Source organism: Capricornis sumatraensis, chromosome X (genome assembly GCF_032405125.1).
Source record: "Capricornis sumatraensis isolate serow.1 chromosome X, serow.2, whole genome shotgun sequence".
Classification (NCBI taxonomy): domain Eukaryota; kingdom Metazoa; phylum Chordata; class Mammalia; order Artiodactyla; family Bovidae; genus Capricornis; species Capricornis sumatraensis.
In genome coordinates, this window is record NC_091092.1 from 103,324,598 (window position 1) to 103,396,686 (window position 72,089).

General features: G+C 42.5%; 1 protein-coding gene and 1 pseudogene across 1 annotated transcript; one reads left to right on the forward strand and one right to left on the reverse strand.

Moving 5' to 3' along the window:
* Positions 1–12,680: 12,680 nt before the first annotated feature.
* On the reverse strand, positions 12,681–33,412 carry ATP6AP2 (ATPase H+ transporting accessory protein 2). The gene is made up of 9 exons (XM_068962560.1): positions 33,238–33,412; positions 28,771–28,901; positions 27,075–27,206; positions 19,484–19,579; positions 19,192–19,329; positions 18,265–18,318; positions 17,017–17,166; positions 15,966–16,085; positions 12,681–13,684 (listed from the first exon to the last, which is right to left on the reverse strand). Exons 1-9 carry the CDS (start codon positions 33,275–33,277, stop codon positions 13,490–13,492), a joined length of 1,056 nt encoding a protein of 351 aa, XP_068818661.1. The 5' UTR covers positions 33,278–33,412; the 3' UTR covers positions 12,681–13,489.
* A 9,111-nt stretch (positions 33,413–42,523) lies between these two features.
* On the forward strand, positions 42,524–42,868 carry LOC138072003 (large ribosomal subunit protein P1-like; annotated as a pseudogene).
* The last annotated feature ends 29,221 nt before the right edge of the window (positions 42,869–72,089 follow it).

Genomic DNA, 72,089 nt, shown 5'->3' on the forward strand with positions numbered 1-72,089 from the left:
TTAGACATCCTTCTCTTGTTTCTAGTTAATCCATTTTAGTGACATATTATTGCTTGTGCATGCCTGCTCACTCACTCAGTCATGTCTGACTCTGTGATCTCCTGGAGTGTAGCCTGCCAGGCCCCTCTGTCCATGGGATTCTCCAGGTAAGAATACTGGAGTGGGTTGCAATTCCTTTCTCCAGGGGATCCTGCGAACCCAGAAATCGAATCTACGTCTTCTGCATTGGCAGGCGGATCCTTTACCCGCTGAGCCATCTGGGAAGCCTCATAGTTGCTTGTAAGTGAATCCACCTGTAATGTGGGAGACCTGGGTTTGATCCCTGGGTTGGGAAGATTCCCTGGAGAACAGAAAGGCTACCCACTCCAGTATTCTGGCCTGGAGAATTCCATGGACTGTATAGTCCATGGGGTTGCAAAGAGCTGGACAAGACTGAGTGACTTTTACTCACTCAGACTCTTAATGATCCTTTGTATTTCTGCAGTATCACTTGTAATTTCTCCTTCAACCTTTCTAATTTTAGTGATTTGAGTTCTCTCCTGTTTTTTCTTAGTGTGTCTGGCTAAACATTCATCAGTTTTGTCTTCTCAAAAAACTAGCTTTTAGTTTCGTTGATCTTTGCCAATATTATGTTTCAATTTCATCTATTTCTGCTTTGATTTTTATGAATTCTTTGCTTCTACTAACTTTGGGTTTTGTTTGTACTTCTTTCTCTAGTTGTCTTAAGTGTAAGTTGAGGTTGTTAATTTGAGATTTTGTTGTTTAGAATTTTATTGCTATAAACTTCCCTCTTAGATTTGCTTTTACTACATCTCATGGATTTTGTGTGTTTTCATTGTCATTTGTTTCTATGTGTTTTTTATTTCCGCTTTGATTTCTTCAGTGATCTCTTGGTTATTTAGTGGCATGTTACTTAGCCTCCATGTATTTGTGTTTTTTACAGTTTCTTTGCCCTGTGAAAGTGAAAGTGAAATTGCTCAGTCGTGTCCAACTCTTTGCGACTCCATAGACTGTAGCCTATCAGGCTCCTCCGTCCATGGGATTTTCCAGGCAAGAGTGCTAGAGTGGATTGCCATTTCCTTCTCCAAGGGATCTTCCCGACCCAGGAATCGAACCCAGGTCTCCTGCATTGCAGGCAAACGCTTTACCTTTTTCCCTGTAATTCATTTCTAATCTCATGGTGGTGTGGTCTGAAAAGATACTTGATACAATTTCAATTTTCTTAAATTTACCATGTCTTGATTTGTGACCCAAGATGTGATCAATCCTGGAGAATGTTACATTTGCACTTGAGAACAGTAAAGCATCTGTCTACAATGCGGGAGACCCGGGTTCGAGCCCTGGGTTGGGAAGATCCCCTGGAGAAGGAAATGGCAATCCACTGCAGCACTCTTGCCTGGAAAATCCCATGGACGGAGGAGCTTGGTACGCTACAGTCTATGGGGTCGCAAAGAGTCGGACACAACTAAGCAACTTCACTTTCACTTTCACTTTTGTTTCTATGTGTTTTTTACTTCCTCTTTGATTTCTTCAGTGATCTCTTGGTTATTTAGTGGCATATTACTTAGCCTCCATGTATTTGTGTTTTTTTACAGTTTTTTCCCTGTAATTCATTTCTAATCTCATGGTGGTGTGGTCTGAAAAGATACTTGATACGATTTCAATTTTCTTAAATTTACCATGTCTTGATTTGTGACCCAAGATGTGATCAATCCTGGAGAATGTTCCATGTGCACTTGAGAAGAAAGTGTATTCTGCTGCTTTCAGATGGAATGTCTTATATATGTCAATTAAGTCTATCTGGTGTAGTGTGTCATTTAAGACTTGTGTTTCCTTATTAATTTTCTTTCTTGATGCTCTGTCCATTGGTATAAGTGGAACTCTAAAGTCCTGCACTATTTTTGTGTTACTGTCGATTCCCCTTTATGGCTGTTAGCATTTACCTTATGTTGGGTGCATGTTTACAATTGTTATGTGGTGTCGTTCCTTGTCTCTTTTAACAATCTTTATTTTGAGGTCTGTTTTGCCTGATATAAGTATTGCTACTCCAGCTTTCTTTTTATTTTCATTTGCATGGAATATCTTTTTCCATGCCCTCACTTTCAGTCTGTATATGTTCCTAGGTCTAAAGTGGGTCCCTTGTCAACAGCATATATAGGGGTCTTATTTTTGTATCCATTCATCCAGCCTGTGTCATTTGGTTGGAGCATTTAATCCATTTACATTTAAAGTAATTATCAGTATGTATGTTCCTGTTACCATTTTCTTAATTCTTTTGGGTTTGTTTTTGTAAGTCTTTTTCTTATATTTCCTGCCTAGAGAAGTTCCTTTAGCATTTGTTGTAAAGCTGATTTTGTGATACTGAATTCTCTTAGTTTTGGCTTGTCTGTAAAACTTTTGATTTCTCTGTTGAATCTGAATGATATCCTCGATGGTTAGACTAATCTTGGTTGTAGTTTTTTTCCCTTTCATCACTTTAAATGTATGCTGCTACTCTCTTCTGGACGGCAGAGTTTCTGCTGAAAAATCAGCTGATAAGTTAATGAAGTTTCCCTTGTATGTTATTTGTTGCTTTTCACTTGCTGCTTTTAACATTTTCCCTTTGAATTTAGTTTTTGTTAGTTCAATATGTGTGTTGTGTGTTTCTTGTTGCGACTCTCTGTGCTTCCTGGACTTGGGTTTCTATTTCCTTTCCCATGTTAGGGAAGTTTTCGATTATAATCTGTTCAAATATTTCCTCACATGTATCTTTTTGAATTACAGTTTTGTCTGGGTATATGCCCAGGAGTGAGCATGCTGAGTCATATGATAATTCTGTTTTTAGTTTTCTAGGAACCTCGACACTGTTTTCCATAATGGTTGTACCAGTTTGCATTCCCACCAGCAGTGTGGGAAGGTTCCCTTTTCTCCACACCCTCTCTAGCATTTGTTATTACTGACAGGTGTGAGGTAGTCCTTCACTGTAGTTTTGATTTACGTTTCTCTAATAATTAGTGATATTGAGCACCTTTTCATGTGCCTGCTGGCCATCTGTATATCTTCTTTGGAGAAATACCAGTTAAGGTTTTCTGTCCATTTTTCGATTGGGTTGTTTTATGTGGTTGTATGTTTTCATTTCTCTTGGGTAGATCCCTAAGAGTCGAATGACTAGGTCATATGTAACTCTATCTTTAGTCTTTTGAAAACTGCCAGACTATTTTTCCAAAGTGGGCTTCAATGTCTTACATTCCTACTAGCAGCGTACAAGGGTTCCAATGGCCTCACTGACCCTTGTTATTCTCTGTCATTTTTGTTGCAGCCATCAAAGTTGATGTGCTCAGTGTAGTTTCTTTTCAATTTAAATACTTAATTTTGCATTGTAGTTTAGCTGGTTAACAGTGTTGCATAGTTTCATTGGGAGTGGCAGAGAGCATTCCAGGCAAGTGCGTGTATGCATGTTCAGTCATATCTGACTCTTTGCGACCCCATGGACTGTAGCCCACCAGGCTCCTCTGTCCCAGGCAAGAATACTGGAGTGGATTGCCATTTACCACTCCAGGGGATCTTCCCAACCAGGGATTGAACCCACACCTCTTTTGTCTCCTGCATTGGTAATTGGATTCTTTACCACTATGTCACTTATTGCACTCATCTCACACGCTAGTAAAGTAATGCTCAAAATTCTCCAGTCCAGGCTTCAGCAATACGTGAACCGTGAACTCCCCGATGTTCAAGCTGGTTTTAGAAAAGGCAGAAGAACCAGAGATCAAATTGCCAACATCAACTGGATCATCAAAAAAGCAAGAGAGTTCCAGAAAAACATCTGTTTCTGCTTTATTGCCTTTGTGTGGATCACCACAAACTGGAAAATTCTTCAAGAGATGGGAATACCAGACCACCTGACCTGCCCCTTGAGAAATCTATATGCAGGTCAGGAAGCAACAGTTAGAACTGGACATGGCACAACAGACTGGTTCCAAATAGGAAAAGGAGTACGTCAAAGCTGTATATTGTCACCCTGCTTATTGAACTTATATGCAGAGTACATCATGAGAAATACTGGGCTGGATGAAGCACAAGCTGGAATCAAGATTGCCGGGAGAAATATAAGTAACTTCAGATATGCAGATGACACCACCCTTATGGCAGAAAGTGAAGAACTAAAGAGCCTCTTGATGAAAGTGAAAGAGGAGAGTGAAAAAGTTGGCTTAAAGCTCAACATTCAGAAAACGAAGATCATGGCATCTGGCCCCATCACTTCATGGCAAATAGATGGGGAAACAGTGGCTGACTTTATTTTTCTGGGCTCCAAAATCACTGCAGATGGTGACTTTGCAGCCATGAAATTAAAAGACTCTTACTCCTTGGAAGAAAAGTTATGACCAACCTAGACAGCATATTAAAAAGCAGAGACATTACTTTGTCAACAAAGGTCCGTCTAGTCAAGGCTGTGGTTTTTCCAGTAGTCATGTATGAATTTGAGAGTTGGACTATAAAGAAAGCTGAGTGCTGAAGAATTGATGCTTTTGAACTGTGGTGTTGGAGAAAACTCTTGAGAGTTCCTTGGACTGCAAGGAGATCAACCAGTCCATCCTAAAGGAGATCAGTCCTGGGTGTTCATTGGAAGGACTGATGTTGAAGCTGAAACTCCAATACTTTGGCCACCTGATGAGAAGAGCTGACTCATTTGAAAAGACCCTGATGCTGGGAAAGATTGAAGGCAGGAGGAGAAGGGGACCACAGAGGATGTGGTTGGATGGCATCACCGACTCAGTAGACATGAGTCTGAGTGAACTCCAGGAGTTGGTGATGGACAGGGAGGCCTGGCGTGCTGCAGTTCATGGGGTCGCAAAGAGTTGGACACAACTGAGCGACTGAACTGAATGTCACCTAAGTTATCAGGTGCACAGTGAATTTACCCCCCCCCAATATGTATACATGTATCCATTCTCCCCCAAACTCTCCTCCCATCCAGGCTGCCACATGCCGATGAGCAGAGTCTCCTGTGTTATATATTTATATATGTGTTATATATAGTAGGTCCTTATTGATTATCCATGTTAAATATAGCAGTTTGTGTACATGTCGATCCCAAACTCCATAACTGTCTCTTTCCCCCAGCCCTTCCCTGGTAACTATAATTTCATTTTATAAGTCTTGAATTTTTGTGTTTTTTAAATAAGTTCATTTGTCTCACTTCTTTTTAGATTCTAGAGGTGTCATATGATATTTGTCTTTCTCTGACTTACTTCACTCAGTATGACACTCTCTAGGTCCATCCATGTTGCTGCAAATGGCATTATTTCATTCTTTTTAATAGTTGAGTAATATTCCATTGTATATGTATACCACATCTTCTTTATCCATTCCTTTGTGGATTGACATTTAGGTTGCTTTTATGTCTTGGGTATAGTAAATGGTTCTTCAGTGAACATTGAGGTGCACTGTATCCTTTTGAACCTGTTTTTCTCCAGATATATACTCAGCAGATGGAGAAGGCAATGGCACCCCACTCCAGTACTCTTGCCTGGAAAATCCCATGGACGGAGGAGCCTGGTAGGCTGCAGTCCATGGGGTCGCGAAGAGTAGGACACAACTGAGCGACTTCCCTTTCACTTTTCACTTTCATGCATTGAAGAAGGAAATGGCAACCCACTCCATTGTTCTTGCCTGGAGAATCCCAGGGATGGGGGAGCCTGGTGGGCTGCCATCTATGGGGTCACACAGAGTTAGACACGACTGAAGCGACTTAGCAGGAGCAGCAGCATACCCAGCAGAGGGATTGCAAAGTCATTGGTAGCTCTGTTTTTAGTTTTTATAGGAACCCCCATACTATTCTCCATAGTGGCTGTACCAGTTTACATTCCCACCAACAGTGTAGGAAGGTTCCCTTCTCTCCATAACCTCTTTCAGCATTTATTATCTGTGGTTTTTGATGATAGCCACTTTGCATGCTGTGGGGTGATACCTCATTTTGACTTGCATTTCTCTAATAGTTAGCAATATTGAACATCTTTTCATGTGCCTCTTGGCCATGTGTTTGTCTTGTTTGGAGAAATGTCTATTTAGATCTTCCGCCCATTTTTGATTAGGTTGTTTTGATTATATTAAGTCTCATGAGCTGTTTGTAAATTTTGGAGACTACCCCTTGTTGGTCATATCATTTCCAAATATTTTCTCCCAATCTGTGGGTTGTTTTTTGGTTTCATTTATGGTTTCCTTTGTTGTGTAAAAGGTTTTCAGTTTAATTAGGTCCCTTTTTGTTTACATTATCCTGGGAAACAAATCAAAGAGGATACTGCTGCACTTTATGTTAGAGTGTTCTGACTATGTATATCCTCTAGGAATTTTATAGTCTCCAGTCTCACATTTAGGTCTTTAATCCATTTTGAGCTTATTTTTGTGTATGGTGTTAAAGAATGGTCTGATTTCATTTTTCAACATGTAGCTGTTAAATTTTCCCAGTGCCACTTGTTGAAGAAACCGTCTTTCCACCATTGTGTGGTCTTGCTTCCTTTGTCATAGATTAATTGACCAAAGGTGCATGGGTTTATTTCTGGACTTTGTATCATGTTTCATTGATCTGTATTTCTGTGCCTGTACCATCATACTGTTTTGATGACTATAGGTCTGTAGTATAATCTGGAGTCAGGGAGCCTGATTTTTCTTAAGATTGATTTGGCTCTCAGTGTAGTTTTAATTTGTACTCTTATTACAATAAATTTGAGTATCTTTTCACATAAGGCCATTTTAGGATCTTTTCTGGTGTATTGTCAATTTATGTCTTTGCCTCATTTGTAAATGGGAATTTTGGACTCCCCCCCCCGCCCACATTTCGAGTTTATATGTTAGAAATAGTACTTTTATCTGTGAGGTATATTGCAAATATTTTCTTCGTCTGTGGTATTTTTAGCAGTATTACTCACAACAGCCCCCACTGTGAGTGGACAAATAAAACGTGATCTATCCATATAGAGATACTGCTCAACAACAGAAAAGAACTGTGTATACATGCTGTGGCATAAATGGACTTCAGAAACCTGATGCCCGGTGAAAGAAACCAGACACAGGAGCCTGCATACTGTATGATGTCGTTTATATAAAATATCTAGAAAAGGCAGGTAATATAGAGACAGAAAGTAGGTTAGTGCTTGCCTGGGTCAGGGGGTTAGAGTATGAAATGGGATCAACAGTAAATGTGCATGAGGGATCTTAGGGGGGTGATCTTAGTAAGTTTGCTAAAACATCACTGAATTGTACACTCGAAATAGGTATATTATATATAAAATATACCTCATAAAATTAGAAACAATATATATTTTTATATTTATCAACCTTTTATTACATTTTGAGTCCAGTTGGGAAGGCTGTTCCCTACACTTGGGACTGTGAAATAACTCACCCTGTTTCCTTCCAGTACTTGTATGGTTTATTTCTTTTTAAAATTCAGATCTCACATCCATTTGGCATTTGTTCTTGCATATGCTAGGCCATTAGGGATCTACCAAATGGGTATCCTGTTGCCTCAGTATAGTTTATTCAAAAGTTTACCTTTGTCCAGTGATTTGAGGTGCCATTTCTATCATATACCAAATTTCTTTATGTACTTCGTCTGTTTGTAGACTTTTTATTCTGTTCCATTGGTTTGTCTAATGATGCATCAGTACTATACTGCTTTAATCATGGAGGCTTTATGTTTTAATATCTGATAAAGCTAATTCACCCTTGTAACTTTTCCTTTTCACTGTTCTTTGTTTTTCATGTAAACGTCAGGATCAACCTGTCTAGCTCTGTTAAAACATTTTAATTTTCACTACTACTGCTGCTAAGTCACTTCAGTCATGTCTCACTCTGTGCGACCCCATAGACGGCAGCCCACCAGGCTCCCCCATCCCTGGGATTCTCCAGGCAAGAACACTCGAGTGGGTTGCCATTTCCTTTTCCAATGCATGCAAGTGAAAAGTGAAAGTGAAGTCGCTCGCTACTACTACTACTACTAAGTCGCTTCAGTCGTATCCGACCCTCAGCGACCCCATGGACTGCAGCCTTCCAGGCTTCTCCGTCCATGGGATTCTCCAGGCAAGAGTACTGGAGTGGGGTGCCATTGCCTTCTAGGATTGATTAAATTTGTTATTCAAGAAGAACTGACATTTCTATGATGCTGTGTGTTGATATTGGTCCACCAAAAAGATATGTTGAAGTTCTAACCCCTGGTACCATGCAATGTGACTTGTTTGGAAATAGGGTCATTGAAGATGTAATTGGTTAGGTCATTACTGGAGTAGGGTGGGCCCTTAGTCCAGTAAGAGTGTTCTTGTAAGAAGGAATTCTGCCTCTGTACAGGTTTTCACAGTACAGGCTTGAGATTCCAGCCTGCTGGCCTGTGCCCATATGATTATTTGTTGTTGTTCAGTAGCTCAGTCACGTTCAACTCTTTGTGACCCCGTGGACTGCAGCAGGCCAGGCCTCCCTGTCCTTCACCACCTCCTGGAGTTTGCTCAAACTCATGTCCATTGAGTTGATGATGCCATCCAACCATCTCATCCTCTGTCGCCCCCTTCACCTACCCTCAATCTTTTCCAACATCAGCCAATTTTCCAGTGAATCAGCTCTTCACATCAGGTGACCAAAGTATTGGAGCTTCACAGCAGTCCCTCCAATGAACATTCAGGGTTGATTTCCTTTAGGATTGACCGGTTTGATTTCCTTGCTGTCCAAGGGACTCTCAAGAGTCTTCTCCATCACCACAGTTCAAAAACATAAATTCTTTTTCACTCAGTCTTTTTTATGGTCCAACTCTCACATCTGTACATGACTACTGGAAAAACCATAGCCTTGAGTATACTGACCTTTGCTGGCAAAGTGGTGTCTCTGCTTTTTAATATGCTGTCTAGGTTTCTTCTAAGGAGCAAGCGTCTTTTAATTTCATGGCTGCACTCACTGTCTGCATGATTTTGGAGCCCAAGAAAATAAAGTCTGCCACACTGTTTCCCCATCTATTTCCCATGAAGTGATGGCACTGGATGCCATGATCTTAGTTTTTTGGATGTTGAGTTTTAAGCCAGTTTTTTCACCCTCCTCTTTCACCTTCATAAAGAGGCTTTTTAGTTCCCTTCACTTTCTGCCATTAGGGTGGTGTCATCTGCATATCTGAGGTTATTGATATTTCTCCCACCAATCTTGATTCCAGTTTGTGCTTCATCCAGCCCAGCATTTTGCATAATGTGCTCTGCATACAAGTTTAATAAGCAGGGTGACAGTATACAGCCTTGTTGTACTCCAATTTTTAATCAGTCGGTTGTTCCATGTCTAGTTCAACTGTTGCTTCTTGTCCCGCATACAGGTTTCTTAGGAGGCAGGTAAGGTAGTCTGGTATTCCCATCTCTTTTAAGAATTTTCCTCTGTTGTGATCCAGTCAAAGGCTTTAGCGTAGTCAGTGAAGCAGAAATAGATGTTTTTCTGAAATTCCCTTGCTTTTTTCTATGATCCAATGAATGCTGGCAATTTGATCTCTGGTTCCTCTGCCTTTTCTGAGTCCAGCTTGTACATCTGGATGTTCTCGGTTTAGGTACTATTGAAGCCTAGCTTGGAGAATTTTGAGCATTACCTGCTAGCATGTGAAATGAATGCAACTGTACGGTAGTTTGAACATTCTTTGGCATTGCGTTTCTTTGGGATTGGAATGAAAACTGACCTTTTCCAGTCCTGTGCACACTGCTGAGTTTTCCAAATTTGCTGGCATATTAAGTGCAGCACTTTAACAGCATCATCTTTTAGGAATGAAATCGCTCAGCTGGAATTTGATCACCTTCACTAGCTTTGTTCATCGTAATGCTTTGTAAGGCCCACTTGACTTCACATTCCAAGATGTCTGGCTCTAGGTGAGTGATTACACCATCGTGGTTATCTGGGTCATTAAGACCTTTTTTGTACAGTTCTTTGTGTTCTTGCTACTTCTTCTTAGTATCTTCTGCTTCTGTTAGGTCTGTACCGTCACATGAACCAATTCCTTCAAATAAATCTGTGTATATATATGTGTGTGTGTGTGTGTTTTCCCATATATTCTCAGGAGCACACTGACTGATATACATGTTGTTTTTCTCTTCAAGATGTCTTCATTTGTCAAGTCTATTTTTGTGTCTTTTAAGAGTAGTTCAAAATTGAAACTTGCTCTCTATATCCATGATTCTAGATATAACATTCTGGGCTTGCATTTCCTTGTGTTTCTTGAAAATGCTATTCCATCCTTGCAATACTTTGTATATTACACGAGAGGTCTGATACCAGGCAGATTTTCTTATTCATATCAGTAATTTGACCTTTTGCATGGAAGCCCTAAAGATCTTTTGTCTTAAAAGTCTAAAATGGTACTAAGATGTCTCAGAATGGGTAGATTAATGTCAGTTTTCCAAGGTACCATTTCAGTGGTAGAGACCATTTCAATATGTAGAGTTTTCTCTTATTTGTGGAAAATTTTCTTGGATTATTTTAAATAAGTTAATGTCACCAAAGATAAGATATACAGAGATCATGTGCCTCCTGACACCAAGAGCAAATATCAAAGCAACCCCAATTGAGGGACAGTCTATAAAATCACTATTACTCTTTCAAAAGTGAACTGGTTGTCCAGTGGTTAGGACTCAAGTGCTTTCACCGGAGGGCCCCAGGTTCAATCCCTGGTCAGGGAACTAAGATCCTGTAAGCCATGAGGCACGGCAATGAACCATCCCAGATGGAAGGAGCAAGGACAACCAAATAGGAACTGCGTTCCTGAACTGGATCTGTGTCCAGTAAAAGGTCACTAGTAGGACAAGTGACCTAACTTAGTAACCAGTTTGTTCCTATTATTTGCAACCAAGAAACTAGCCAATACCTATCAGTGGTACAATGATGGATCCAAGCAGAGTTCCTTGAATTTAGTACTATTACTATAGTTTATATTAAACACAGACAAACATTAGAGCGTGTTATCCCAGTGAATGTTGATTTTCACAGACCTGAAGTATTACCATGCCCATTACATAGATTAAAAACTCTGATTGAGAGGATTAAGGGATTTGCCCAAGATTGTTCAGCTAGTAAGTGGTGAATCAGTTAACTGAATTCATCCATATTTCAGTCACAGTGCTTCTTAATTAATGCCTTTTTCTGACAACTCTTATTTTTCCAGGAAACTACTGCATAGTCACTTGATCATGAAAGGCCAGAAAGAAACCTACCTGAAGCCTGATGCCACTGCATGTTTTGGAAATTGTTGGGTTGATCATCCGTTGAAAACTAAGTTTATCATGTTCCATATTATTTGGTACCAGTGAAAATGGATATTCAGTGTGTAATTCCTTCAAAAGAGACATAGCCAAAGAAAATCAATTCTCTTATTATTCCTGATAGAATTGTGCCACAAGCAGTATCTGCCACATGTAGACTCTCAGATGTTTTATACACTTGAAATATTCTACCAATTAGATATGAAGTGATTGGGTTTTCTCTTTCTCTGTCAGTGGAATAGCCTGCCACAAGCCTGACTCTCCTGCCTCTCACACAAATCTCCACATCGTGATTTATGTTCCTGAACAAATTAGACTTAATTTAAGAGCAAATCATCAGCAACAGGTATAATAATCTTGGCAGAACATTTATTTTAATTAATTGCGTTCAGCCTAACATAGACGGGTGCTGGTGCCATTTACCCTATATGGATTAGTGCTGTCATGTAGGTAATTTTTTTTCTTCTAGAACTTAAGTCTCATCAGTTTTAAATTACAAAGGCATTGGTTTACTTCACATTTAATCATAACAATCTAACTTCTATGGCAATATTTATATAAGAAACTTAAGGAATAAAAGTGGATTTTAACCACTCTGCAGCATTATAGATTCCTGTCCCCTAGACATAGGCCCTGTTGGGTTCCATGGGGGTCAGAGTGTTCCAGGTTAGATGGCTGGAAACACCCTCATCTTCATGAGCTTGGCAGGGGGTTGTGGTGGTGAATACTTGAGTGATTTTAGGACAACTAATTTTTCTTTCCTGTGCAGTTATCAGCTTCACTATTTATAGTTCAATGAGAGGTGCAAAGAAAAGAAACACTCTATGGAAGTTTACCACTGTAATTGCCCAAGGTATCTTGCAGTGGTGGTAGAAAACACAGCTAAATAGACTCCATCTTCTCAAACATGTTAATTAGAAATGATATGATTTTTGTGAAGAAGAGAGACACAGCTAATTCTAAACCCAAGAAGGGTTCCCAGGGGCAAGGCAGCATAACTCTAAAATAACTACATAAGCATGAAGCTTAAAATTTTAATTGGGTAAGTCATAAGCTGTAAGACTTTAACCCTTAAGCCTTCTACCTTATTAGATGGTCCTTCATATTCAAATCAGTATTTAATAGTTGCATAGTCACTTTTTTAAACACTATAGGGAAATTTAAGCCTTCCCCACCTGAAGTCTAGTGTTAATTTATCAAATTCTGTATAAATTCAATAATAAGCATAGAAAGTAAAGTGTCTTCCTCATATTGGTAATGAATCAATCTCAGGAGGTGCAGTGGGAATAAACAAATGTAAAAAAAAAGTCTGTATAACAAAACAGTCAATTATGATCAAAATACTGTTTAGGTTTTTACAATATAAAATAGATGTAGTATTGAAATGACACAAATTTTGAATCATTATTAACTTTATTTGTCACTCTTTATAGACATTGGTCCACTTTCACATAAAAAGTAGGGAGTATCTACTTCCACTTAACAACTTAACATTCTATATAGAACAATTTTGTACCGTAAACCAGATTAACTTACACAAGGGGGAAAATGACTGAAATCATGCCCCAAGATGTCCCCCAAATGTTTTTGTGTATATGATTATAAGTGTCTTAACTCCACAAAGCTAGTTCCTTCTTAGATTAATGTAGTATGTTTAATATCCACACTTGACCATTCAGATCACCAAACTTTCAGAAGAGATTAAAAAAACAGCTATCATCTGTCAATCAGATGCAATTGAAAATGTGAATGACTGTGTAAGTACATTCATACTTAACAGCTGCTGGAAGTTAAAAACCTTTTCTTGTTTCAGAGATATTTACATTAAGACATTTACAAATGGTTCATAGTATATAACAGCCCAAATGTCACTTTTAACCTGTCCTGTGTAAGGAAGTTAAACATTTCAAATTCAGTGCATTTTCCCAACATAAATAACACAAACTATTCTAAATGTTTACATTTATTACAGTGCATATTTCCAAATAGTAAATGGAATGAAATTATATTAAATGGTTATATCATCGTATTTAAGCATATTATGGAATCTATATCACACAAGTCAACTCACATCAATACTATATAATTCATTCTAAAAGAACATCACAGGTGCACACAAAAGAGAACAAAATTTGTTTTTTTATAAATTTAAAGTGTACTATCTAAACTACACTGAAAGATTTATCTTAATGAAACAGCCAATTTTCAAATCCTCTTTCTTTCCAAGTTTGGCATAAGGAAAGTCAATCCATTCGAATCTTCTGGTTTGTCATCCTATAAATGATGCTATCATATCCAGGATCCATGTTCCAAATATTGTAACAGGTGACAATCAGAGTCAAGGCCAAGCCGATCATTATCCAAAGTACCAGGTTGAAAACCACGGAATATTCAAAATTATATTTATATGCAAGGTTATAGGGAGTTGAGGGGTCCTTCTACAATAAAAGAAAATCAAGATGGAAGAATATTAAGTTAGGAAATTACCACAACTTAATAGCTGTGATTCATTTATGTAACAAACATACTAAGTGGCATAAGAGCTACATATACTAGGAACTAAGAAGGAGGCGCCTTCACGAAGAAGACAAACACTCTGTTGGTGGAAGCAGAAAGTGACTCAACTGCTTGAGAAAATTTGGCAATACCAATAAAGTTGACGGTGTGCATATACAGTAATCCAGCCAGTTCATACCCTAGGGAACACTTGTGTATGTGTAGAGAGACATGTACAAGGATGTCTATCAACAGAATGGATAACTGGCACATCCATGCAATGGAACACATAGCAGTAAAATGACCTCAACTACTCCATCAGCATGCGTGCCTCTTAAATACTGAGCCTTTGCTCAGAGAAAAAACACAGCATGATTCCAAACAACATTGTTTAAGCCTAAATGAAGTGAAAGTGTTAGTCACTCAGTCATATCTGACTCTGCGACCCCATGGACTGCAGCCCACCAGGCTCCTCTGTCCATGAGATTTCCCAGGCAAGAAGACTGGAGTGGGTTGCCATTTCCTTCTCCAGGGGATCTTCCTGACCCAGGTCTCCTGCATTGCAGGCAGATTCTTTACCATCTGAGCTATCAGGGAAGTCCTTAAGGATAATACATCTGTATTAAAACTGTAAAGAAAAGCCAAGGAATGGTTAACATAATATTCGAGAGAGCAGTTTCCTCTAGGTGGGGAAGGTAGAGAAGTAAGACAAGAGGGAGCTTCAAAGGAACAGGTATTACCTTCAGCTTTAGAGTGTTACATATTAAAAATTCTTTAACTAGTATTACATGTTACATACTTTTGTATTCTGTGTGTGGAGGGTGTATCCTGCCAGGGAGATTTTACATTTATTTCTGCTGGATGGGGGCCACCCCTCTTACCAGCTTAGGACCAGGGTTTGTGTTAATTTCTTGGCCTGAGGCTTCTCTAGGAGACATCCCACCACCCCCAACACATACCCTGCCTGCACAGCACCCGAGTGGCCTTTCTGTCTCCCTTTGCTGGCGTGTGCGTGCTAATGTCACTCCAGTCGTGTCCGACTCTGTGCAACCCTATGGACTGTAGCCTGCCAGGTTCCTCTGTCCATGGGATTCTCCAGTTAAGAATACCGGAGTGGGTTGCCATGCCCTCCTCCAGGGGATCTTCCTGACCCATGGTTTGAACCAGTGTCTTTTACGTCTCCTGCATTGGCAGGCAGGTTCTTTACCACTACCACCACCTGGAAGACCCCTTTGCTGGTAGGTAGGCTGTTTTCTAATCTACCTTCTCATTGTGGGCATGGCCCTTTCGGCATCCCAGCTACACAAGGAAGTCTCAGTTCCAACTCCCGACAAAGAGCCAATCCCTTGGTAACCCAACTGGCAATGTCCTCAGGATAGCCTGATTATTACACAGTTCTCCAGTTCCCCTTACTTTCTTGATAGTGAACTATGCACTCAAAAGGGTAATTTTTTTTTTCAATCGCCCATTATCTAGATGCTCTGTCGTGTGAAAATTTTTCGGTTTGTCTAGCCTGGTGTGCTGTTTTAAACAGAGGTTCTCCCACTCCTATTTAGGATGAAACAATCTCAAACCAGCCATGTCCAGACTGTCTTGAACACACATTACCTTTGAGCATCTCACTCTTCAGTCCCACGGGGCCCAAAGGAGAGTGTCCATAAAAGACTGAGGATCTGACTGCTCTGAGAGATAAAGCCAGCTATAAATAATGTTCTTGGCCACACGATGCTTCGGCTGTGTGCATATACACTTGTTTTACTAGGGCTGACACCCTTGCCTATGATCCTCTAAATGCTTAAAAATCAAAGTAAGATCTAGGCCAAAAATTTGTAGAATTATAGAGAGAGTACGTAGCCGGAAAATGAGAGCCTATACCACAAAGACAATGAGCCTCTGAGAAAAGCAGATTCCACAAGTTGAGAGCACCACACTCCTCCTGCGCGTTAATGTCTGACATTTCCTTGTAATACCTGTATTTGAATTATCTCACCAGATCCGACAGATTTGCTTTTATCCCTAACAAAGTACATTATCTGATTACAACCCCAAAGAACTGAGCATCACTTAGAAAACACAATACCTCCGTGAATAAAAAACCTATGTTTTAATCATTTTCAGATTTACTGATTGCTCATGCATACTGCCCACAGGTGATACAAGATTTGGTGAGTTTTTTAAGAGTTCATTTTACAATTTTAAAGCATGATCCAAAAATGTACTCACCACTTGTTTTGTCTCAAGAATATTCCTCGTCTTCCTTACAAGGGATGTGTCGAATGATCTGACAGTCACTAACTCTACCACTGCATTCCCACCATAGAGATTGTACATGTCATCTGCAAACTGAAGCGTTATCAGCATTAGTAAGAATCTCAATACACGTACTTATTAAAATTTTTGTAAAGCTTCGGTGCACCTACAAGAACACACACAATTACCTATTGCCTCATGAAATGCAGTCTTAAAATAGGCAAGTCTTAAAGGTTTTGATTATGTTAAAATATTCAGAAAACTGTTAAGATTCAGCTCAAATACTCAGAATAAGAAAGTAGTCACTGAATTTGTTGGCGTATAAACTGGGAGCAGGGAAATGGAAAAGGAAATCTTTCTAAGTGGTCTCTGGTTAATCACACCTACAAAGGTTTTAACTGAAGCCTCACTGAAGGGCTGCAGGTGAATAACTTCAAGAGCAGAGGAAAAGTAGCATTTACTAGTATCTACTACATGTCTGGTGCTGTGCCAAGTGGTGTTCTTTGATTATTTCATAGCATTTAATGGGGACAGCGTTTCAGGGAAGATGAAAGTCCTGGCAATGGACGGTGGTACAGTTGCACAACAATGTGAATGTTTTTAGTGCCACAGAACTGTACACTTACAAATAGTTAAATGGTAAATTTTATGGTAGCTATATTTTACCATGATGAAAAAAGTACTGTACTAGAGTTATCAATTATTTCTTATGCTGCCTCTGCCAGCTTTAGAAACAGATGATCTCTGGTGGTCCAGTGGTTAAGATTCAGCTCACTGCCAGGGCCCACGTTCAATCTCTGGTGGGGGAACTAAGATCCTGCAAGCTGTGCTGCACAGCTCAAAGAAGGAAAGACACACTGACACCCTACTATATACCTGTGACCTACCTACTCCATCCTCAGCCCTCAAAGAAGGTGAGTAAAAGACTTCAATCAGTAGTATTTCACTAAGCAGATTTTCCCATTAGGAAGTGAAAAGTTAAATGGTCATACTCTTAACTGCTCACACCCCATTGATGATTTACCTTTTGCAGAGCATCAATAAGGATTTTAGAGGCATCTCTAAATTGTTCAGAGTCTTCCCCATAGTGTTTCCCAATTTCATCCAGGCCTGCTAGCTCCAGTGAGTATAAATCAGGAGAATGATCCTTGGCTAGATGCTTATGTCGAGACAACTTAGGAGAACAAACAAAAGGAAGTGGATAAAGTAATGTCAAACACAGCCAGTTGGAGTTTTATACCTAAAAGGTATAACAGGGGCACCCCAGTGTACCACAGTATGGGCTTCCCAGGTTGCTCAGTGGTAAAGATCCACCTGCCAATGCAAGAGATGTGGGTTCGACTCCTGGGTGGGGAAGGTCCCCCGGAGGAGGAAATGGCAACCCACTCCAGTATTCTTGCCTGGAGAGTCCCATGGACAGAGGAGCTCGGTGGGCTACAGTCCATGGGGTCACAAAGAGTCAGACACGACTGAAGTGACTGAGCATGCATACACATACCACTATATACAAAGTCTGAGAGGGTGGCAAATGGAACCGGTTAAAATGGGAGTTTCTGAAATTCAACACAGATTTTAGTTTTTAGAAGCAATTATAATAAAAACTTGTTTTAAAATTTCTAAAAAACCTCAGATATGGGCCAGGGTATGAGAGAACAGGTGGTTGGACCAGTCTGATCCTAGAGAGAGATGAGCCCATCAGTGCTCACCTCCCACTCACTAGCACTACACTTCCACACTCCCCAAACCAACCCCACTGAAAGTTTGGGCAACAACTGTAGAAGACAGCACACAGATTAAGTTTTTCTATCTCATCATAGGATTAAAAAAAAAACTATTCACCTCCCCCCCCATCCCCCCCAAAAAGAACATACTACACGCATTTTTATTCCCTTCCTGACTTGGTTGACAGCACTGTTAGTCAAAACTGTATTTTCTATTGAGGTCTATTTTAGACCCAAAGATAAAGATATAGTAATTAAGTCTTAATATCTGAGAAGAAATCAACAGGTCAGGACTATAGCCACGGGAGGCCTTACTCCTAGGCCTGTGTACTTGGAATCTCTCTCCTAGAAGTAAAAATGCAGAGAAATGTGTTAACATTAGATGAGTTCAAAATCCCCACCACCACCACTAGTTTCTCAACTTCCATGGACTCATAAATCTAAGGCATATGTAAACTTTTTGATTGGTTTCATTACCATTCAAGGCATCTCTAGAAATGTCTTCTGAAGCCAGAATAAATGGAACTGACAAATGAGAGCAGCCTACTTACCAAACCTGAAATATCACGTAGCACTTGCAGTTCAGAAAGAAAAAGGAGATCAACCTGCAGAGAGCAGAAAGAAATGAGCATTATCTTAAATATGCACCCAAGATCTGTATTTGTCATCTAGCAAGTAAGGCACAGGAAGTTACAGACATTAAACACATGAGTGAATTTATGCAACTGTCCTCCATTTGCTAGGTTCATTTCAATTGAAAATGCTTATACAATAGTACTTCCTAACAAAATGGTGATAAGTTATTCTCCAGCACAGCGACTACCTCTCAATAACTTCATTTTTGATAAAGCCATGATAAAGCATCCAAACTCCAAAGTGGTTTTCCCTCAGGGCATCAGAATATTCTGGCGCACTGCAATGAGGTCTTGCCAATAGCCTCATTTGCTCACATCCCTTGAAGAATAAAAGGTGGTAGTCCTGGTCATCCAGAGTAGGTGAAGGGAGGCTACCACAAAGGTGGCATGCCACGTGGTTAAGAGGGTGCATGAACAGGTGAAGAGGTGGTAAAGCTGACATACAGGAGTCAAAGGAAGGGTAGCACCCTACACTGGACAGTTGAGAATGAATAGAAAAATGAGGCAACACATCAGAAGAGGCAGTGAATAACAGCTCCCACAGTACCAGATCTACGCAGTTCCACCCACTACCAAAGTAGTTACTGTGATTTCTGGCCTGTCAGGATTAACTGGTGGCAACCCTTGCACTAGTATGTCATACTATTTACTATAGCTCAGCTCACAAAAAGAGTCAGTTCATGAGAATCACTTTTTAAAAATTACACTAAAGGAAAAAAAGAATCCACTCCAGCAGGAAGCTTGTAAAACTTTTCATTTTCTAAAATTTCAAGTTTGCTCTAAAGTCAGAGGCATGAGAAATTAGTGATATTCACTTATTCATTCAATGACTACACTACTTACTTCATTGTTCCTACTCAGAGAATTGAGGGGAAGTGAAGTGAGAACAGAGTTTTCTTGAAATAGTCGATTGCGGAGCTGTCTGAGCGTTACTGAGAGATCTTCAAAAACTGAGTTTGCCTTCCCCACCATGTACACTCTCTGGAAGAAGAATCCAAAATTGTATTACATTCTGTAGATTAATTCCAATATACCAAGGTCTATCAGCATTTTTCATAGAATTTGTTTTAAATTTTCATTAAATAATGAGAGCTTATTTTTCAAAGCCTTTAAAATAAAAACTATCACAACTTACTTCCTCACTGGGAGCCAACTGCAAAACCACAGGAGTTTCTTCAGAAAATAAGGAGTGAATGGAATTTGCCACACTGTCAAGACTAAAAGGAACTGCCTGAAATTTAAGAGTGAGACCTTAATTATTATCTGAATCCAAGTAGAAAGAAAAATCATTTAAATAGCATTAAAAAGGGAGCCTTAAAAAAAAAGTACCAGCATTTTCTATGGAAATTTAAAAGACCCAAATCATATCCAAATACAAAGAACCTGTTTGAGGATACTGAAGATTAAACAGCCCCCTAGTGGGCCAATGAGTTTGTGTCTCCAAATTGCATAAATAAGAAAAAACTTGCCAAATTAAGGACAAAACACTATCGTGTACAAAGCATCACTTTCAGGTGGTCATGCGTGTGCTCAACCCCTCAGTCAAGTCCATCTCTTTGCAACCCCATGGACTGTAGTCCGCCAGGCTCCTCTGTCCATGGAATTCTCCAGGCAAGAATACTGGAGTGGGTTGCCATTTCCTCCTCCAGGGGATTCTCCTGATCCAGGGATCAAACCCATGTCTCTGGCATCTCCTGCACTGGCAGGCAGGTTCAGTTGGTCATTCAGGTATTTTTTAGCAGGAACACATTTGGTTTCAATATTGATAAAATGTGCCACAATGAATGTATGCTCTATAATAACGTATTAACTTGCATTTAAGAGGTGAAGGGAATTTGAAGACTTGAATTTGAAAGAAACAGACCTCATTTTTCATTTCAAAACTTTAAAAAACTTCATTTCAAAACTTTAAGGGATGGGAGGGAGGTTCAAGAGGGAGGGGACATACATCTATCTATGGTTAATTCATGTCGATGTAGAAACCAACACAACATTGTAAAGCAATTATTCTCCAATTAAAAATAAATAATTTAAAAATAATTTTTAAAAAAGGAAAAAGTGCTTAATAAAGTGTAGGGTTTAGTCTTCGGATAGACTGAAGATTCTTAGGCAAGGGACAAAGTATGTCACAAGAAATTTGAATGTGAAATTTATCTTGGGACCACATGGTATTAATAAACTGAAATTGGCAATTGTGATAAAATGTACTTTTCCCCCTGAATTTCTTGTTACAGTGTAACATACATATGGTGCTTCCCAGGTGGCTCAGTGCTAAAGAATCTGCCTACCAATGTAGGAGACACAGGGTCTGATCCCTGGGTTGGGAAGATTCCCCCAGAGAAATAAATGGTAGCCCACTCCAGTATTCTTGCCTAGAAAATTCCCATGGACAGAGCAGACTTGTGGGCTACAGTCCCATGGGGTCACAAAGAGTTGGACACAACTGATCACGCACACACACAACATACATATAATATGGTGCATACATCTTGGCTTAACAGTTCAGGGAATATTTATAAATGGATATTCATATAGCCCCACCAGATCAAAATAAAACATCAGCACCCTACAAGCCTCTCTACCCACTCCCTCCACCCCTAAGGGTAATCAAAATTCTGACTTCTACTCCTATAGACCTGTTTCTGCCCCCACATTATTTTTTAAAAGAGATAATGGTAATTCTTTCCCTCAAAAATATTTTATTCTTATCATTATTAAAACAAGCAATATAGTAGCAATGCTTTTGTTTTAATGGAGATTTCTCAGAGCGATTTTTTTCAGTAGTTTCTTTTACTATTAAAAGGTTCATGTTTATAAGTAGCACGTTAATGTGGGCCAGGCAGAAATAAATGGGTTTAGTAACTGTGAAAAGAAATTAATTTTTTTCTTACTCAGTGCATATCAACTCTTCCCCAGATTCTCTTAAAATAAGTTAATGATTAACTGAAGAAGGGGAAGAGAGTTCCAACTTGCAAAAGCATCCTTTTTATAAGCATCCCGAGTCAGCCACAAACGTGCTCCTTTTGCAATCCCACAGTCAACTTCCTTGGGCTTTGGAAGGAATATGAGAACACGTAACACAATTCCCCAGCCTCATTTCACCTCAGTGGCATTCATGGCAGGAAAGTTGAAGATTAAAGGTGACATGTCCCTAGCAATCAAACTGGAGAAGCTACTGAGTCAGGTGAACGCCAAACTGGGAAGGAAGAAGGGATACAGACACGCTAAACTGGAAAAGGAAAAAAAGCTCATGCTTAAAACTATATTATAAGGATACGCACATGTTTGTCCCAGAGAAAATAGAAATTCTGTATCTACAGGACTTGAAACTAATGATAACAGCTAGCTAATCAAATAGAAGCTTCATTAAGTGGAATTCTAAAGCTTTTGTTTGTTTGTTTTGGGGTGGATTTTTTTCCCTTCGAGGCAGTCAGTCAAGGTTAAGCAGTAACATGAGCTCTTTTCACAGTATCTACTCATGTAAAATGAGGCTACTCTTTTTAAAATGTTTAATTTCAGATTGTAAGCTAATGAAAATCTGAAGGGCATTTTGGATTTTTAATGTATTTTTTAAAAGAGATCTTCTACAGTGATTTTCACAGAAAATCACACACTGCAAGCTACTTAATAATCTTTGTGAGGACTAAGAAAAATGTTTTAATACACCTTTCATTTTTATCGTTCCCTCCCATTTACTCTGAAATTCTTCTGGTTTCTTTAGCTCACTAATTTGCAATCTTTGAAATTATGTAACATGTGCATTTAAGGTTATAAATTCCCTTCTTACCACTTTAGCTGCACCCCACAATTTTAAAAATATATGGTACATTTTCAGTTCCAGATAATTTCAAAATCACTGCCGTAGTTTTCTCAACCCATGAATTATTATTTTTTAAATAAAAGTGTATAATTAAAAAGTGGAGATCATGTACTTAGTTATTGCCAAAAGTACATGAGCCATCTACCTCTTCTGAAGGGAAGTATTGTAAAGTAATTACCCTTCAATTAAAATAAATAAATTTATATTTAAAAAAAACAGTGAAAGAAAATGCAGTATGCACTGAAAAACAACCCATGAATTATTTAGGACTGTGTCTGTTCCAGTATCTTTTCTTATTGACTTTAAAAAAATTTTATACACATGCCACTTAAGAGACCAGTAGTTCTATACGATTTTTTATGAAAATAAGTTTGCCTGTTTCCTATTCCTCTGAGGTACTCACTTTCTTTCCTCCATCTTTTTTCTTCCTCACTTCAAGTTAATTTTTTTTCAGTTTTATTGAGATAATTGACATACATCACTGTATAAGTTTAAGGTGGATGACATAATCATCATGAAATTATTACCACAGTAATAATTACCATCATCATACAGAAACAAAAAAGAGAGAAAACAAAAAAGAAAATTTTTTTCCTTGTAATGAGAACTTAGAATTTACTCTTTTGACAGCTTTCATATGTATCATACAGCAGTGTTAACTACACTCATCATGCTGACATTACATCCTTTGTACCGATTTGTAGCATTCACTTTCAAATCCTTTTGTTTCCTTTTCTTTTTACCACGATCTCTGAATAATGTGTTAATATTGCTACATCTTGATTTTTCAATTTAAGGCGTTACCTATTCACTGTCCATTATAGAAGATTAGGATTTAGCTCTCCCACATCACCAACCAGAGCCCTGTCTCCTTACATGCAGTTTCTCTCTCTGCACCTTTCCAATACTTATATCATAAATCATTTTATTATGTCTACTTAAACAGTATTCTCAGCCTGTCTTCATACTGTGCAATTACTGCTTTTCCCTTCTTGCACTTCTAATCCCCAATGGCAATGATGACAAATCTGCTACCATTTTAATCTCGTTCCTGTCACGACAGTATCTTTTCTCTCCGGTAAGACTGTCAGTGTCCTTGATGGGTCTTCAGTTTCACTCATATTTAGGTGTTGATTTGACTTTAGCCTACCTCAGTTCAGCTCAGTTCAGTTGCTCAGTCGTGTCCGACTCCTTGCAACCCCATGAATCGCAGCACGCCAGGCCTCCCTGTCCATCACCAACTCCTGGAGTTCACTCAGACTCACGTCCATCGAGTCAGTGATGCCATCCAGCCATCTCATCCTCTGTCGTCCCCTTCTCCTCCTGCCCCCAATCCCTCCCAGCATCACAGTCTTTTCCAATGAATCCACTCTTCTCATGAGGTGGCCAAAGTACTGGCGTTTCAGCTTTAGCATCATTCCTTCCAAAGAAATCCCAGGGCTGATTTCCTTCAGAATGGACTGGTTGGATCTCCTTGCAGTCCAAGGGACTCTCAAGAGTCTTCTCCAACACCACAGTTCAAAAACCCATTCTTCGGTGATCAGCCTTCTTCACAGTCCAACTCTCATATCCATACATGACCACAGGAAAAACCATAGCCTTGACTAGACGGACCTTAGTTGGCAAAGTAATGTCTCTGCTTTTGAATATGCTATCTAGGTTGGTCATAATTTTTCTTCCAAGGAGTAAGCGTCTTTTAATTTCATGGCTGCAATCACCATCTGCAGTGATTCTGGAGCCCCCCAAAAATAAAGTCTGACATTGTTTCCACTGTTTCCCCATCTATTTCCCATGAAGTGATGGGACTGGATGCCATGATCTTAGTTTTCTGAATGTTGAGCGTTAAGCCAACTTTTTCACTCTCCTCTTTCACTTTCCTCAAGAGGCTTTTTAGTTCCTCTTCACTTTCTGCCATATGGGTGGTGTCATCTGCATATCTGAGGTTACTGATATTTCTCCCAGCAATCTTGATTCCAGCTTGTGTTTCTTCCAGTCCAGCATTTCTCATGATGTACTCTGCATATAAGTTCAATAAGCAGGGTGACAATATACAGCCTTGACGTACTCCTTTTCCTATTTGGAACCAGTCTGTTGTTCCATGTCCAGTTCTAACTGTTGCTTCCTGACCTGCATACAGGTTTCTCAAGAGGCAGGTCAGGTGGTCTGGTATTCCCATCTCTTGAAGAATTTTCCACAGTTTCTTGTGATCCACACAGTCAAAGGCTTTGGCATAGTCAATAAAGCAGAAATAGATGTTTTTCTGGAACTCTTGCTTTTTCCATGATCCAGTGGATGTTGGCAATTTGATCTCTGGTTCCTCTGCCTTTTCTGAAACCAGCTTGAACATGTGGAAGCTCACAGTTCACATACTGCTGAAGCCTGGCTTGGAGAATTTTGAGCGTTACTTTACTAGCATGTGAGATGAGTGCAATTGTGTGGTAGTTTGAGCATTCTTTGGCATTGCCTTTCTTTGGGATTGGAATGAAAACTGACCTTTTCCAGTCCTATGGCCACTGCTGCGTTTTCCAAATTTGCTGGCATATTGAGTGCAGCACTTTCACAGCATCATCTTTCCGGATTTGAAATAGCTCAACTGGAATTCCATCACCTCCACTAGCTTTGTTCGTAGTGATGCTTTCTAAGGCCCACTTGACTTCACATTCCAGGATGTCTGGCTCTAGATGAGTGATCACACCATTGTGATTATCTGGGTCGTGAAGATCTTTTTTGTACAGTTCTCCTGTGTATTCTTGCCACCTCTTCTTAATATCTTCTGTTTCTGTTAGGGCCATACCATCTATCCTTTATCGAGCCCATCTTTGCATGAAATGTTCCCTTGGTATCTCTAATTTTCTTGAAGAGATCTCTAGTCTTTCCCATTCTGTTGTTTTCCTCTGTTTCTTTGCATTGATCGCTGAAGAAGGCTTTCTTTATCTCTTCTTGCTATTCTTTGGAACTCTGCATTCAGATGCTTATATCCTTCCTTTTCTCCTTTGTTTTTCACCTCTCTTCTTTTCACAGCTATTTGTAAGGCCTCCCCAGACAGCCATTTTGCTTTTTTGCATTTCTTTTCCATGGGGATGGTCTTGATCCCTGTCTCCTGTACAGTGTCATGAACCTCATTCCATAGTTCATCAGGCACTCTATCTATCAGATCTAGGCCCTTAAATCTATTTCTCACTTCCACTGTATAATCATAAGGGATTTGATTTAGGTCATACCTGAATGGTCTAGCGGTTTTCCCTACTTTCTTCAATTTCAGTCTGAATTTGGCAATAATGAGTTCATGATCTGAGCCACAGTCAGCTCCTGGTCTTGGTTTTGTTGCTCTAAACCCAAGGACTCATACCTTGTGTTTGTTTCTATCATTTGCAGTCATTTTTTAAAGGTATCATTTTGTTTTTTCCAGATTTAACTACATTGTGGTCAGAGAAGGTGGTTTATATGATACTGATAGTATCGACTGAGCTTTGCCTTGTGGCCTAGTACATGGTCATTTTTTTGGTAAACATGTCATGTGCTTGGAGATACTGTATACTAGACCACAGGAAAAGTCTGAAAAAACACCCCCTCCCAAATCAGCATCATATATACCAGTGTTATAATGCAATGAAATTAGAAACTGAATAATTAAAAATTATCCTGAAAGAACCCACATGTTACACTTCTAAATAACTCATGGGTAAAGATGGTATGGGGAGGGAGGGGGGTTCAGGATTGGGAACATGTGTACACCCGTGGCAAATTCAAGTTGATGTATGGCAAAACCAATACAATATTGTAAAGTAAAAAATAAATAAATAAAAATAAAACAAAACCAAAAAAAAAAGAAATCAACATAAATTACAAAATATTTTTAAGTGGAAATGAAAAGTACCACATCTCAAAAATAACTTTTAACTACCTCTAGTTTCTAGCCGTTTCTTTAACTTTCTCACAATTTTAATATATGCATGTATTTTCAAGTCTCTTTTTGAGACTGGTTTATTATCTGTAGTTCTAAGGGGATGAATTTTGTTTGTTGGACCTGCTGACTTTCTCATGGCGTTTTTTTCCCCTCAAGTGTTTGGTAAATTCACCTCTTCAATTCTTTTTTTTTTTTTACCAAAACATCCTGGATTATGGACATATCTGTGTGGGGTGGATTGTGTGAATTTGAAGCAGCTAACTGCACAGTATAAGCCCATACTTCAGATTTCTCATAGGGGGCTCTTTGGGTTCCACAGCTAAGGGTGGCAAGCCAGCTCCTCTGTGGTAGCCCTGGGGCAGCTAGGGGTTCCTTTCAAGAACAAGACAGCATTTTTATAGCCCCTGGCTTTCTGTAAGGAACACAATTTCACCTTCAGCTCCTGCTCATCACTGTGGCTTCTATATTTTCTATTCATATCTGGCACCTGTGTGTATCCCTTTCTTGCTTTCAATTTTAGTTATACATGTAAAGATGTTTGCTGACTTCCATATGCTTACAGTAGAAGGAGGGCCTTTCACAACAGTTCAGTCAGCCATATTGCCTGAAAAGCCAGCAAAGGAATAAGTGAGCCAGCAAAACTGCCCCCAATCTTTTCCTTACCAAAAGAAATGATAAAATTCTGAAGGGAAGGTGATGAAATAATGCCCGAGATGTCAACAGGCTATACCCTCAATTCGTTTCTCTTTTTCAATCCTCTGACTATTCTCAGAGCGGGGCAATTTCTTGACCTCTTACCTTAGAAAGTACTCTTATGCATAGCTAGCAGCCAAGTTTCAATCAATTTGCAACCATCATATAATTTTAAAAAAAACAAAACTGCATTTTACTTATCAGGGCATTAAAAGAAAGATGAGTGCTTAGAACACAATTCATAATGACAGCTGACAAGACAAAATTTTAAATACATCCCTTTAATTCTTTAGAGTAAATACTCACATTCTCCAAAGGGTATGAAATGACACTGCCTGGGGGTAGAGCAAGCTTGTCCACTCCTTTCACCATCACCATAACAGTAGCCCGAGGACGGTGGAATAGGTTACCTACTGCAAGGCCTGGCCAAGAAAGGTCCTGCACATTGAAAAGCATGAAACTGTGCTTAATTATCAGTTCAGGAAACCACTTCCCCAGTAACATCTGACAAGCAGAATTAAGGGGTTCTGGGATGATACCAGCAATGAAAACTCATAGGGACAGCAAACGTCTTATTTAAGGCAATAGCTGCAATCTCCTAATTGAGGATGCTGAGTTCTACCTTCTTCATTTTAACTGCTACAGACTTGAAACAGTAAAGTCTAATAATAAGTCATCTCAAACCTTCTATGGAAAAAAGCAGGCAAGTGAACAAAACGTAGGTACTTTCCAAATTCCAGATTATGAAATACTTTCTCCTCCGTGTAACCGTGGATATTTTCTTCCCTCACAACATCCTTTGCCCTTATCTACTGCAATATCACGTTTCTCTTTCACAGTGACACAGCAAGACTACAACATTCTCTTTAAGCACACAAATTCCTGCTGAAAGTGACTTGTAGTTTATTAATAACTACTTCTACAGGTTATTTTGACAGCCATTTGTAGTCAAAATTAAGCTTGTAAAGAACAAGGCACAAATTTCATACTTAAACAACCAGTCACGTTCATGCAAGGAGCTCCACCCAGAGGCCCAACCTAGAGGCAGTTCCTGTGCACAGCTTCTGGTTTCAAGGGCACTCAGGACCTAGGAAGAACATTCCTCTGAGTGACTGATGATGTCTACAGTTCACCTCAAAAGCATCAAACCTTAAAGTGGGAGGAGACAGGGAGATAGAACAAACTCCATCTCCTTTCTTCCAGCCCTGAGCCTGAAGCTCTCTCATGTTGACTGGACCTAGGCCCTCTCTGCAACAATCACACGTCAGCAGTTGGTTACTACAACAGGTTATGACTACTGACCACGTTATTTTCCTAAACTCAGGTAAGATGCATGTACATTGCATCATTCATAATGAATTGCAATGGGCTGAATGGTTGTGTCCCCTCAAAACTCATGTTGAAATCCTAACCCCCCAATGTGATGGTATTAGGAGGAGGGGCCTGAGGGAGGGAACTAGGTCATGAGGATGGAATCCTTATAAATGAGATTAGACCCCTTATAAAGGGGACTCCACAGGGCTCTCTCTATCACATACAATAAGAAGTTGGCACTCTGCAACCTGGAGAGGACCTTCACCATGCTGGCACCCTGATCTTGGACTTCCAGCCCCTAGAACTGGAAGAAATAAGTGTTGTTGTTTATAAAACACATAGTCTGTGGTACTTTGTAATGGCAGCCTAAACTAAGACACAAATCTATCACACGTACTGCAGAAAACCAATAAATTTATACGTCCTATTAACAGTAGGACAGATGCATTCTCTAATATAACAAAGGACTTCACTACTATGAATAAACGATTACATGGTTAATGTTTTATAATGATTTGCTTTCATAAGCAAGCTTGGAACACTTACCTAAAATCTCCCTGACTACAAATAAATTTTTTACTTTTATAATCTGTACCTATGTTTGGCTGCTGCTTTCTTGGGCTATTAACATAAATCAACAAAAATGCTTTCAGAAGCAGCTCCAGATATTTTTAAAAAATACACATACCTCTTTCACAGAGAAGCCCATGGACAATGCAGCCACGTCTGGGATTCGCTCTCCTGGAATAGGCCAATTTCCATTCCGGAAAACAACAGACCCTGGTGATCTTAATATACTGAATTCGTTCCCTAAGACACCTGAAAAGAAAACAGATTAATAATCAGCATCACAAAATTTGTGCAACCATACTGAAAAATTTTAAATACATACTTTCCCATTCTCCACTGACTTAGCATACTAAATGTTGAATGGACAAAATGCTGAATCCTAAACATCAGTAAATTCTTTTACAAAGTATACTGCAAGAATTTAAGTCCATACCTTCCGCTATAACAAAGCTACAGCAATGAAACAGGATTCTCATAATGATGTAGATGCCTTCCTGCAGATGGCCCCTAAACAGGGGCATGTGACAATTTGGCAAGAATTAGAAATCAGTAGCATTTCTCCAGATTTTCAAGAACAAAAACCAAAACCCTGACCCCAACTAGAAAAGAAGAAAATAAACTTGAAATCTCTAAGTTATTTCTACCACCAATTCTCTCTTCAAAATGCAAATTCAAAAAATTTCTAGTATATCACTCTAAAATTTCAGCCTGTTAGTCCATCTTAGGATAGATCCTAGCTTTCCTTATGTCCCACAGGCAAATGGGGGGTGGTGCACATTACCAGTTAGAAGGTGTAATACTTCAGACTGTAGAAACAAAGTCCAGGACATAGTATTTCCAACGGACATATTAAGAGGCCGAGAAAAGGTAGACTCCTATACCAAGAAACTGCTGCTTCATGCAGGCATCGCCACGACACCTGAAAGGTCACCCATCCTCTATCTGAACACGACCACTGAACGCAGACGCCACCTCAACTTGCAAACCCTACATTTGCCAGTAATCATCTCCATAGTCCCAACATTCGAATCCTTTACAAAGTGTAAGACGTTGGCTTCCCAACTTGGAACAGACCCTGTACCAGAAGTTAGGTGGCTGTGTGGTTGGGGGCATAAAAAGCCGGCCCTGTACAATACGAGTCCCATGAGGGCAGGGGTTTGGGTTTGTCTTCTTCACACAGTAGCCCCAGGGTTGAGAACAGCGCCTGGCACACTGGTGCTCCATAAATACTTGCTGAGGGAGTGAATGAATGAAGCTACATCTTGCACTAGCCCTTTTCCCTCTCAGCTGGCTCTTTTATTTGAGCACACAAAAATACTTGTAGGGTGCTCCCATTCTAAAATCCAAACCACAGAAACTCTCCTTTGGTCCTAACAGCTCCCTCCTGCCTCTGCTTCCCTTCAGATGAACCACCTTGGAAGAGTAGTCAGCCACCACCTGGCTCCTCTGCTTCTTTATCTCCTATATGCTACCTAACCCACAGCTTCTGACCCCACCACGCCACCGAAATGACTCACCAAATCCCAGAGACAGTTTGCAACCCTCAATTTATGTAACTTCCCAAAGCGGCTGATTCTGGCAACTCTGTCCTTGAAACTCCTGCCCTGGTCTCCCTAAGCCTGGCCCCTGGTTTTCCTCCCAGTCCCTCTGGCTGCCTTTCTCCTCAGTTTCTTCCCCTTCCCCTCCTTTAAAGCAGTGACATGCAAACTTTTTAGATTTCAACCCTTCCAGTACAAAGCTTGAAAGTATTCCCAATATACATATGTCTACTTAAAAACCAAACATTCGCAAATTATAATGTAACAATGGATTCATAACATATTACGAAGCACACAAAATCAAGCACACTCCACTTTGGAGATCTGCGGCTCCATCCTTGACCTGCACTGCTTCCTGTTCGACGCTGGCTTCCCCCTGCCTGAACCCATCTACTTCCTAAGGCTCCAAACACCACAAACACACTCATGGTTCCCAGATTCTTATTTTCAGCCTACATTTCCCCTTAAGCCTTCTGCCTAGATATCCAGCAGTCTGCTGAGCATTTCCTTCCAAGTTCCATGTTCAGAACTGGAACACACACGCCTCCTGTATTCTCTGTATGAAAGGATGATGCCACCTTCCACCCAGCTGCTTGAATTAATCATCTTTAAACCCTTCCTCAGCACCACAGCTCATCAACCTCTGAGTTCTGTCCATCTTTTCTTCTTATCTCCCGATCCCTTTCCCCTCCATGTCCAGGGCCCTCCTCAGGCCCTCCTGAGGCTAGACAGAACAGGCCTCCTTGTGACCGGTCATGCCACTCTCTGATCCAGTCTTCCCAGCACCTTTTCAAACTAGAGATCTGAACGTTCACCCTTCAGCTCAACCACCTTCTCAGTGCCCAGAGCCTCTGAAACAAAATCCAAAACATAACACCCAAGGCACTTCTCCACCCTTCCTATGGAATCTCTGCAACTTTAACTCCTATATGTTTCAGCTCCACCAAACTCTGCTCTTTTGCTCTCATATCTCTGTGCTTTGACACATACTGTTCTGTCAAAAAAAAAAGCCTTTTCTTCCCACCCCAACCATTCACACATTTACATGTGAGGCACCTGGCCTAAGGAAACTTCCTCCAGCCTCCCCAATCTGGGCTAGAGGTTAAGAATCCTTCCCTTTGGGAATGCCCACCATACTGTGCTGTCATCTCTAAATGAAGATGAAATCATCATATAAAAAACTAAACAGGTCCTACCTCTGAAGTATCACTGACCAAATCGAATCGTTCTTTAACATGACACCCCTTCACATTCCATGCGTTCACCCTTGGCCTTTCCCCTCCAAACTAACCATCTGAATTTTTTTTTCCCAAATACTCCTCATGACCTGGTATTCACTTCTAATTCACTTCTACTCTCTCCCCGGTTTGGTATCGCCATTTTAAATGACATATTTTTTCCTCAAATAGAGAAGTCAGATCTCTTAAAAGATGTTTTCCATTAAGCCACATTTAGTCACTTTGGAAAACAGTAATTTAACCTCATCTGACAAGACCTGTCAGTGAAGAAGCTGACAGGATCAGATTCTTGGTCTGTATGAACTAGACTTTTCTAGTTAGGAAAGCAGGTTCAAACCATGTACAGAAGCAATTATTTGCCTCAGACCAAAACTTAACACCCCCCCCCCCAAACCTCAATGATCACAAGAAGATCAAGTATAACATTAAAACATGAATTTCAGCAAGATGTTCAGTTAAATCACAGTATCAAAGGGAACATCTTTACATTTCCAAAACCAAGTTTAAAAAATTAAATTCTCCTGAAGTACCCAACTAGACAGATCAGAATGACCTTGCCAGAGCCAGAGAGGAAAGGAACAATACAACTCTAAAATTCTACAGTCATGAAAATAAGCCAACTATCATCAACACAATACTGGGCACCTCCAGGGATGGAGAAGCACTGTAGACTTCAAAAACATCAAAGGTCTATATCTCCATGTAAAATTAAACCACCATTCCCAAAGTGAAGTGTCTCAGCACTTCACAGAGCAGCGGCACAAGCCATCTACAGATTTTTAACTTCTAGGTTTTAAATTGGCACACTGGGGAACAGGGACCCATTCCTCCACAAACTGTTCTCCATGTGGCCTCATGTTCACCACTCTCTGTGCCCCTAGTTCCAGCACCCATCATTCCCACACCTGCGCCACAACAGGTACAATAGGAAAGGCCCATGCTTTGGAGCCCACTGATCTGGGTTCAATTCCAGGTTTGCTGGTTACCACTTGTGTGCTGTGGGGTAATTTATCTAGGCTTGACCACTCTCCTAAGGACTGATGCAAAATTAAGTACATGATACACGGTAAGAGGCCAAATAGGAGCTGACTGGCATTCCCCTTGCTGAATACTGGGGAACCCAGATTCACCGAGAAAGCTACCATTTGACATGTGACCCCAAGAACGTGACTCATGTCTTAGTTTCCAAATCCTTAAAATTGGGAACTACTGCAAACTTTATGGAGAGGTACTTGGAATTCTCCTTGAGAAAATAATCACACAAAAACAATTACTAATACTCCACTTTCAACTTTAGTATCCTGAACCGTGGGGAGGGGGAGGGGGAGGGGGGATTTCACCAATTACTGATGACAACTGCTAGAAATGAAGACACCAAAAAATGCCAAGAAAAGCAGCAGCTAAGGGCAGCTGGGACATCGGCCTCTTCGCAAAGGGCTGCAGTTCATCAGCTGATTGAGAAATGCATCCCGGTCCTCCGAAGCGCCTCCCAAGGCGGAAGAGGCCGGAGTGAGACAGTTGGACGCGCCTTTCTCGAAGAGGCGGAAGGTGGAGGCCGGTTCAGGTGCCCCCACGCAACCCAGCCCCGCCCCGCCCGGCCCAGTCCTCGCAAGCCCGCCAGGCCCCGCCGCCACAGGCTGGCCCAGAGAGAAGACCGAGAGAGAGGTGGCTGGGGCGAGGCCACGGCCGGCTGCCCGCACTGCGGCACCCGCCCCACTGCCGCCCACCCTTGGCTGCCCGCGACCCCCGAGCCCAGGGGCCCTCGGAGCTCCCTCGCGGAGCGCGCCCCGCCCGCTCCCGGGTCCTCACCCGCCACCGAGAAGGACAGGAACACGACGAGCACAGCCATGGTCCCGCGGCAGCTTCAGCAGCGCAGGGCGACACGGAACTGGCCAGCAGGACGCTACGACCAGCGCAGCACGAGGGGGTGACGAGCTCGGGCTCGCCCCGACTCCCAGAGCCCGCCCTGCCGTCGCCTCCCGCTGGGACGGTCGCCGCCTTGTCCACCAATCCCTAGCTACGCTGCGGTTTGCGGGAGAGACGTAGCTTGGGAAACGTCAGCGTGAGGGAAGGAGCCTAACATGATGGATGGAAGGCCCAGCCAATGTCAGGCAACGATCGCCGAGTCGGGCAGTCCCTCCCCCGGCCCGTGACGAAGGGTCATGAGATGGAGGGTAGGGCTGGCGATCGGCTGGCGGGGGGGGGGGGCGGCGGGGGAGGACGGGACCTGTCAAGGGGTGCCGAGAGCCCCAGAGACCACATGGTGGGGCTGCCTCCCGGGTGTGGACCCTTTCGCCAGTCTCAAGTGACGGTCTCCTACCAGAGTGTGTGTCTGTCGCGGTCGCGTGGTCCCGCCCTACTAGGGGAGCAGCTGTGAAAGCTGCAAGGCTGGTTTGGGTTTCGCTCTAACAATTACACAGATGCTGAGCACCTGCTTGGAGGAAGCCAGGCGCCACGGGAAATCCCAGCACTCCAAGTAGGGGTGCCAGATGAACTACAGGACGCCCAGTTACGTTTGAATTTCAGATAAACAACGAATAATTTTTAGGGTAAATGTCGTGAATATTTCATGGGACATACTTAAAACTAAAAAAAAGTTATTTGTTGTTTATCTGAAATTCAAATATAACTGGGCGTCCTACATTCTGATTTGCTAAATCTGGCAACCCTAAGACTTATTGATCTACCCGAGTTAATTACATTAGTTAATTATTTCCTTCATTCATCCTTTAGTATGTGAAGGCTAGACATAACTAATTTGGCCAGTATCCTCCCTTCTCATCTCATGGGTGGTTTTTTAACTTCAATATGAAGCAAGAAGTGACAGTGTATCAACTGTGTTCAGAAAACAGCTGATGGCCTTGAAACACGGATGTGGTTTCAATATGCATGCATAGGAGTTATTTCAGATAGCAAAAACTAAACTATGACAGGAAGAAAGCCCATCAGGTTACCATTAACTGTTTAGTTTAAGTTCAGAACATCAACTCTAAAATCACTGACTTGAAAAAATAAATATCAATAAGAATTGAATCATTTTTAAAAATTCATTTTTAAGCATGATGGAATCATTTCTCTTCATATCAACTAAAATTTCATTCTTTGTGCATCTTACTACATATTGTAGAACAGGTTGTAGACAACAGTCCTAAAAAAATTTGTCTAAACTTTATTTAGGGGCATAATCAGCTAAAAGTAGAGCACAACTCTTGCAATTTCATCCAGCCTGAAAAATGGGGAGAGGAGTGAATTTTTCTGTTCTTGAAAGAGTTCTAGGACATTCTTATTTCTTTTAATTTGAAGTAGACCAAAAGTATTATAAATAGACTGGAACATAATATAAATCCTGCCTATTCCTCCCCACCCAGGAAACCTCAAAATCTCACAATCTTTCATACTCTGTCTTGAGAAATAATGTCCTTTTTTTGAGCCAAGGGTGAATAGCTTATCCTTTAAATCTAAGACCCCTTTTCATCTGAGGTCTCAAAGGGACATTGCTGCTGCTTATAGCCTTGAAATTCAGCAGGATAAATGCTGTAGGAAGGCTCCTCCTTGTATCATAGATTGAGAGATGGAAACCTGGGGGAGGGCATATGTACTCAAGGTCACATTCTGAGTCCTCAGCAGTTCTGCTTTGTGAACACAGCCCTTCTGATTCAATCTTTAGCATTCAGTAAACAACCGGTGATGTGCAGTTAACTTTTTCCACTGAAGCATTTCAAGATGGATATGTGTGCCCAGGATAACATTTGAAGTAATGACCCATGTGTTAGCTTAAAAGAAACCTCCTCCCCCATTCTCGGCACACCTCTCCTCCCAGGCCAAATCGCCCAGACTCCAGCCATCTACTGCCCTGAGGGGAAGACTCTTGGAAAAGAACCAGAAAACAAAAATGTCAAATTCCTGCTTCTTGAGTTCCAAAAGGAGAGGGCCAGATAGAAGACTTGAAGAAACACATAATACAGTTTGCTTCTCTAACTCTGTTCTGAGTGATCCCAGAGAGACCATGGTGAGATGGTCTGGTCCCTGTAAATCAGCCATCAGGGAGCCCTGTGGAGCCCTGCTCAATGAAAATTAAGGATTTTTTTTTCCAAAAGACACAATATGCAGAATGGAAAAGTGGGTGTGAGCTGAACCCTGTGTAAATAACCTGAGATTTTACATACCATTTGAAGAGGGAATGGGGAAAAAAGCTTCTTTTCATACGGTTCAGCTCCAAGCTAGCAGGACCCAGTTGACAGAGCACCTTGGAAAAGGAAATCTGAATAAAGTATGGATTCTAGTCAATAATAACGTATTAATATCACTATTGGTTCATTAACAACGACAAATTGCCCTACTAATGTAAGCTGTTGATAATAAGGAAAACTGAGTGTGAGGTATATGTAATATCTTCTCAGTTCTTCTCAATCTAAAGTGTTCTGAAAAATAAAGCAAATTTTTAAAACCCATAAAGTGAAAATACAAGTCCCCAAATGGGAAAAGATCAATTATATCCAGAAAGTGGAAATTGCTCCTACAAATCAGTAAGATAGAGACAACCTGATGGAAAAATGGGCAACTGACTTGAATAGATACTTTACAGAAGAAAAAAAACAAAAGACCAGCCACTATATAAAAACATGCTCAACTGCGTTAATAGCTCAGTTCAGTTCAGTTCAGTTGCTCAGTCGTGTCCGACTCCTTGTGACCCCATGAATCGCAGCACGCCAGGCCTCCCTGTCCATCACCAACTCCCGGAGTTCACTCAGACCCACGTCCATCGAGTCAGTGATGCCATCCAGCCATCTCATCCTCTGTCGTCCCCTTCTCCTCCTGCCCCCAATCCCTCCCAGCATCAGTCTTTTCCAATGAGTCAACTCTTCGCATGAGGTGGCCAAAGTACTGGAGTTTCACCTTTAGCATCATTCCTTCCAAAGAAATCCCAGGGCTGATCTCCTTCAGAATGGACTGGTTGGATCTCCTTGCAGTCCAAGGGACTCTCAAGAGTCTTCTCCAACACCACAGTTCCAAAGCATCAATTCTTCGGCTCTCAACATTCTTCACAGTCCAACTCTCACATCCATACATGACCACAGGAAAAACCATAGCCTTGACTAGACGGACCTTAGTTGGCAAAGTAATGTCTCTGCTTTTGAATATGCTATCTAGGTTGGTCATAACTTTTCTTCCAAGGAGTAAGCGTCTTTTAATTTCATGGCTGCAATCACCATCTGCAGTGCATTAATAGGGAAATGCAAATTTGAAACCATGAGATACCAACACACCACTTGACTGGCAAAAGTTTAGAAGTCTGACCATGCCAAGTGTAGGCAAGGATGTGAATCAACTGAAACTCTCATAACATGGGGGTGGAAGTATAAACTGGAACAACAGTTTTTGAAAACATTGCCTTGTTTATTAAAGCTGAAGAAATACCAGACTTATGACCCAGCAGTTCCATTCCTTAGAATAAATACTACAGGACATATTAATAATAAATTATGGTATATTGATTAAATAAATTGTGGTATATATTTCATACAATGGGATACTATATCATAATGAAACTGAATAAATATAACTAACATTATGTATTATATATCACATTTATACTATATAAAAATAAGAAATGAACAGTTTGACTCCATTTATACAAAGTTCAAAATCAGGCAAAAAGAAAGTATACTATATGGATGCAGCATAGATGGTCAAAGTATAAAGAAAAGCAAGGAAATGATTGCCATAAAAATGCCATACAAGTTACCTACAGGGTGGTAGAGAGGGGGATATGTCTAGAAAGGACATGCAGGACTTTCCTGGCAATCCAGCAGTTAAGACTCTGCACTTCCCATGCAGGGGGTGTGGGTTTGATCCCTCATTGGGAAGCTAAGGTCCCATATGCTGTGCAGTGTGGCCAAGAAATTTAAAAAAATATATTTTAAAGGGACATGCAGAAGGATTGGGGCAGGTTGGTCATTTCATGATGACCTAGGTGGATATTGTTACACTAGTGTTAGCTTCATTATTATCGATATTTTGAACACTGATGTTGTATGTTTGTGTCATATTTGACAATAAAAAACGTTTTAAAAATCTAGTTTGCTTCTTGGAATCTTGAGGAGCTGTATCTCCCTTTGACTTGGTAGGAATTATTTGTATTCGATTTCAGCTTATGTTTGGAGATTCTTGTGTTTACAAAACACGTCTTCAGTGAGGGTGGAAGTTTCCAAAGAAAGGCCAGAGTTGTGGTTGGCATGTTTACGGCTGTCTTAACAAGAGATCTTAAGAGATGGTATCTACTATGGGAATTCACTACAGGGCAAAATCCAGGCTTCAGCTTCCCAGTCTGAGAACCCCAGTTTTGTCAGTGTCCCATGACATTGACCCCAAACAATAAAGTTGTAGGTTCTTAATGGTGCAAATACCATTTTGACGTATATAAGTACATGGTAGTCTGCATATTCATGACAACCTGGTCAGCGTATTCTCTCCAAAAATGCAAGTGACATAGGAATCCTAGTTACCCAAAATCAACTTGGTGAGTATTCAACCACAGCAAATATTTAACGCATGAGGTTCTATGTACCCACCTCCATAGACAGAACACACCTGCTGGGAAAACTGGAAGTTTGTACTCAGATTGACGGGTACTATAATAAGCCCCCTTTGGGGGATGACTGTACAGACCACCCCTCTCCATTCGTGAGAACTTCCCACTCCCTTCCATGGTTTCCGCCGTATTTGTTTTCCTGATTAAACTCTGAGACAGAGTGCAATCTTATTTCCAAGTTTCATCTCATTGAGCCACTGGTTACTGACTTCCGTGGCTTTGCATTAGTTCTCTCCACCCGCCCCCCACCCCCCCACACACCGCCATGAAAAACCTAATCAAAAGCACCATGTTGGGACTTCCCTGGTAGCGCAGTGGATAAGAATCTGTCTGCCAATGCAGGGGACACAGGTTCAATCCTTGGTCTGGGAAGATTTCACATGCCACAGAGAAACCAAGCCTGTGCGCCACAACTCTAGAGCCCGGGAGCTGCAACTACTGAGGCTGTGCCCCACAACAAAGAGTAACCCCCACTCTCCATAACTAGAGAAAGTCTGCACAAAGCAACAAAGACCCAGTGGAGCAAAAAAATGCACCATGTCCTCTGAATCTATGATGACAGAAACCATAATGTTCCTTATCTGAGGGTGAGGGAGGTAGACTGAGAAGGGGCACAAGGGAACTTTCTGGGGTGATGGAAATGTTCTGTATGTTGATCTGGACAGTGGTTACATGGGAGATATGCATAGATGAGAATACCACAAGCTGTTCACTTCAGACTCGTGCATTTTATGGTATGTAAATTACACCTACAGTATTTTAAGAGTATTCTCAGATTGCACCTAGTGGATGAGCATATTTAAAATAAATAGAAATTGCTTAATTTGTTCATTCACTCGTTCATTCATATATCCAGCGTTGGATGTTTGCAGTGTGCTCCATGAACTTGGAGCTGAACCCTGTGTAAATAACCTGAGACTTCACATCCCATTTGAAGGGGGAAAGGGGAAAAAGCTTCTTTTCATATGGCTCAGCTCCAACATAGCAGGATCTAGTTGACGGAGCACTTTGGAAACACTCGACATTGGATATATGAGAACTTGCTGGTGGTACAGTGGGTAGGAATCCAATACAGGGGAGATGGGTTCGATCCCTGGTCTGGGAAGATTCCACGTGCTACAGAGCAACTAAGCCCAACTAAGCTCCGGAGTGCCACAAGCACGGAGTCTGTGTGCTGCAATGTTGAAGCCTGGGTGCCTAGAGCCCCTGCTCTGCAACAAGAGAAGCCACTGCAATGAGAAGCCTGCGCACAGCAAGGAAGAGCAGCCCTGTCTCACCTCAACTATAGAAGGCCCTCATGTAGCAACGAAGACCCAGTACAACCAATAAATAAATAGTTAAAAATTGGATATATGAATGAATGAATGGGTGAACAGCTTAACAAATGATGCCTTCTATTCACACACAAAGTATTGGAGAGAATCTTCTGCTAGTGAAGTGATCACAGCAAGTTCAATTTCCAGATAATCACATAGGTGAGGCCATACTTTGGCCACAACTGTTTTCAAGAGAGTTTCTGAAGCTGACAGGAGCTGGCTGGAATGCTGGGTCACCTGATAAGGCCCCTGGTCCTCTATATCCCCCACTGATTCCCTTTCTATCTTTTCTGCCATCCTCATTCTGCTTTGGACCCATAGATTACCCCTCACTCTTTCTCTTCACCATACCCTGGTTCCCTTGCCTCTCAGGCCTTCTCTTGGAACTACTGGGCAAAACCCAGATCCCAGAATCATGTGACTGCCTGCCTTCTCTTCCTATAATGGGTTGCTGATTGCAGCTGTGGAACTTTCCCTACCCTGGGGACTGGCACTCAGCTGGGCCCCCAAACCTACCTGATCATCCTTCCTCCAGACCTAGTCACTGCCTCGTCTCTCCCTCCCCGGCCCCTACAACTATTGAAAGTGAAAGTGAAGTCGCTCAGTCGTGTCCGACTCTTTGCGACCCGTGGACTGTAGCCCACCAGGCTCCTCCGTCCATGGGAAGCTTCCAGCAAGTCTTCAAGCCCCCACCCTTTGGGAGACCACACTCCTAGCTCCAGGGCTTCCCTGGTGGCTCAGATGGTGAAGAATCTGCCTGCCATATGGGAAGACCTGGGTTTGATCCCTGGGTAGGGAAGATCCCCTCGGTGGGGAAGAGCCTCTGGAGAAGGGCATGGCAACCCACTCCAGTATTCTTGCCTGGAGAATTCCATGGACAGAGAAGACTGGTGGACTACAGTCCATGGGGTCACAAAGAGTTGGATGCGACTGGGCAACTAACACTTTCACTCCTACCTAGCTCCAGCCTGCTGTTGGGCATCCATCCTGCTGCCCATAAGGGGAAAGAGTCTAGACTCAGGAGTGTGCATTGGTCATTACTGATCAATTACCAGCATCAGGAAAAGCAACTGTGCTCTCTCTTCTTCCATCACCTCTGGCAGCTACTTCCCCTTCCTTATGAATGTGGTGAGTTATGAATGAAAAATCTCTAGTCTCCAGATACTTCCTTCAACCTCAGAGGGTGACACCAGGAACCCTGCACAAGCAGCCTGCAGGGGTGCCTTGCACTGACCTGCTCTGGGTCGTTAGTGATAGCCCAGAGGGGAACATGGGAGCCTGGCTTTGCACTGTCATTGCCCTCAGGCATGCACCACCCCACTCCCACCCACATCTTGAGTGTCCCGAGTTCCAGTGCACGCTGGGCGGGGTTCCCAGGGCTGAGGAGAGGAGGGCAGATTGGACTCACCCTCATGTTTCTAACTCACCTGGTGTTCAGACTCCTGGGCTGGCCTTCGCTCCCTCTTTTGTTCACTGTTGGACTGTCTCTTGGGGCCCCATTCCGCCTTCCAGTTACAGAAGGTTGGTTTGCTTGTTTGAGGACATTTTAAATTTGAGAACAGGATTTCCCTGGTGGTCCAGTGGTTAAGAATTCACCTGCCAATGGAGGGGACACGAGTCCAATCCCTGATCCAGCAAGATTCCACATGCTGCGGGGCAACTAAACCTGTGAGCTACAACTACTAAAGCCTGTGCTCTGTAGAGACCATGCTTCGCAACAAGAGAAGCCACCAGAATGAGAAGCCTGTGCACTGCAACTACAGAAGTAGCCCCCACTTGCCACAACTAGAGAAAGCCTGAGCGCAGCCACAAAGACCCAGCACAGCCAAAGATAATTTATTTTAAAACTTGACAATAGTTTGAGGTGTCCTGAAAAGTAGCAAAGACAGTACATACAGAGATTTCCCACATACCGCATACCCAGTTTCCCCTGTTGTTAACCTCTTATGTTACTTTGGTGTATATTTGTCACAACTAATGAGCCAACATTAACACATTATGATGAACCAAAGTCCAATCCAACTGGAGTTTTGAGTTATTTCCTTCCAACCTCTCCTCCTGAATTTACCTGAGGACCTGCCCCCACACCACTCCTGTGCAGCCGCAGTGCTCTCTCCCTCAACCAGCCACTGAGCCTGGAACCGGAAGCCCCAGTGACCTGTAGTTCTGACCTGTACTTGTATCTGGAGCTATCACAGTGTCTCTCCTGCAACCTTCCCTCCGGACTCATGTTAAATTTATTTGTACCAAGTTTTATCAAACTGGAATGCTTCCATACATATCGGGCTTGATCAGAAGCAATTTAGTTGCAAGTGATTGTAACAAAAACAGAGGGTCTCTATTGGCAGGATCTAAGGATGAGTGACTGAGTTTAATATGTAATCCCTGGTGGCTTCCCTGATAGCTCAGTTGATAAAGAATGCAGGAGACCCCAGTTCAATTCCTGGGTCGGGAAAATCCCCTGGAGAAGGGATAGGCTACCCACTCCAGTATTATTGGGCTTCCCTTGTGGCTCAGTTGGTAAAGAATCTGCCTGCAATGCAGGAGACCCCGGTTTGATTCCTGGGTTGAGAAGATCCCCTGGAGATGGGAAAGGCAACCCACTCCAGTATCCTGGCCTAGAGAATTCCATGGACTATACAGTCTGTGGAGTCACAAAGAGTTGGATAAGACTAAGCGACTTTCACTTTCACTGGTGCATTAGTGGTAAAGAATCCACCTGCCAATACAGGGCGGGTTTAATCCCTTGGTTGGGAGGAGGGCAGGGCAACCCACTCCAGTTTTCTTGCCTGGAGAATCCCCATTTACAGAGGAGCCTGGCGGGCTGCAGTCCATTGGGTCGCAAAAGAGTCGGACATGAGTGAGTGACTAAACAAACCCAAAAGATAGGGTCTATAACAACAGTGTTGGATAGAGAGAGCGCTCCTGTTATCCGACTGCCTGTGTGACGTTAGATGAGTGACTTTTCTGTTTAGGGCCCAGTTTCCCCATCTGTAAATATGGATAATCGTGATGTTCACCTCATAGATCATGCGAGGATTAAAGTTAATACGCAGAGCCCTTTCCTCAGCAGCCGCTAAAGTACGCAGTCATAAGGAAGCTAAGGCCCGGTTGGGGTGAGACCTTCACTTTATCTGGGCGACTAGCACCGCGCCCAATAGCCCCCACCTAGCACTCGCCCCGCATCATGGCCTCCTTCTCAGAGCTTGCTTGCATCTACTCAGCCCTCATCCTGCACAATGATGAGGTGACAGTCACAGAGTGTAAGAACAATGCCCTCATTAAAGCAGCTGGTGTAAACGTCAAACCTTCCTGGCCAGGCTTGTTTGCAGAGGTTTTGGCCAATGTCAACGATGGGAGCCTCGTCTGCAACATGGGGGCTGGTGGACTTGTCCCAGCAGCTGGTGCTGAACCCGCAGGAGGTCCTGTCCCCTCCACCACTGCTGCCCCAGCTAAAGAGAAGAAAGTAGAAGCAAAAAAAGAAGAATCTGAAGAGTCTGATGATGACATGGGCTTTGGTCTTTTTGACTAAACTGCTTTAGTAACAGGTTTAAAATAAAAAGCTGAGCTCTTTAAAGATAAATAAAAAATGAAGTGATCACACATAGAGCACCTAGAACACTGCTTGACATGTGAGTGGTCAGTCACCCTTAGTCATAATAATAAAGGTGATGGTAATGATGGTTATAAGTGTGTCTCAAGGAAGAACGAAGGAAGAGCATCAGGAACAAGACAAATATAGGAAAGGAGGGTCCTGATTTGAGGCTATGGGGTCTCTCTCTTTCCTGCTTTTCCCTGAGTGTTTGATTCTTTTTTCTGTCTTCCACAGGTTGGAGCACAATGTACAGACTGAAGCCGAAGTTCCTAGTGTTCTCAAGCTAGGAGGCTCCATGGGGGTATTCGTGTTATAAATTTCCGGAAGAGAAACAGAAGCCTCGCCAGGGTCAGAAAGCCTCCAGGGGTCCTGTCCCTGGTGGTATGTGTGGGTGCGTGTGGAACCAATGGATTCCTAGGGCTTCCCCTCCCAGACTGAGGAAGTGGCTGCTGCTACTGCTGCTAACTCACTTCAGTCGTGTCCGACTCTGTGCGACCCCAGAGACGGCAGCCCACCAGGCTCCCCCGTCCCTGGGATTCTCCAGGCAAGAACACTGGAGTGGGTTGCCATTTCCTTCTCCAATGCATGAAAGTGAGAAGTGAAAGGGAAGTCGCTCAGTCGTGTCCTACTCTTCGCGACCCCATGGACTGCAGCCTACCAGGCTCCTCTGCCCATGGGATTTTCCAGGCAAGAGTCCTGGAGTGGGGTGCCATTGCCTTCTCCGGAGGAAGTGGCAGGCTCTCTCAAAAGGGCTGTAGCTGTTATTGATTCTACACTACAATTGCCATCAAACTTAGTGGTTTCAAATCATTAGCTTTGATTATCTCTTAGGCTTTCCTTGCATCAGAAATTTGGAAGCAGCTCGGCTGAGTAGTGTCCTGACTTGGGGAATCTCTCACACCATTGCTGTCAGATGGTGGCTGGAGGTGGTGTCATCTTGAAGGCTTCTGACACTTGGAGTAGGAAGACTTAAACAGCTGGGAGTTGGCACAGCTGGGCATACTGGGTATCTTCCTTGCTCTCCATTTCTGTATGCGCTTTCCACATGGAAAGATGTCTACATGATCATTCCAGCATGGTGGCTTCAGGGTAACCAGATGTCTTACATGATGGCTCAGGACCCCAAAGGCTCAAGTGTGTGTGCCAAGAGAGAGAGAAAGCCAAGTGGCAGCCATCTTGAAGTGAAACCTCATTGTGGTTTTGAGCATCAATCACTTCCTTGCTCACTTGCTCATCACATCACTTGTCTGGTCAACACAGAAAGTTCTGCCCAGATGGCCAAAAAGCACATGAAAAGATGCTCAACATTGCTAACTATTAGAGAAGTGCAAATCAAAACCGCAATGAGGTATTACTTCACACGGGTCAGAATGGCCATCTTCGAAGAAAAGGGAACCCTCCTATGCTGTTGGTGGGAATGTAAATTGGTATAGCTACTATGGAGAACGATATGGGGGCTCCTTTAAAAACTAAAAATAGAACTACCATATGATCCTGCAATCCCACTCCTGGACATATATCCAGAGATAACCATAATTTGGAAAGATACATGTACCCCCATGTTCATACCAGCACTATTCACAATAGCTAAGACATGGAAGCAACTCAATGTCTATGGACAGATGAATGGATAAAGAAGATGTGGTTCATATATACAATGGAATATTGTGCTCAGTCGTGTCTGACTCTTGGCGACCCTATGGACTGTAGCCCACCAGGTTCATCATCCATGGGATTTTTCAGGCAAGAATGCTGGAGGGGGTTGCCATTTCCACCTCCAGGGGATCTTCCCAACCCTGGGATCAAAACTGCATCTCCTATGTCTACTTCACTGACAGGCGGATTCTTTAACACTGAGCCACTTGGGAAGCCCACAGTGGAATATTACTCAGCCATAAAAAAAATGAACTAATGCCATTTGCAGCAACTTGGACTGAACTAGTTTATCATACTAAGCGAAGTCAGAGAAAGAAAATATCATATGATATCCCTTTTATGTAGCATCTGAAAAAATGATACAAAAGAACTTATTTACAAAATAGTAACAGATTTAGACTCTGAAAATAAATTTGTGATTACCAAAGGTGAAAGGTGGGGGAACAATACATTAGGAATTTGGAATTAACATATACACACTCCTATACATAAAATATAAAATGGGGCTTCCTTGGTGGCTCAAACAGTACAGAATCTGCCTGAAATGTGGGAAGACCCGGGTTCAATCCCTGGGTTGGGAAGATCCCCTGGAGAGGGGAATGGCTACCCACTCCAGTATTCTTGCCTGGAGAATTCCATGGACAGAGGAACTTGGCAGGCTACAGCCCATGAGACTGCAAAGAGTCAGACACAACTGAGTGAGAGAAAGAGTATTATGAGTATATATAAAACAGATAATCAACAGGGACCTACTGTGCAAAAAAGAGAACTGTTCATTATTCTGTAATAACCTATTGGGAATAGAATCTAGAAAAGAATGGATATATGTATAATTGAATCATTTTGCTGTGCATTTGAAACTAATATAACACTGTAAATCAGCTATACTCTAATAGAAAATAAAAATTAAATGAAAAAGAAAGGTCTGCACAGATTAAGGGGAGGGAACACAGACCCTCACCCCCACCGCCACCTGTCAATGGAGGCCTGTCAAAGTCACATCAGAAGAGCTTGGACACTGAGATATTTATTGGCATGACCATCTTTGGAAAATATTGATACAATCTCCAATTGGGGGAGTTGCACACAGATGAGGAGACAATGGTTGTCATATCTAATGTATTCTATCTACTAGATTTTACCCAAGGATACACGATAAACATTTCTCCACATAATTATTCTTCCACAACATCCTTTTATAAAAAGCATTAATTTTAAAAATTCATGTTATCAAAGTAATACATACTCATAAAAAATTCAAAGTGCAGAAATGCAAAAAGAAACAATGGAAGGTTTCTTCCTTCTCTCCCCGCTAATTATTCTCTAAGAGTAACAGTGAGTTCTACATACCTGTCTAGATTGTCCTTTACACCTATCTAGTCATACACAAGATTTTCTTTTTTTATAAAAATAAAAATCACGTTATATATTCTCGCTTATTTCACTTGAAAATGCTGTGGCAGGAAGTGATATATCCTACTCTTTTTAACTGGTGCATAGTATTCTGTTGTCTGTGTTGCTGCTGCTGCTGCTGCTAAGTCGCTTCAGTCGTGTCCGACTCTGTGCGACCCCATAGATGGCAGCCCACCAGGCTCCCCCGTCCCTGGGATTCTCCAGGCAACTTGTCTATGTTAGGATGTCTCTAATTTGCTTTAAAGATGGGCAGTGTGTTATAAAGTACCTGTTATTTAGTTTCAGCTAGGCTTTTAGGGCTAGTGAGCTGCTTTTCACAGGAACACCCACTCCAGGAGCAGCCAACCAACTTTTAATCAGAAAAGTCACCCTCCAAGTGCCTCCTCTATTTTTATCTCCCATCAACACTGCTGCTGCTGCTGCTAAGTCACTTCAGTCGTGTCCGATTCTATGTGACCCCACAAACGGCAGCCCACCAGGCTCTGCTGCCTCTGGGATTCTCCAGGCAAGAACACTGGAGTGGGCTGCCATTTCCTTCTCCAATGCATGAAAGTGAAAAGTGAAAGTGAAGTCGCTCAGTCGTGTCCGACTCTTAGTGACCCCATGGACGGCAGCCTACCAGGCTCCTCCGTCCATGGGATTTTCCAGGCAAGAGTACTGGAGTGGGGTGCCATTGCCTTCTCCGCCCATCAACACTAGATTTTGCTAATTAGCAGAATGACATAGCAAGTGAATCTGCACAACGGGTATTCCCAATGGGCTCTTACTGTTGCATTGAGAAGTATTCAAGGTACACAGATTGGCTGAATTATTTTAGAGACGCTCTCCAAACTTGCACAAACAGGGCAGCTGGATCTAGGCAGTTGTGTAGCCTGTGCTCAGGGACACCTCTGGGTGGATCCCTAAGGGCCCTTTGTTCTACCATGAATTTGGATATTCTGATTGCCTGATGCTGCCTTCAAGGCTAACGGAATCTTGCTTCTAGAGTAATGTAGCCTCCACCTTAAATGCTTTTTCATGTTAGGACCAAGCTGGGACCGCTTTAGATATACTGAAGAGGCTGTACCACTGTTGCTTAGGCCTGCTTGTTAACTTCAACCTGGCTGATTTGGGCCTGAGACTCACTCTTGTTACAACCTGGTGGCTAGATGGGGAAGCTACAAGAGAGCCTTGAAGACTGCCTGACCAAATTGGCCTTGGTCAGCTCACAACATTATGGATGGATCATAATTTATTTTTCCAAACCCATTTTAACAGGCATTTAGAATGCTTCCAACGTTTTGCCTTTACATTAAATGCTGTGGTACCATCCATTTCACAAAATGTTTGTATAAAATGTTTTTTGCATAAAATTTTTAGCTTAATAATTACATGCTATTTCACTGAAGCAATGCACCATAATTTATTAATCTCATCCCCTGTTTTTGTATCTTAGGTTTTGGTGGAATCTATATCTGAACCCAGGTCTGATGGATGTGAGCCCAAGTCTTTTCTAATACTTCTAGACATAATTGTCTGGAAGATGGAACCTGGGAGTAAAGTGCCAAGGAGCTAATAGTGGATATTGCTCTTTTCCCAGTTCCTATTTGGGGATTCCACCCTAGACCTTAGTTGACTTTTCACCTCCTTGGGTCTGCTTAAAGTGATTCCCCACCCTGGTTACACGTACGAGTCTCTGAACAAACCTAAGAAATCCTGGTGTTACAGAATCTAATTTCCAAACCCAGGAAGGTGCAAAGCTCAGATCGTCAGTGTATGGCGTTAAATATAATCTCATGCACTAAGCAATACATTTAACATCCTAATTAATAATTCAGAGCATCAAGTGCAATGTGGAAAGATCTTATGTCTGTGCTGCCTGTTTGTGGGAAAATCCGCTACCTAACTGCATTCCTCTCACCTTTCACCACCCACCAAAAAAGCAAACCAGAGATGTTTGCCCCAAAGTGGCAAGCATATATTAATGACAAAGGGCAGGAAGAAAATTATTAACATTTACTGGTGGTGACACTACAGAATAGGGAAGGACTTCTTTAAATTGTATTTTCTGAGACAATGGAGATTCGATGTGGATTTTTGCCTTCATTATAGTGTTTTATAGTCTGTGTTCCTAAGAACTGGGTCAGATTTTGCATTATGTCTGTGATTTATCTTGGAATGTCCAATATTTACAGTCCTATAATGCTACGTTAATACTAGAGTTTTTAAGTTAGAGGAGGCTTTTTTTTTAATTGAAATAATAACAACTCTCCCCCTATACCATACATTCTATACACACTTTAATGCGACTCTTTTTTTCGAAATGAATTCATCTGTAATTTCCCCTGCTGCACTTTCATCCTCCCACACACAGCTTTTAACCTGGCCCAAGGCAGCAAAAGATGCATTCTATATTTTCTGATTCTCTAGAGCTGAATTTCCAGATGTACAAGCTGGATTTAGAAAAGGTAGAGGAACAAAAGACCAAGTTGCCAACATCCAATGGATCACAGAAAAAGCAAGGGAATTCCAGAAAAACATCTACTTCTGCTTCACTGGCCATGCTAAAGCCTTTAACTGTGTAGATCACAGCAAACTATGAGAAATTCTGAGAGAGATGGGAATACCAGACCATCTTACCTGTCTGCTGAGGAACCAGTATGCAGGTCAAGAAGCAACAGTTAGAACCAGACATGGAACACAGACTGGTTCAAATTTGGGAAAGGAGTACGTCAAGGCTGTATTTTGTCACCCTGTTTATTTAACTTCTATGCAGAGTACATCATGCAAAATGCATGACTGGAAGAAGCTCAAGCTGGAATCAAGATTGCCGGGAGAAATATCAACAACCTCAGATAGGCAGATGACACCACCCTAATGGCAGAAAGCAAAGAACTAAAGAGCCTCTTGATGAAACTGAAAGAGGAGAGTCAAAGAGCTGGCTTAAAACTCAACATTCAAAATACTGAGATCATGGCATCCGGTCCCATCACTTCATGGCAAATAGATGGGGAAAAAAATGGAAACAGTGACAGACTTTATTTTCTTGAGCTCCAAAATCACTGCAGACGGTGACTGCAGCCATGACATTAAAAGACGCTTGCTCCTTGGAAGAAAAGCTATGACAAACCTACACAGCATGTTAAAAAGCAGAGACATCACTAGGGTGACAAAGGTCTGTCTAGTCAAAGCTGTGGTTTTTCCAGTGGTCATGTATGGATGTGAGAGATAGACCATAAAGAAGGCTGAGTGCTGAAGAATTGATGTTCTCATCAATTGCTGGAGAAGACTCTTGAGAGTCTTGGACAGCAAGGAGAGCAAAGCAGTCCATCCTAAAGGAAATCAACCCTGAATATACATTGGAAGGACTGACGCTGAAGCTGAAGCTCCAGTGTTTGGCCACCTGATGCGAAGAACTGACTCACTGGAAAAGACCCTGATGCTGGGAAAGACTGAAGGCAGAAGGAGAAGGGGACAACAGAGGATGAGATGGTTGGATGGCATCACCGACTTGATGGACATAAGTTTGAGCAAACTCCAGGAGATAGTAAAGGACAGGGAAGACTGGCATGCTGCAGTCCATGGGGTCACAAAGAGTCAGATATGACTGAGCAACTGAACAATATCCAACCAACCAGAGTAGTTTATCATTCGTTATCTTATATAACAAGGTGCTGCCTTAATTGGAATTTTAATTTGTTTCTAGGTAAGCGAAGTTGCTTATTAAAAAGCTGTTTGGGTCTTATTTTTAAGTTCATGCAGTACAGCTTTATTTGTTTGAAAAAATTGCAAATAGCCTGAAAGTCTACCAATTAGAAGACTTGCAGTTAACTAAGTGACAGTGTCTTCATTCTTTGAAATACTCATCAGCTGAAATAAGACAGGAAAGCCCTATGAATTGATTGTAAAGATATCCTGTTAGGCGGGGAGGCGGGGGGCGGGGGGGGGCGGGGGGGGGGGGGGGGGGGGCGGGGAGATTTCCTGTTAAGTGAAAACAAAAAAATCAAAGACCAAAACACTGTGTATTGTGTGCTACCATTTATGTAGAAAGGAAGGAAATATGCCTATCTATACACATATCTTTGGCACCATCCCTTCATTCTTTCTGGAGTTATTTCTCCACTGATCTCCAGTAGCATATTGGGCACCTATCCGCCTGGGGAGTTCCCCTTTCAGTATCCTGTCATTTTGCCTTTTCATACTGTTCATGGGGTTCTCAAGGCAAGAATACTGAAGTGGTTTGCCATTCCCTTCTCCAGTGGACCACATTCTGTCAGACCTCTCCACCATGACCCGTCTATCTGATCACAGGAAAACAGCCTTGTCTAACTCAGGCAGGATACATTATTGTTATATAGACCTACTCCCATAATTAACATTTTAAGATAACAGGATTAGCCAGAAGGTTTAATCCAGAGACTGTCCTCAGGCAGGATACAGTATTATTATATAATCCTAAGCAAGGGTGACATTCTAGAAATCAGCCAACTAAAATGGACTGGAATGGGTGAATTTAACTCAGATGACCAGTATATCTACTACTGTGGGCAGGAATCCCTCAGAAGAAATAGAGTAGCCATCATGGTCAACAAAAGAGTCCGAAATGCAGTACTTGGATGCAATCTCAAAAACAACAGAATGATCTCTGTTTGTTTCCAAGGCAAACCATTCAACATCACAGTTATCCAAGTCTATGCCCCAACCAGTAACACTGAAGAAGCTGAAGTTGAACGGTTCTGTGAAGACCTACAAGACCTTTTAGAACTAACATCCAAAAAAGATGTCCTTTTCATTATAGGGGACTGGAATGCTAAAATGGGAAATCAAGAAACACCTGGAGTAACAGGCAAATTTGGCCTTGGAATGCGGAATGAAGCAGGGCAAACACTAATAGAGTTTTGCCAAGAAAATGCACTGGTCATAGCAAACACCCTCTTCCAACAACACAAGAGAAGACTCTACACATGGACATCACCAGATGGTCAACACCAAAATCAGATTGATCATATTCTTTGCAGCCAAAGATGGAGAAGCTCTATACAGTCAACAAAAACAAGACCAGGAGCTGACTGTGGCTCAGATCATGAACTCCTTATTATCAAATTCAGACTTAAATTGAAGAAAGTAGGGAAAACTGCTAGACCACTCAGGTATGACCTAAATCAAATCCCTTATGATTATACAGTAGAAGTCAGAAATAGATTTAAGGGCCTAGATCTGATAGAGTACCTGATGAACTATGGATGGAGGTTTGTGACATTGTACAGGAGACAGGGATCAAGACCATCCTCATGGAAAAGAAATGCAAAAAAGCAAAATGGCTGTCTGAGGAGACCTTACAAATAGCTGTGAAAAGAAGAGAGGCGAAAAGCAAAGGAGAAAAGGAAAGATATAAGCATCTGAATGCAGAGTTCCAAAGAATAGCAAGAAGAGATAAGAAAGCCTTCTTCAGCAATCAATGCAAAGAAATAGAGGAAAACAACAGATTGGGAAAGACTAGAGATCTCTTCAAGAAAATTAGAGATACCAAGGGAACATTTCATGCAAAGATGGGCTCAATAAAGGACAGAAATGGTATGGACCTAACAGAAGCAGAAGATATTAAGAAGAGGTGGCAAGAATACATGGAAGAACTGTACAGAAAAGATCTTCACGACCCAGATAATCATGATGATGTGATCACTAATCTAGAGCCAGATATCTTGGAATGTGAAGTCAAGTGGGCCTTAGAAAGCATCACTACGAACAAAACTAGTGGAGGTGATGGAATTCCAGTTGAGCTGTTTCAAATCCTGAAAGATGATGCTGTGAAAGTGCTGCACTCAATATGCCAGCAACTTTGGAAAACTCAGCAGCGGCCACAGGACTGGAAAAGGTCAGTTTTCATTCCAATCCCCAAGAAAGGCAATGCCAAAGAATGCTCAAACTACCGCACAATTGCACTCATCTCACATGCTAGTAAAGTAATGCACAAAATTCTCCAAGCCAGGCTTCAGCAATACGTGAACCGTGAACTCCCTGATGTTCAAGCTGGTTTTAGAAAAGGTAGAGGAACTAGAGATCAAATTGCCAACATCCGCTGGATCATGGAAAAAGCAAGAGAGTTCCAGAAAAACATCTACTTCTGCTTTATTGACTATGCCAAAGCCTTTGACTGTGTGGATCACAATGAACTGTGGAAAATTCTGAAAGAGATGGGAATACCAGACCACCTGACCTGCCTCTTGAGAAACCTGTATGCAGGTCAGGAAGCCACAGTTAGAACTGGACATGGAACAACAGACTGGTTCCAAATAGGAAAAGGAGTACGTCAAGGCTGTATATTGTCACCCTGCTTATTGAACTTATATGCAGAGTACATTATGAGAAACACTGGACTGGAAGAAACACAAGCTGGAATCAAGATTGCCGGAAGAAATATCAGTAACCTCAGATATGCAGATGACACCACCCTTATGGCAGAAAGTGAAGAGGAACTAAAAAGCCTCTTGAGGAAAGTGAAAGAGGAGAGTGAGAAAGTTGGCTTAAAGCTCAACATTCAGAAAATGAAGATCATGGCATCTGGTCCCATCACTTCATGGGAAATAGATGGGGAAACAGAGTTTTTTTGGGGGGGCTCCCAAATCACTGCAGATGGTGATTGCAGCCATGAAATTAAAAGACACTTACTCCTTGGAAGGAAAGTTATGACCAACCTAGACAGCATATTCAAGAGCAGAGACATTACTTTACCGACAAAGGTCCGTCTAGTCAAGGCTATGGTTTTTCCAGTGGTCATCTATGGATGTGAGTTGGACTGTGAAGAAAGCTGAGCCCCAAAGAATTGATGATTTTGAACTATGGTGTTGGAGAAGACTCTTGAGAGTCCCTTGGGCTGCAGGGAGATCCAACCAGTCCATCCTAAAGGAGATCAGTTCTGGGTGTTCACTGGAAGGACTAGTGCTGAAGCTGAAACTCCAGTACTTTGGCCACCTCATGCGAAGAGTTAACTCATTGGAAAAGATTCTGATGCTGGGAGGGAGTGGGGGCAGGAGGAGAAGGGGACGACAGAGAATGAGATGGCTGGATGGCATCATTGACTCAATGGGCATGAATCTGATTGAACTCTGGGAGTTGGTGATGGACAGGGAGGCCTGGTGTGCTGTGATTCATGGGGTCACAAAGAGTCAGACACGACTGAGCAAGTGAACTGAACTGATACACATATCTGTACATATATATAGAGAGATTGGCGGCTCAGCAGTAAAGAATCTGCCTGAAATGCAGAAGACATGGGTTCAATCTCTGAGTCAGGAAGATCCCCTGGAGAGGAAATGGCACCCCAGTAGAATACTAGTATTCTTGCCAGGAGAATTCTATGACAGAGGAGCCTGGTGGGCTATAGTCCATGGGGCCACAATAGAGTTGTACAGCACTTAGGGACTAAATAACAACAAATTGACTTGTATGGACATGCAGATATTTCTGAAAGAAACACAAGAAACTGATAAAATTCGTTGCTCTAGGGGAGAGGATCTGGGTGGCTGAAAACAAGAGTGGAAGCAGACTTTCTCTTATATACCCTTTGATATCTTTTGAATATTGAAGCATGTAAATGTATGAGTTGTTCAAAAAAGAAGTGATGAAAATTTAAGAACAAAAAGGAAGGCAAAACAATAAAGTATTGACCTTGATTCACCAGGGTCCCTGAACCACCTCTCCTAGCTGTGACAGATAGCCCAGCAGAGGGGTATAGCAAGACCTTCTTTTGTGGCTAGATGTGGCTTAAATCCCATCTCCAGCTAAAGACAAACGAAGATGTTGAGGGGGGAGACAGTCAGTTATGGGAGATTATCAGGAAGAGCACAGTTAACAAGGTGGTCTCTTGGGCCATTTCAGGGAGTTACTCAGTATTCCTGGGGCTCTTTTATGAATACAGGAGATATTCATGTTACTACTATTTGTTTTTCTCCTGTTCATCTGCCTTTTATTACAGCAGGTTCTCAGCCAAGACCCCTGGAGAAGGAAATGGCAACCCACCCTAGTAATCTTGTCTGGGAAATCCCATGGACAGAGGAGCCTGGTGGGCTAGAGTTCATGGGGTCGCAGAGAGTTGGACACAGCTGAGCACTTGTCAGCAACAGCTCAGCCAAGAACCCAGAGGGTAGAGGGAAAATGATTTTCACTCCCCTACAGACTGAATGATATGAAGGTATCCTGTTAGTTACTTTGGGAGTGATATTCGTATTACAGTTATGTTTACAAGGATTCTTTCTCTTTAAAAGATAGATATTTGTGGATTTGAAGTATTTGTGGATAAAAGAATATGATGGCTGGGATTTGCTTTACAAAATTCAGTAGGATCATATAAGGGAAAAGAATTTGAAGAATATATATATATATATATATATAACTGAATCACTTGACTGTACACCTGAAACATTATAAATCAACTATACTCCAATTTTCAAAAAATAAAACTGATTATGGAATTCCCTGGTGGTCCAGTGGTTAGGACTCCACACTTTCACTGCTGAGGGCCCACATTTAATCCCTGGTCGGGGAACTAAGATGCCACAAGTCACCTGGTGCAGCCAAAAAATTGAATAGCAAAATAGAATTGCTTATATATAAAGCCAAAGAAATATCCAGTAGGGAGGACGTGGGGGAAGGAAAAAGTGAGTGGGGTATAGATGAAGTGAGATTGGACATAAATGGATACTAATTATACTGGCTGATGGGTACCTGGGGGTTCACTGTGTTATTTGCTCTTTTTTGTGTAAGTTTGAAAATGTTAAATGTTAAAAAAAAAAAAAATGCAAAAAAAAAAAAAAAAGCCCACAAAGGCCACGTGAACTTATTTAACCCCAAACCAAGTGTAAAACCTGTCCTACCAAGTTTGTGTCTATACTATTTGTTCCTGGGCTAGGTTGATCTTTTTGATCTCTTCATCTCCCTGAAGTGAAGATCTTGTTTAAAATGACACTTCAGCTCAGTGCCTGAGTTTCTTGCTGGGCATATCGAGGCAGCAGAAGATAGAGGTTTTAAAGGGAGAGTCCTGGGCACATTCATATTATATGTACCCAGTGGGAGTGTTAGTGGTAAAGAATCCACGTGCCAATGCAGGATTGATCCCGGGGTCAGGAAGATCTCCTGGAGGAGGAAATGGCAACCTGATGGAATTCCAGTTGAGCTATTTCAAATCCTGAAAGATGATGCTGTGAAAGTGCTGCACTCAATATGCCAGCAAATTTGGAAAACGCAGCAGTGGCCACAGGACTGGAAAAGGTCAGTTTTCATTCCAATCCCCAAGAAAGGCAATGCCAAAGAATGCTCAAACTATCACACAATTGCACTCACCTCACACGCTAGTAAAATAACACTCAAAATTCTCCAAGCCAGGCTTCAACAATACATGAACCACGAACTTTCAGATGTTCAAGATGGATTTAGAAAAGGCAAAGGGAACAGAGATCAAATTGCCAACATCCGCTGGATTATAAAAAAAGCAAGAGAGTTCCAGAAAAACATCTATTTCTGCTTTATTTACTATGCCAAAGCCTTTGACTGTGTGGATCACAATAAACTGTGGAAAATTCTGAAAGAGATGGGAATACCAGACCTGACCTACCTCTTGAGAAATCTGTATGCAGGTCAGGAAGCAACAGTTAGAACTGGACATGGAACAACAGACTGGTTCCAAATAGGAAAAGGAGTACGTCAAGGCTGTATATTGTCACTCTGCTTATATAACTTCTATGCAGAGTACATCATGAGAAACGCTGGGCTAGAAGAAGCACAAGCTGGAATCAAGATTGCCGGGAGAAATATAAGTAACTTCAGATATGCAGATGACACCACCCTTATGACAGAAAGTGAAGAACTAAAGAGCCTCTTGACGAAAGTGAAAGAGGAGAGTGAAAAAGTTGGCTTAAAGCTCAACATTCAGAAAACTAAGACCATGGCATCTGGTCCCATCACTTCATGGCAAATAGATGGGGAAACAGTGGAAACAGTGGCTGACTTTATTTTTGGGGGGCTCCAAAATCACTGCAGATGGCGATTTCAGTCAAGAAATTAAAAGATGCTTACTCCTTGGAAGAAACGTTATGACCAACCTAGACAGCATATTCAAAAGCAGAGACATTACTTTACTGACAAAGGTCTGTCTAGTCAAGGCTAATGGTTTTTCCAGTGGTCATGTATGGATGTGAGAGTTGGACTATAAAGAAAGCTGAGCGCTGAAGAATTGATGCTTTTTTTTTTTTTTTTTTTGATGCTTTTGAACTGTGGTATTGGAGAAGACTTTTGGGAGTCCCTTGGACTGCAAGGAGATCCAACCAGTCCATCCTAAAGGAGATCAGTCCTGAATATTCATTAGAAGGACTGATGTTGAAGCTGAAACTCCAATACTTTGGCCACCTGATGAGAAGAGCTGACTCATTTGAAAAGACCCTGGTGCTGGGAAAGATTGAAGGTGGGAGGTGAAGGGGACGACAGAGGATGAGATGGTTGGATGGCATCACCGACTCAATGGACATGAGTTTGAGTAACCTCTGGGAGTTGGTGATGGACAGGGAGGCCTGGTGTGCTGCAGTCCATGGGGTCGCAAAGAGTCAGACACGACTGAGTGACTGAACCAAACTTGGGTACAAGTCCGGAGCCCCCATCTGGGCATGGCCACTTAGAAGTGGGCAAGTTACTCAGCTTCACTCTGCCTTAGTTTCCTCATATGTGCAACAGGAATAAAGAAAATAATATCCCCCCAAGGCCTGTTAGATGCTTCTGAACCGTGGTGTTGGAGAAGACTCTTGAGAGGCCCTTGAACTGCAAGGACATCAAACAAGTTAATCCTAAAGGAAATCAGTCCTGAATATTCATTGAAGGACTGATGCTGAAACTGAAACTCCAATACTTTGGCCACCAGATATGAAGAACTGACTCATTGGAAAAGACCCTGAGGCTGGGAAAGACTGAAGGCAGGAAGAGAAGGGGACGACAGAGATGGATGAGATGGTTGGATGGCACCACCAACTCGATGGACATAAGTTTGAGCAAGCTCTGGGAATTCGTGATGGACAGGGAAGCCTGGTGTGCTGCAGTCCATGGGGTTGCAAAGAGTCAGACACGACTAAGCAACTGAACTGAAGGTCTGTTAGAAGGATTAGAGATGCTATACAGAGTTTTAGTATAACGCCTGACATACAAAAAGGCTCAAAATTGTTGATTAATATCAGGTACTCAAAGAGTACTTTTTGAATATGAATGCTTGGATGAATAAAGGTGTGTGAGAGACAGGATCATTACACAATCTATCATTTTGTAATCTGCCTTATTTTGAGAACATATTTAAATAGCACAGGGAACTATATGCAACATCTTGTAATAGCCTATAAAAGATAAGAATCTAAAAAAGAATATGTGTATATATATAACTGACTCACTTTGCTGTACACCTGAAACCAACACAACATTGTAAATTAACTCTACTTCACTTACAAAGTTTTTAAAAACATTCGATATCTTCCAATATCCTTGATTTTCAAAGAAAGCGTTGAAATTAGTTCAAATTTGCCATACAGTTTTTTTTTTGTGTGTGTGTGTGGTTTAACTTATTAATTTGGGGTCTTATTGGCAATAATAGTGCACAGCCAGAAGAATTCATGGTGAAAAATGTATTATTTAGCATACACTTTTTGGTATTCTGTAGTTTCTAACTTCAGGGATTTCTTAATCAGAAATGTGAGGTTTATACATCTGGCTAATTGATTGTTGAGAAGGTTAGATACTCATCAAACATAAAATGGGGATATATTTTTCCTATGCTTTGTTAATTAAAGAAAAATTAATTCAATTAAGCCTCAATTCTGGGGGCAAGGGGAGATTATGGGGTGTCCATCAATGGGTGTAAAGCTTCAGTCATGCAAGATGAAGTTCTACATAATTCCCTGGTGGTCCAATGGTTAGGACTCAGTACTTTCACTGCCAAGGGCCAGGGTTCAATCTCTGGTTGGAGAACTAAGATCCTATAAGCTGTGCACGGTGCGGTGAAAAAAAATAAAAAGATGAAGTTTTAGAACTCTGCGGTATAGCCCTGTAGCTATAGCTAACAATATTGTATTGTGAGGGACTTCCCTGGCAGCCCAGTGGTTAAGATACTGCACTTCCACTGCAGGGGGCATGAGTTCCATCCCTGGTCAGGGAATTAAGATCCCACAGGCCATGTGGTACAAGTCAAAAAAAAGTATATATATATGTGTGTGTGTGTGTATATGTATGTATGTATGTATGTATGTATATATATATAGTAGTGTGCACTTAAAAATTCAAGAGGGACTTCCCTAGTGGTCCAGTGGTTAAGAACCCACCTGCCCATGGAGGGGACACAGGTTCAATCCCTGGTCCGGGAAGATCCCACATGCCACAGGGCAACTGAGCCTGTGTGCCGCAACTCCCAAAGCCTGCACATCCTAGAGCCTGTGCTCCAAAACAAGAGAAGCCTCCACAATGAGAAACCCGCGCACTGCAACTATAGAGAAGCCCGCCCGCAGCAACAAAGACCCAGTACAGCCATAAATAAATAAATAAAACAATTATTTAAAAGACAGTTTAAGAGGGTATATCTCATGTTAAGTGTTCCGAAAATTAAAAAAAACAGAGGGAGACTCAACTTTAAAGCTTCTGGGCAGAAGTCTGTTCATGCTTAAGTTTTTCAGGAAGCAGTAGACATCAAAAAAGGTGTTGAGTTCAAGAAAGCACCTATTGCTGCCTATCAGATCATCTCAAAATTTAGTGACTTAAAATAACAACAATCATTTTAATATTATTCCTCATGGTTCTGGGGGTTCACAGGTCCCAGCAAAAAGGAGGTGAGTAGGGAGGTTAGACAGTACAAGCATGGCAACAGAGGGGCAACATTTTTGGATGAGAGCAGAGTTGGCTATAGAAGTTGTTGAGTCCTGCCTCCAAGGCCACAGGTGCAAGGACTTGCACCAAGGCCACAAAAGCAGAGACCAGAACCAAGGTCACCTCCAAAGCTGACTGAGCCCCTTTGTAACCATTGCCAAAAGCCCACTGATCATCACTAACAAGCTTCCTGACTCCGAATTAGGTGAAGATGCCCACTCCAGTAAACACCCTATAGTGCCCCAACCAACCACCTAATGCCAGCCTTTCAGCAGAAATTTTCTTTGTCTTGAGGCTATAAAAAGGAAAAAGGAAAGTGAAGTCACTCAGTTGTGTCCGACTGTTTGCGACCCCATGGACTGTAGCCTACCAGGCTCCTCTGTCCATGGGATTTTCCAGGCAATAGTACTGAAGTAGATTGCCATTTCCTTCTCCAGGGAGGCTATAAAAGTTGGCTATTAACCACAAAATCTGTTGACTCTCCCTGGTCGGTCAGGAGCTGTCGGCCCGCTGCACCCACAGGGCCCACATTATCTCTGTTCTTTGTTCTTAATAAACTCACTCCTTTCTGCAATACTCCATGTCTGGAAATTCTTTTCCATCCCTCGCTTGCACTGCCTCAAGAGAAGTGACACAGAAGCCTGGGAGATGCTGGAGAGTAGAGATTGTAGAGAAAAGCCAAGGGGCTGGAGATGGGGCCAGAAACACATGCCTTTTATGTCTTTTATGTTCCACAGACACGTTAGGCTGGTGTGGTGTGGTTTTAGAACACGTTTGCAAACCCTTTGACACATCAAGATATGGAATCTAATTCCTCTCTCTTTGAATGAGGGTTGGCCTTAGAGATTCCATTCTAATGAATAGAATTTGGCAGGAGCGATGTTGCATGACTTTTGAGGCTAGATCAATGACAGCCTATATGACTTCTGCCTAATTCTATCCCTTTGGGAATACATATCTTTGGAGCCCTGAGCTCCCATACAAGAAGTTGGTTACAGGCTTCCCTGGTGGCTCAGTGGTAAAGAATCCACCTGCCAATTCAGGAGATGTGGGTTTGACCCCTGATCCAGGAAGAGCCTACATGCCGTGGAGCAAGTAAGCCCACGTGCCACAACTACTGAGCCCATGTCCCCTGGAGCCTGCACTCCGCAGTAAGAGAAGCCACCGCAATGAAGAGCCTATGTACAGAAACTAGAGAAAAGCCTGAGTAGCAATAAAAACCCAGCATAGCCCCAAATAAATAAGATAAATTGATTCTCTTAAAAAAAAATAGAAGTTGGTTACCCTGAAGCCACCATGCAAAGAGATCATATAGGGACAGAGGGATGCCCAGGAAGTCCAGTGATACCAGCTGCCATGTGTGCTAAGTCTTCCCAGCTCAGGTATCGAACATACAAGCGAAGAAGCCTTTAAGATGTCCCCAGCCTCAACATTTTTTGTTTTTTAATGGGAGGATATTGCTTTACAACACTGTCGGTTTCTGCTGCACAACAGTGCAGATCAGTCACAATTCTCTATCTCTTCTCCCTATTGAGCCTCCCTCCCTCCTCCCATCCTCCCCTCTAGGTCATCACAGAGCACCAGGCTAGACTCCTGGTGCTACACAGCAACTCCCGACTGGCTATCTGTTTTACACATGATAGCGTATGTACGTCAATGCTACTTTCTCAGTTCATTCCACTCTTCTCCTCCCTGCTCTGTGTCCACAAGTCTGTTATCTACATCTGTATCTCCATTCCTTCCCTGCACAGCCTCAACATTTAATAGACACATATAAAGCATTGTGCCCAACAGAAGATACGTTCTATTGAAGCAACTGTGGAAATGTTATAAAAAATTTACCAAGGCTTAGTGTTCAAAGAAAACTTGAATATATTTCCCAAAAGGAATCATATAAGCCGTATTATCTGACCATAATATGATAAAATTAGAAAGTAACAAGAACAAATAGCCCCTAACTCAACAACTATACTTCAATTAGAAAAAAAAAAAAAAAGAACAAATAGCCCAAATAACTCTATCTTTTGGAGATCTAAAAATATCCTTTCCCTCACATAAATCAACAAGAATAAGCAAATGTTTTATCTAGGAAGGGGAAGTTCCAAGATTAATTTAATGATAACCAAAGGGGAATCTTTAAAATAGGAAGATGAGTTACTAAGACACAGATCAAATGAAAACTTAAAAAACAGTAAGGAGAATCTATGATGATTGCTTAATTTGGAGGTTTAGTGACCCAGGTTCTTTCCACATTTCTACTCTGCCATCCTCAGTTGTCAGTGCCTCTCCTCATGCTCACAAAATGGCTGCATCAGCTCCAGGTATCACATCCTCACACAACATTCCAAGGCCAGAAGGGAGGAGTCTTATCTCTTTCCTTGTGCTCCTCTTTGAAAGGAAAACCTTCCTTGAAGCCTCCCAGCAGACTTCTCTATCTTAATCTGTAGTCAAAATTGCATCACACTTCTTTTCCTGAACCAATCACTGGTAAGGGGAATGGAATTACTTACTGTGATTAGTTTTGATTGTCAGGATTCACTGCCAGCTCCACTCCTGGGCTGGGGAGGGGCTCAGCTTTTCCTGAGTCACAAAGCCTTCCATAAATGAACACAATCTAGGTTTTGTAAGAAAATGGCTGTGGGGTAAGAGACAGATAATGATAGTCATAACCTGCCCCTTGAGGCAGTCACTTGCATCAAAACATAATATATTCTTTTTCCTTTTAATGTACGTCACCTGTCTGTATGAACAAAACTTTCTCAAATATTAATAGATCTATTAAATAACAAATCAAACAAATTACAGTTTCAAAGACAGTGAACTTAAAAATTTCCTGGACATTTTGGTACCATACATTCTGGTACAATTTCAACTTAAAATTCTAAGTCTACATCAGTAACACATTTTAAGCAGAGTCACATGGCTGTTACTTGAATTGACTATATCTGCTTAAACATTCCATGTACATAAAGTGCCCAGTTTGCCCAGATTCTTTATAAGAAAATATGGGCTACTCTTAAACATTTCTAAATTTAATTAGAAATCTTCCCTGGGTCAAAAGATGTTACCCAGTAAGGAACATGGTTATCATCCCAGTGAAATGAAGTTATTTTTGACCTGACATTTTGGCCACACATGAGCTCGGGAAAGGCAGAGAGTGGGGCAATTCCTCTCACACCCACTAAAGAAACCATTATATTATCTTCTCAGCATGCTTGAGGTTGCAAAAGGAATCTGTGTCAACATTTAGACTTGCTATGTCAATGATTATATAACTCCAAGGGGTGGTCTTGGGTCCCTGACATTACCTAATTCTTCAACCTTCTCACTTATATCAACAAGGCCCCCCAGGTTGAGTATCCCACTAGAGTCTTTGTTTCTTGAATTCTTAAAAGGTATGTATATATTTTCCTGGAGAAGACTCTTGAAAGTCTCCTGGACTGCAAGGAGATCAAACCAGTCCATTCTAAAGGAAATCTACCCTGAATATTCACTGGAAGGACTGATGCTGAAGCTCCAATACTTTGGCAACCTGAGGCAAAGAGCTCACTCATTGGAAAAGACCCTAATGCTGGGAAAGATGGAGGGCAGGAGGAGAAGGGGGCGACAGAGGATGAGATGGTTAGACAGCATCACCAACTCAATGGACATGAACTTAAGCAAATTCTGGGAGATATAAGAGGACAGGGAAGCCTGGAATGCTGCAGTCCATGGGGTCACAAAGAGCTGGACACGACTGAATAGCAACAACATATATCTTCCTGCCTAGGTACAAAGACCTTTGAACTTTACAGGAATTCTGCATTCTTTCATGGTCTCAGGACACTTGATACTTCTAAAGATACTCAACTGAATGCTGGAAATCTCACATGGTTTGTCTGATTTGTGATCACAGCACTTAAGGTCCACTCTACTGGTGTTAAATACCATTGGATTGTAGAGAAAATACTTTAGAAAGGTGACGGAATAAGTTTGTGATCAGAGTAGATCTAGTGTTGTATAACAAATGAGGAAGAAAACAGGAAGGAAGGGTGAAAGGGATGGGGAGAGCGAGAGTGACAGACACAGGCTTTGTGCCTGACTGGGTTTCACTAGAAGTAGAACCAGGGCTTGATTCTAAGTGTCCCAGGGCAGCTTGGAGAAGGGAGAGAGGCCATCTCCTTACAATTTACAGGGCTCACAGGGCATGCTTGCCACACACCACTCATCTCTACACAAGCTTCTCACACAAGCCTCGGAAGTCTGATAGACTGGTATTCTTCATGCCAGGCCTCTGTCTAAAGAACTCGGGCCATTTATTCAGGTTAGTCATCATCAGCCCCACTCCCCATCTCAACATCTAATCTCTTATATCCCAGAATTCTGGCTGAATCTGGTTTCTTGCCTCAAACCCCAAACCCATGCCTTGGTTTGAGCCTCATCATCTCTTTCCAGGACTCATGCAGGGGCCTTCTCCCTGGCCTGCCTCCAATCATTCCGCCTTTTCCCATGGTGCTCCACTGCTAGAAAACCTCCTCTGGCTTCCGGGCTTTGCCATCAGATCAAAGCGCCTCAGCTTGGCACTCACATTGCATGCACCCTAGGCTCCAGCCTCTGGGAACCTCTCCCCATAACGTCTACAACATCTGGTGTCCTTGGAGGTGTGGCTTCCTCTGCCTGAAAGACTCTTCCCCTTGGTGATCACTTACTTGCCTTTTAAGAGCTAGTGCACACATCACTTCCTCCAGGAAGCCTCTCCGGTGTGCTCCAGACAGTGCACCCCTCTCTTAAAGGAATGAACACACTGTATTGCAATTATTTGCTTGCACCTACTTCCCCTTTGACATCTAGAGCAAGCACCTTGGGAAACTGATCCTGCTTATCTGTCTCTGCATCCCCAGAGACTAACACACTGCTGGGCTTATGCAAGGTATTCAAAAAAGATTTGATGAATGAATGAATGCATGAATAAATGAGTGACTTTGACCATTGCAGTAGATTGCCATTTGGTGAGGCCTGATAAACTGTATTCATGCCCTTGTGTAGTCTCTTCCACACTGACTCTGGGCTGAGAAGTGACACCTGTCAATTTCAGCTTACAACTCAGTGAAGTGGTCACATGGCTCTGCTCAGCTGGGAAAGAGAGGCAAGAGTGGTGGCAGGCAAGTGTGATGCCAGCGCGCTAAGTCAGGACTGCTCAAACACTGACTGATTCTTCTTCTTTGGCTCTCTGAGTCCTAGATTTCTACCTTTCTAATAATAACAGGCATTTGTATAGAATTATGCTTCATGCAAAATATTCCCACACACACGAGCCCTGCCAGACTGCTCTTAGATAGCGCTGTTGTCATCATATTTCATAGATGAGAAAACTCATCAATCTCCCAGCTAGTTAATGAGGAAGTTGGGGTTCAAGCTTCAAAGCCAGGCTGTTTCCTCAGCCACAGCAACCCTGGGTTTGTCACAGTCCAGGCATGTCATCAGGAGGACTTCCCTGAAAGAGCCAAATACAGGGAACAGACTGGGCCCGGGTTAATTTTTAGGAAAGTGAAAGTGTTAGCCACTCAGTCATTTCCAACTCTTTACAACCCCATGGACTGTAGCCCACCAGGTTCTTCTGTCCATGAGATTCCCCAGGCAAGCACACTGGAGAGGGCTGCCATTCCCTTCTCCAGGGGATCTTCCTGACCTAGGGATTGAACTCAGGTCTCCTACATTACAGGCAGATTCTTTACCATCTGAGCCACCACGGAAGCCCAACTTGAATATCTTTCCCTCTCTTTATCCTAATTCACTTAATTTCAAAATATAGAAAGATAGAGACAGAGAGAGAAATCTGCTGGTCAACTTGGGTCACATGTTCATCCCTGTAATGGGAAGACAGGGTCATGTCATGGGTAGCTGCATGGATAGGAAGGAATCACTCCTAAGGAAGAGGAATGCTATTACCAGAAGAAGATGGCCAGGCATGCTGTGCAGACAAAATCCAAAGATGCACACTCTAAGTTTGGAATTAGTGTTAGGGCTTCCTTCATAGCTCAGTCAGTAAATCACCTGCTTGCAATGCAGGAGACCTGGGTTCGATTCCTGGGTCAGGAAGAACTCTCGGAGAAGGAAATGGCAATCCACTCCAATATTCTTGCCTGGAGAATCCCATGAGCAGAGGAGCCTGGCGGGCTACAGTCCATGGGGTCACAAGAGTTGGACACGACTTGGCGACTAAACCACCATGGGTTGAATTTGGGCTTCTCCCGCGGTTCAGTGGTAAAGAATTCGCCTGCAATGCGGGAGACCTGGGTTCGATCTCTGGGTCAGGAAGATCCCCTGGAGAAGGGTATGGCAACCCACTGCAGTATTCTTGCCTGGAGAATCCCATGGACAGAGGACCTGGCCGGCTACAGCCCATGGGGTCACAAAGAGTTGGACATGACTGAAGTGACTTAGCATTCACATGGGTTGAATTGTATTCCCCTAACCCCAAAAGATATGTTGGTATCCTAATTTCTAGAACCTGAGAATGTGGCCTTATTTGGAGACAGAATCTTTACAGAAGTAATCAAGTTAAAATGAGGTCACTAAGATGGGCCTTGATCAAATATGATTGCTATCCTTAAAGAAAGGGGAAATTTGGACACAGAAACATGTACAGAGGAAGAACAGCAACTGAAGATGAAGGCAGAGATGGAGGGGTTGCTTTTACATGCCAAGGGATGCCAAAGACTGCCAGCAAAGCACCAGAAGCTAGGGGAGAGACCTAGAACAGATTCTCCATCTCACCCTGGGAACCAGCGCTTCCCACACCTTCATCTTGGACCTCTGGCCTCCAGAATGGTGAGACAATACATTTCTGTCATTCAAGCCACTCAGCGTGTGGTCCTTTGTTATGGGAGCCCTAGCGAATGAAAACACCATGCAGAGTGGGATTCTGACAAAGGCTGTTATTGTCCCTCTCCAACTCTGATCCATTTCCGCCTCTTCGCCTGTGTCCTTTGCCTGTCAGCTCTTACATCAGTGTTCTTCCCCAGCCACTCATCTCTGTCAAACCTCCAGCCAGCAAGACCACTGTTCCCCCACATGGCTGCATGTGTGTTTGGATCCCAGAATCCTCCTGTCTCCAAAGCAAAGAGCAGTCCTTCCCCTAAGGAGGGGTGGAAAGGAGTGTGGTTACGTCTGGGCCTTACCCACATGGGTTCTCCTCTGTGTCACTCACCTCCAGGTGGGCTACAGGACTGAGTGGCTTACTAGCCCCTGCCCTAATTTAGCTAGGGATTGGGGGGGTGGGAGGATAGGAAAGGAAGGTGAGTAAAAATCTGAGATGGGAAAAGGGGGGACTCTGAACCAAGATTTTGATTCGGCTTCCTGATGCCTAGTAAGCTGTCACAGGATGAAAAAACCACACTCTCTAGTGTCACTACACACTTGGAATGCTCTTCATTTCCCTTGAGACTCTCCTTCAGTTTTGATACAATTCCTTTGGATAATTACAGCCCATCTGGATACTGCTAAAGAATGTAGTGGGGCTGAAAGTGGTTGATGTGGACAGCGGGGGCAGAATGACCCACATGGGCTGGAGAGGACCTTGCACTGTCTGGCTTAGATGGGCAAAAAAAAAAAAAAAAAATTGAAATATCATGTGGCCTTAGCAATGGGAATAGCCAGCCAGTCAGGGAGCTGCTGGAACAGCCTTATTATCTAAATTCTGGAAGGGGCTCACTCTTTCCTAGAAGGTCTAAGAGATGACCCAGTCCAGGCAGAGGAGGCTGTGTAACTCAGTAACCGGGCAGAAACTGCAGACATTGAATCACTTGCTTTCAGTGGCAGCTCTGTCACCCATGAGCTGGGTGACCTTGGAGTGGTGGGCACGGTGATGTGAAGGGGTCCAAGTACCCCTTCACAGAAGGAGGTGTCACCCTTTCTTTGTTCTATCTGCAGGACTACTGGCAGACAGCCCTTAGCCCTTCAAGGCTTCCTTGTCTCCAGAGACCTCACCAAGGTCACAGCCATCCATTGACTGATGGCTGCTGGGGTAGAAAAGTCCACCATCTTGGGACAACTCCCAAGGGCCGGTCTTGCTCCGGAGCCTCCTATGGGGGTGGCCGAGGCTGTCACTGGGCCTGCATCACAGCTGACTTTGGCTTCTGGCCTAACTCCCCTGCTTCCTTGTCTTCCTTTTCAGAAGAAAGAAAGAAAGAGAGAGAGAAAGAAAGAGAAGTCGCTCAGTCATGTCCGACTCTTTGCGACCCCATGGACTGTAGCCTACCAGGCTCCTCTGTCTATGGAATTCTCCAGGCAGGAATACTGGAGTGGATTGCCATTTCCTTCTCCAGGGCATATTCCCGACCCAGGGATCGAACCCAGGTTTCCCGCATTGGAGGCAGACTCTTTACCATCTGAGGCACCCAGGAATCCTTTTCAGGGAGATTTACTAAACACCCCATCTGCTCACCTCTGTCTCAGAGGCCCCTTTCTGGGAACCCAAAACCTAAGAGGTGAATTAATTTACCCCCTCGATCCCCACCCACCCCCGCCACCTGCCTTCCTTTATCTTCAAAGTAGTTGTGCCCCTGGCTTCTTGGTGGTTGGTTACACAGATTAGATGAGAGACTGTCCCCCGCACCCCATCCTGGTCCTGTTTGTGGGGAGGAGTGGGGAAGCCGCAGGGACCTGGGAATGACTCTCATTAGAATGTTTAGAGGCCGGAGCCCGCTGACTGGAAATGACAGCCAGGCTCTGCAAGGGATTGTTTCAGGCTTTAAATCGGCACCTAAGTGAGGGCTGCCAGGCTATGCTTGTGCCTCTGGAAACATGTCCCGTGTTTGCCTGAGTCCCTCCTGCTGTGGTGGCGTGACAATCCACGGTGGCGTGACCAGCTACAGGGTGGCTGCTGAAGGGAGGGGGCAGGGCAGCAGGGTCCCCAGGGTGGGGAGCCATCTCTGCAAGAGACATTTCTAATTTCTTTTGAGCTGCAGGGGGTAGTAGCCTGGAGTTAGGGCAGGAGATCTCCGCTCCTCAGGGGGCCCAGCAGGATGGAGGGTATGTGTAAGCACCAGCACTGTCTCCAACACCTCCCCAATCCCTCTGAAAGTGGCAGCCTGAGAATGTCACCTTGCACTTCCGGCAGAGGACATCGTGTCCTCCTCTTAGGAGGCCCTGGTGGGGGGGGGGGGACTCCAGAGGGGCCTGCAATTCTTCTGGCCTGAGAGATCACTTCGTGATGGCCTAGCACTGGCTTCCAAAATTCTTATTTTTCTCTTACAGAACTTGTACAAAATTCACCTTCAGACTAGCCATTGGAGAGAAAGGTAAAAGCACACTAAGTATGCACACACATGTGTGCACACATAAAAAGAAAAGGACAAAAGGAAAAAAATAATTGGCTATTCTGACACCTAGAGATAAAAAACATGACATTTGGGGGCATTCCCTTACATACTTCATTCTTTATATTTTCACATCAATATGCTATAGAGTCACCTATACCTTGGTGGCTCACATGGTAAAGAATCTGCCTACAATGCAGGAGACCTGGGTTTGATCCCTGGGTCAGGAAAATCCCCTGGAGAAGGGCATGGCAACCGACTCAGTATTCTTGCCTGGAGAATCCCATGGACAGAGAAGCCTGGTGGGCTACAGTCCATGGGATTGCAGAGTCAGACACGACTGACTGACCAACACTTACTTTCTTACAGCTACACCCCTTTAAAGTGTGTCAGTTGAACCCTATACCTTTCCAGAGCAAGGAAAACAGTTTCTATAATAGAGATGAAGATGAGCAGAAAACCACCAGCACCCCCAGAACTCTCCTCCGCTAATGCTCCCAGGAGTAACCAATTTCCTAATTTTCTAATGCCATTGAAGTAATGTTACCTATTTTTAAAGTTCATATAAATAGAATCATATAGTATTAAAAAAAAAAAAGAACAGAGGTGATACTGTTCACCAGTTCACTCAAAGAATGAACTTCGGATGGAAGCCACAAATCTGTTTCCTCAGTTGCTTTCAATTCCCATGTGTCTCTCCAATCTTGTCAAGCGATGCCAGTGTGTAGGGTACCTATTTTTCACACGGTCTGGTCCTGATATGCTAGCAAACTACTGCAGGAGGAACTCGCCCCAAGAAACAGGGACCTTGCTGTGGAGGATTTAGTGCTGAGCTTCCAATACTTTGCCAACCAAGTTATTTTCAAGGGCGATTCTGACTATTTGGTGATTTTCCTCTCGTTGCCTGTCTTTAGAAGCCACCCCCTCCAGAGGGTGCAATTTCACTGTACATCTGTTTACAACATTCAGGATGTTTCCAATATTCCAGTAAGAACTCAGATGCTGAGAAGTACATCCTGGTCCATAATACATGGGCCCTCTCGGCCAGTCATTTCTTCAGAATACATTTCTAGAAGTAGATGTGATGGCTTAGTTCATGTGTCAATATGACGGGGCCCTTGTAGGGCCTGGATATCTGGTTAAACAATATTTCTGGGTGTTTCTGTGAAGTGAAAGATGCTCAGTCGTGTCCGACTCTTTGCGACCTCATGGACTATACAGTCCATGGAATTCTCCAGGCAAGAATACTGGAGTGGTAGCCTTTCCCTTCTCTCCAGGGCATCTTCCCAATGCAGGGGTCAAACCCAGGTCTCCCTCATTGCAGGAAGATTCTTTACCAGCTGAGCCACCAGGGAAGCCCAAGAATACTGGAGTGGGTAGCCTATCCCTTCTCCAGCAGATCTTCCCAACCCAGGAATCAAACCGGGGTCTCCTGCATTGCAGGTGGATTCTTTACCAGCTGAGCTACCAGGGAAGCCCATTTCTGTGAGGGTATTTCCAAATAAGGTTGGCATATGAATTGGCAGACTGAGTAAAGCAGGTCGCCCCCTCCCCACAATGTGGGTGGGCCTCATCTAATCCATGGAGAGCCTGAATAGAACACCACCAACCAAAAAACAAAACAAAACAAAACAAAACAAAGGGAGAAACTGCTCTCTGCCAGATGTGAGCTGAAACTGGTTTTCTGCCCTTGGATCGGAGCTTACACCGTGGGACTTCTTGGCCTCCAGAATCATGTGATCCAGTTCCTTATAATAAATCTTGTTCATTGGCCCCTGTGTGTTCATTCTCGCTATCTTTATCCACTACCTTCAAAGTCAGAGAGAATCAGCTCCAACTCCAGTCCCCCCTTTTACTTGTCAGCCAGTTTCTGAGCCTCTCACAGCCTTACTTAGTTTCCACATTGTAAAACGGAGTCCCTGACACTTTCTACCGTGAGGTTTTTGTGAAGATTAAAAGCAGTTAGTTCAGTGCTCATATAGTAATGTGTGCGTGTGTGCTTAGTCGCTCAGTTGTGTCTGACTCTTTGAGACTCCATGGACTGCAGCTCGCCAGGCTCCTCTGTCCATGGGGATTCTCCAGGCAAGAATACTGGAGTGGGTTGCCATGCCCTCCTCCAGGGGATCTTCCCGACCCAGGGATCGAACCCAGGTCTCCTTTACTGCAGGTGGATTCTTTACCACCTGAGCCACCAGTAAAAACACAGTTAAATGTAATTTCAATGGCTATCAAATAAATATATATATATGTAGGCATGTATATTTGCCTCACATTGGTTCTGTTTCTTTGGAAACCCTAACACTAACCCTAACAACTCCTCTAAAAACAGAGGTATGGGCTTACAGACCCACTATCTGTGTAGGAATGTGTCTTTTTGTCCTCTTGCTTGCCAACACTGAGTTATCACTCAAAGGAATATCAGTGTAGGAAGTCTTTTTTTTTTTTTTTAACGTAGACTGGGAACTTACCTGTGGTCCCGTTGCTAAGACTTCATGCTCCTAGTGCAGAGGGCCTAGGTTCGATTCCTGGTCAGGTAATTAGATCCCACAAGTAAGAGTTTGCATGCCATAACTAAAATTCCTGCTTGACGCAACGAAGATCGAAGATCCCGTGTGCCACAACTCAGACCCGGTGCAGCCAAATTAATAAAAAATAAATATTAAAAAAAATGTGGTCCACATACTTTGTACATCATTCAAGCAGCACAAAAAGGTTTACAGTTAAAAGGTAACTATCTATCCCCCATTCCCTTAATTCTCTTCCTGAGAAGAAACTGTTAACTGTTTCTTGAGTCTCCTTCTGGAAACATCCTAGGCCTGCACTGGCCCATATGGTGGCCAGCAATCATATATGGCTACTGAATGCATGAACTATAGCTATTCCAAATTGAAATGTACTATTAGTGTAACATACATCCTGGATTTTGAAGACTTCAAACACAAGATAGAATGTAAAATGTCTCATGAATAACTGTTCAAATGGATTAGATGTTGAAGTGATATTTTGCTATATTGAGCTAAGTAAATATCATTAAAATTCATTTCAGTTATTTCTCCTTTTTTTTTCCAATGTGGCTACTAGAGAGTTTTGAGTTCCTCTGTGGCTTGCACTCTAATTCTATTGAGTGCAGCTGTTCCATGCATATTGAAGTGTTTGCTCATAAGGCCTTCCTTCCCCTTTTCTTTAACTCAAATGGTGGCATCTCGGGCTTATGGCAGGAGAAACACCCAGTCACGGCTATGGTTTGTACATTGCTGGGTGCGACTCAGCAGCACTGGCCCAAGCTAAACATTTGTGGGCTGGGTTGTAGGTGAGATCAGTAGGCCCAAGCACTGGGGACATTCTCTGCTGTCCTTGGGCCAGGTCACCAGGGGCAACTCTCCTCCCAGGCTAGAGCCTCAGGACCATGGTTCAATCTTGCCTTTGGAGTATCTGTAACATTTAGCTGCCCTAACTCATGTCTTTTTTCTAAAAACAAAATAAACGTTAAATCCCTACTGTCCTCTGGGCCACTAAATTGTTAGCTTGAGGCTGAGGGTGTGGCGGGTAGGCACCTTCGTATTTTCTGTCTCATATTGAAAGGGTTTGTCAGGCCAAGCCTCCTATATCCAGGGAGGCCGAAGTCAGTTCGGTCTAGGAATATGAGGTGAGCTGTATGTCAAAATCAGTGAAACGGAAAAACAAATGATTTTTTTATAATTGTCGGTGCTTCGCTGTGAGGTTACATTTTGTCCTAGAAAATACAGGTTATTGATTTTCCCCTCTGTATATACAAATCCATTTATAATCCTACTATTGCAGAAAAGTAAAAACTTAAAAAAAGAAAAAAAGAACGAAAAATAAGAAAAACAGTTTGGCTGCCAGGGAAACGGTACAAGAAACTAGAGCATGTAAGGATTCCATTAAGTTCCAGGATGAAGCGGGGC

Excerpts from the sequence above, each read along its gene's own strand:
- ATP6AP2 (XM_068962560.1), bottom strand. The coding sequence starts at position 33,277 with ATGGCTGTGCTCGTCGTGTTCCTGTCCTTCTCGGTGGCGG. Across the intron at positions 17,167-18,264 it reads TACGTGATATTTCAGGTTTG|TTGTCTCGACATAAGCATCT; the intron begins GTAAGTAGGCTG and ends TGTTCTCCTAAG. Across the intron at positions 16,086-17,016 it reads TTATTGATGCTCTGCAAAAG|TTTGCAGATGACATGTACAA; the intron begins GTAAATCATCAA and ends ATAACGCTTCAG.